General features: G+C 41.2%; 2 protein-coding genes across 3 annotated transcripts; one reads left to right on the forward strand and one right to left on the reverse strand.

Annotated features, from left to right (window-relative positions):
* Window positions 1-20738: 20738 nt before the first annotated feature.
* Window positions 20739-22160, reverse strand: LOC140355613 (chemokine XC receptor 1-like). Its single transcript, XM_072440280.1, has one exon. It carries the CDS (start codon window positions 22158-22160, stop codon window positions 21120-21122), a length of 1041 nt encoding a protein of 346 aa, XP_072296381.1. The 3' UTR covers window positions 20739-21119.
* Window positions 22161-23537: 1377 nt separating this feature from the next.
* On the forward strand, window positions 23538-52934 carry fyco1b (FYVE and coiled-coil domain autophagy adaptor 1b). Of its 2 annotated transcripts, none has more exons than XM_072440833.1 (19): window positions 23538-23616; window positions 24217-24299; window positions 24965-25071; window positions 25239-25364; window positions 29845-29951; window positions 32998-33141; window positions 36402-36489; window positions 36954-38914; window positions 40796-41162; window positions 41936-42028; window positions 42916-43034; window positions 43288-43455; window positions 44630-44770; window positions 45864-46081; window positions 47486-47621; window positions 48543-48647; window positions 49522-49732; window positions 51339-51448; window positions 52392-52934. In XM_072440833.1, exons 2-19 carry the CDS (start codon window positions 24236-24238, stop codon window positions 52465-52467), a joined length of 4341 nt encoding a protein of 1446 aa, XP_072296934.1. In that variant the 5' UTR covers window positions 23538-23616; window positions 24217-24235; the 3' UTR covers window positions 52468-52934. The 2 variants fall into 2 exon arrangements, with proteins under 2 accessions (XP_072296934.1, XP_072296935.1); XM_072440834.1 differs by having other exon boundaries at window positions 23598-23616; window positions 24235-24299.
* Window positions 52935-55000: the final 2066 nt, after the last annotated feature.

Here is a 55000-nt window from a genome sequence, read left to right on the forward strand (position 1 = left end):
CACCAGACCCACCACCAGACCCACCACCAGACCCACCACCAGACCCACCACCTGACCCACAGCCTGACCCGCCCCCACACCGCTCCGAGCTCAGCACAACTGCACGCATAGATTTGAACGACATCAGAATTGGCACCCGACACTCCCATCGTGTCGTTTTCCATTCCCAGACACAGTACAGTCACAGTACAGTCAGAGTACAGTCCAGAGTACAGCCGGAGTACAGACAGAGTACAGTCACAGTACAGTCACAGTACAGTCACAGTACAGTTACAGTACAGTCACAGTTCAGTCAGATTACAGTCAGAGTACAGTGAGAGTACAGCCACAGTACAGTCACAGTACAGTCACAGTACAGTCACAGTGCAGTCAGAGTACAGTCAGAGTACAGTCAGAGTACAGTGAGAGTACAGCCACAGTACAGCCACAGTACAGTCAGAGTACAGTCAGAGTACAGTCACAGTACAGTCAGAGTACAGCCACAGTACAGTCAGGGTACAGTCACAGTACAGTCATAGTACAGTCACAGTACAGTCACAGTGCAGTCAGAGTACAGTACAGTCAGAGTACAGTCACAGTACAGTCACAGTACAGTCACAGTACAGTCAGAGTACAGTCACAGTACAGTCACAGTACAGTCAGAGAACAGCCACAGTACAGTCAGAGTACAGTCACAGTACAGTCACAGTACAGTCACAGTACAGTCAGAGTACAGCCACAGTACAGTCAGAGTACAGTCAGAGTACAGTCACAGTACAGTCATAGTACAGTCAGAGAACAGCCACAGTACAGTCAGAGTACAGCCAGAGTACAGTCAGAGTACAGTGAGAGTACAGCCACAGTACAGCCACAGTACAGTCAGAGTACAGTCAGAGTACAGTCACAGTACAGTCACAGTACAGTCACAGTGCAGTCAGAGTACAGTCAGAGTACAGTCAGAGTACAGTGAGAGTACAGCCACAGTACAGCCACAGTACAGTCAGAGTACAGTCAGAGTACAGTCACAGTACAGTCAGAGTACAGCCACAGTACAGTCAGGGTACAGTCACAGTACAGTCATAGTACAGTCACAGTACAGTCACAGTGCAGTCAGAGTACAGTACAGTCAGAGTACAGTCAGAGTACAGTCAGAGTACAGTCACAGTACAGTCACAGTACAGTCAGAGTACAGTCACAGTACAGTCACAGTACAGTCAGAGAACAGCCACAGTACAGTCAGAGTACAGTCACAGTACAGTCACAGTACAGTCACAGTACAGTCAGAGTACAGCCACAGTACAGTCAGAGTACAGTCAGAGTACAGTCACAGTACAGTCATAGTACAGTCAGAGAACAGCCACAGTACAGTCAGAGTACAGCCAGAGTACAGTCAGAGTACAGTCACAGTACAGTCAGAGTACAGTCAGAGTACAGTCAGAGTACAGTCAGAGTACAGTCACAGTACAGTCAGAGTACAGTCAGAGTACAGTCACAGTACAGTCAGAGAACAGCCACAGTACAGTCAGATCGCTGCACCAAACACCAACAATTAGCCCCGTAGCGAGCCGAAACATGCTAATGAGTCGAGCTATGGCATCAGAAATACTGCATCATTTAATCATCATTTCGTCTGTAAATCTTTGATCGTTCATAATTTGGTGACACTGTAAATACTGTAAATGAATCAATAGCCAACACGCCGCGCCGGGCCCTCAGCGCCCTCCGCACGCTTTGTGCCGCTAATCCAGATATCTTACAAGCTATCAGCTACATATGCCGCCATCTCGCTCGTCATTTACCCATGAAATGAATCCGTTTATTGTTCAGTAAAGTGTAAAAAAAACTCCTCGGTTCCTACGCGTTTTCAATCAACCGCCATAAAACGCAGACTTCCCCCAAATCTATCGGAGGCGTATAAACCCAATATGCTCCTTTTGAACTTGCCGAATTAATGCATTTAGAAGGAAAAGTCAACATTTTCCCCCGCCATGAGAGGAGAAATAAATAAAGAAATGGCGAAGGCATAAACAGGCAGGGCAGGTGTTGACGATGCAAATGAAACGGATGACAGATGGTGAGCCTCGCGATTGCTCACTGTGTAGATAATGGATGGAGGTAATCAAATTCCTCTGAGGCTCTGGGACTTTCTTCAGAACTTTCCCATCAATTGCACCATCAAACGCCACCCCCCCCCCCCCCCACACACACACACACACGCGCGCACCCCCCTGGCCCGGCCCGGCCCCCCCGCCCGACATGCAAGGAATCGACAAGATTTGAGATTTTTAGTTTATGAGCGGCGTTAGAAAGAGAGACACGCTTCTGTAATGTTCTGGCAGATTTAGGGTTGTTTTGATGTGTTTCAATGTCTGGATGTCTATAGTGCAGCAGTGATGCGCGGCGGTTTATTTGAAGCTTTACTAGGGGCCGTGGATTTGATATTGATATTATGCTATTGACCATTACATTTCATTTAATCCACTGTAAACTGTAAATATTGATCCAAAACAAAATAAAACCATTGACTTCCATTCATCTTCATAATGGCATTTTGCTGTTGTAAGCAGCAGATTTACATTTACATGTTTTTAATTTTTGAAAAACAGGCTTTGTGACATATTTTAACTGACATATTTAATCTGTTTAACCTGGTTTACTCAAACATGCATGAATCAATCAAAATACAATTCAAGTTAATGATGAGGAAACACAGTTATAACATGTTAAACAATCTAAACAAAGGTCAGTTTTACATACTTTGACTCTTTAAGGAAATAACACTTTTGATACCACGATGATGAAGAAAAATGATAAAAAAAACTATATTTTAGACAATAAAATATACATGTTTACTCATAGAAACCATGTCGTGTTATAAGTACATTGCAGGAGCACTCACAAGTCAAAGTCAAAATAATATAAGCTTCTATATTCCACAGAGCTGCACGTTCACATGCCCAAAAGGGAGTGGGAAGAATTCACAATTTCACTCAACATCTGCTCTCTTATTGGTTAGTGGGAGTGTCGGCCCAGTGTTTCCCAACCAGGGGTTCCTTACCAGAGGGTGATGGGACTGACTTCAGTTTCAAAAGAAGATGAAATGTTTTGCAAGATTTGGAACATCTGCATAAAACAGAAAATATAATTGCAAGAATTGACAATATACTATAGTAAACAGATGTATTTGCCTACGGTACTCAAACTTTAGGGGTCTTTGAGTCATAAAAGTCAATCTTTGTTAGTTTATTTGTCACCAAAGACACAATTCATGGCTTTCAGAGAGGATAATTAAGGACTTTTGCCCATTCAAAGACATATTTAGTGTAATAGGTGCAACATGTAAGCTCCAGATTTGTACAAAACCGCGCGCTCTGGTGGAACATTGCTCCTGACATACGCCCTCAGTCGCTTTAAGGATGGTCAAACACAAAAAACGACAATAAAGTCACGTACTTCAAACAGTGTGCAGCACCGCCCGCTCCGCCAACAGGCACGCGCACACACCGAAACTTCATCAGGCTTTATGAAGTTCTGCCGCCACGCGCTTCTGTAGCGTTTTACATCCTCCTGAAGGCGTTCTTTTATCCCATGTCTGTTTTATCTTGTCTGGTGCAACAGCTGAGCATGTTTGTGAGCATCTGAGGCTAAGCTGTGAATCATAAACACCCGTTTGAACAATAACGCGATAGAAGAGCCGCACAATAACACGGCGGAGAACGGAGAGGCGACGCCGCGGGCGGCACTCGGCCCGCTCCAACCAATCCACGCGCACCTTTTATGTCTTTCCCCGGCTTTAACTCACTCCAAATCGTAAAGCTTTCATAGATTTACACACTTTAGTTGTTTAGCGGTGCCGCGCTCACACACGCAAACAGGCTGTTCCTTCTCTCCGCACAGACCCATCATCGCGTTGACAGCCGTTTGATTTTCCACAGGCCAGCGGTATGAAGGTCAGTGTAATGGTCCGTTTGTGTTTGGTATTCGTCGTGCTTGAGCGGAGGCCTCACAACAAAGAGGGTCAGACGACGCAGTAAATGAGTTTTTTTTTTTTTTGACGAGTAAAACATGTCATTAAATACGCAAATAAGTCTCTGGATAAGCATGTAATGTGTTCCTGATCACAAAGTGTTGGGCGCCAAGCGTGAACTGAGGATGTGACTCGCTGTGATGTAAGCGGAGTCGTCTTCTTCTGTGGTTCTGTTGGATGTGGAAGAGAGGAACGTAAAGCGGTGTAAAACCAGAGCAGGAACGGTGGTGAAGAGTCACTTTAGGACAATGTGGTCAAAGGTTTCTCGAGCTACGTGCAAATGTATTAAAGGTTCATTATGTGACTTTTCTGGTTGAGTTCAAGTCCAAACTTAAAGCAAAAAACAAATAAATACATACAAATTAGAATCAATCTCTTCTATTTGCCAAAATTTACTCAATTCTATATAAAAATCTTGACTCTAAAAAAATTCTGTGAAATAATTTTACTTTTTTCCTCAAAGTATTGTTTTATTGATTACTTCAACACTTTTACTTGAGTAGAATTCTGTATATGATACTTTTTACTTGAGTTTATGAGTTTACTTTTACATATGAAACACAATTGAGTACTTCCTCCAAAATTACTATCTTGCATTTATTTAAAAATGCAGGTGTTTTTATTTAAAACATGTATCCTTACTGTGAGTGGGACCACCTCTCCACAGATCTGACCTATAACTTGGCTTGGTAGAGTCACTAGCTTTTCTCAGTGGAGATGGATAAATTCTGATTTTTTTTAACGTTGCGGCACATTTTAAAAGATGCTGCGTCCACATGATCCACTAAAACATTATGGACGGTTCTGAACAGAGGAAAAAGAGGTGGAAACATCTCACTGTGTCTTTCATGAGGGATTATTCATAACACACTATATTCATCTGCAAACTGTGGTTTAAAACCTGTGGTAATGCAATACTGTGGAACATTCCAGGCAAAACCATAACATCACAAACAGGAGGACTCTCTCTCTTTATGTATGGACACTGTATTAGTCTTCAATATAATCATACTGACAAAAACATAACATTTCCCCCCAAAAAATATGATTGAATTGTGGTGAGTGAATAGATAGAGATCAATCCCAGTTTGGAGCAGGCATCATTTTGTCTGTAGCTCTGGGCATGACAGAAAGTACTGTGCCTAAAAGTACTCGAGTGTTGTAGAAATAATTCAAGTCTGGCCTTTAAGTGCATATGACAAGATATGACTCAAAATATTACCTATATTTTCCTATTTTTACAATGTTTACGTTTTTATTGTACTTCCTGGTTGGACATGAGCTGCAGATGTGATTCCACAACTATAACCTAGCAACCATACTGTAAACAATCCATATAGATTACACAATAGTTATAATTTGACAGACGATAACACTTTTATTTTGTGAGATGATTTTTTGAACTGTCAGAAAATCGTGTTTCTTGCTTGAAATGTCTCTGCATTTTACACCACAAACTATGATGCATATTCACACTGTCCCACCAAATTATGTTAGAATTATTATAGAAATATGAGTCATTTAAATCCACTCCAGCTCCAAAGAAATTAAAAAAGGTACATTCAACAGTGGATACTTTTACTTAACTAAGAGCAGATATTTGTACTTTCTACTCCACTGCAAGTATCTTTTCATATCATTTTAGATCCGTTCTGAAATAGAAATATGATAAACTGTCATTTAAATCCACTCCAGCTCCAAAGAAACTAAAAAAGGTAAAAAGTTACTATTTTTAGTTGTATCACATGAATTACAAAAACTTGTTTTTTAATTAAAAAAAAAAAACACACACAGTCATTACCAGTGGTGGAAAGCAACAAAGTACAAAAGTAAAAGTAAAAAATGTGCATATCTGTCAACAGTGGATACTTTTTGTGAGCAGATATTTGTACTTTCTACTCCACTGCAAGTATCTTTTCATATTATTTTAGATCCATTTTGTTCTGTTTACGGAGACATCTTGCCTCCATCTTTGAGCAAACAAAAACAGAAAATATAAAAATCCCTCAACTTGACACATTAATACTTTTCAAAAATCTGTGTGAATTCACTGAAGCATATTCCGTTAATGAGACACTTCTTATGTCAGTATTTCGTTTCTGCTCCTCTGTCTGTACTTCTGACAAACAGACTGGAGCACTTCTCCCACCGCCGTCGGAAGAACGTCCAAAGTCGCATCCGTCCTCTCACTTGGCCGCGGCGTCACTGGATCGAGAGCAGACCGCGGCTGGAAGTGCCAACAATCCCCGCAATAACCGTTCTCCCGTCGCCACACTCAAAGAGCCGCATATTACGAACAATTCTCCTTCACACTTCCATCTCCGCTCACAGCTTTGAGTGTCACACATATGTCTGCAGAGGAGCGTAGGAGAGAGGAGCACGGAGGCATCGGCAGGCAAGTACCATGCCGATCACAACTCCGGAGACGTGTCGGGCGATGCCGTTTTTCTTTTGATGTTTTTAAGGGAATGTAAGTGCTAATTGCGCTGGAGGAGTCTCGGGACGCCGCGCCATATTGGTCATGTTAAAGGTGCAAATGTATTAGCTTGTTTTTTATCGCGGGGGTTTGCTAACGGTGCAGCAGCTTTCTGACAGGAGGGAACTCGACAGGAAGGATAATATCCGTCTGAAAGTGATTAAAGTAAAAGTTCAAGTATTTCTCATTCTGAAGTAACGGTGGAAAGAAGATTTAAGTTAGGAGATAAGTGCATGTTGTTATAAGCGACGTTTTTAGGACTTTTTACCATTCAAATGATTTTGTTTTGAATTCATACATTAAATGGCAACGCTCCAAATTTCCAGTCATCAAGTATTATAGTCTATTTATGACTCGAAAAGAAGAGACTCTTTGGATAATGTATTTTTTGCGATATTTTTCTAGCATAACTGGTTTAGATTTGGAGGCCCTCATGGTTGATGTATTTAGATTATTACATATTTATAGCCTGGTCATAACAATTACTGTATTGACATTATTTATTGACAATATAAAACGGACAATATATTTATCGTGTTTGTTTTCTTTGCACTTTAGGGACCGTTTTCTTTCTTTTTCGATACGGTTTTAGCAGTGGAGAGTGAAATAAGCGACTTTCATGACGCCAAACTAACTACAAACGTGCGATTTATTTATTGCAACTCATGTTTTTAATGATATTAGATCGTTTTTGGGGAGATTCTCCAGCTGGCAGAAAGTAGTTCTGTTTATAGTGATGTTTTCGCGCTTACATTTTTTTTCCGTGACTATATTTTTCCAATATTTGCCAACTTTTCGTGAAAATAGAACTTCTAAAGCGTAGTAAAGTGTAGTAGTAACAGGAGTAAAAGAGTAAATATAGATATGTTTTTAATTGAACAGTGGTGGACACAAGAAAATCAGATTACAATCAGATAACCCAACTACTAGATCTGATTTTCGGTGTGCGTTTACCAGCCCAAGAGAAATCTGATCATCCAAAACATCTGGTTAAATTGTGGATTTTTACACTAACTGTTGTTGTTGTTGTGGTTTTTAGCACAAAGTTCAATGAATTTTAAAATAAATCTTTTCAGCCTTTAACATTTTCCATTCATTTTTGTCTTTGCCACAATGTTTTGTTTGTTTTTTGTGTTTGTTTTTTGCATAATTTCCCTTTTCCTCAACACAGAAGTGAATGAAACCAGCACACTCACATCAGCTCTTAACATTTAAACAATCTGATCACTCCAGAAATCAGATAATGATCAGATTTGTTGGTTGAGCAGTGGCAGCATAAAAGTAAGAGTTATACAGTGCAGGTTTGAAGCGCTTCTTTCACCTCTGAAGAGAAGTACTGGAGTTTGATGCTGGCTACACTGTGGAACAAACCCATTATGACAACGAGATACATATTGTTTTGGAAATACAGCCCTTTTCCTGCTGTTCCCTTCCCATCCGGATCATACCGCCAAAGTGAATGTAATTACTTTTCCCCGACTCATTTGGATAATCTCTCCCACAGTCACCTTAGCCTCCGCGAAATTCCCAATTAACTACAAATACGCCGTCTGAAAAAAAGCTAAACAACAGCGCCACGTGAAATTTCTTAATGAATTCCTTTGTTTCAGCCTGGCACAGATGAGGCATTAGTTAGTTAGGCGAAAAACCCGGGCGCAGCCACGGCGGTTTGGGTGGCGGCGGTGCCCGTTTACGGCTGATGGAGCCGCGTGTCCTCGGGCAGGGCTTGCCAAGCTGCCAGTCTGCGTCGTCACACCTTGGTGCCTTTAAAGATTGCCCTGCAGAGATTGCGAGGGGGAGGGGGGCAGAAGGGGGTAGTTTGGGTGGTGGTGGTGGTGGTGGTGGCGGTGGGGGCAGTTTGGGGGGTAAAGCGTGCACACGGCACAGGGCCTCGCGTCGTTTTTTTTTTTTTTTTTTTTTTAACAACTCACAGTCTGGCAACCTGGGAGCTTTACGACGGAGGAGCGGTGCCAAGAACTGCCCACCGGAGAGAGGAGAGGAGAGGGAGGGGAACAGGGGGTGCGCGAGGGGGGCGAGCGAGGGGGGCTTCAGGGGGAGGTGGAGGCAGGGTGGAGATTTGAGTCTGATTTACACATGCATACACAAGTCGGGTCCCTGTTACACGCCGCGCGGCTGTGTGTGCAAACGTGCCCCTGTCGTGTGTCTATGTGTGGAGCCAATGTGTGTCGAAATGCTGCTGTTGTTGTTGTTGTTGTTGTTGTTGTTGTTGTAATTAAATGAGCTGTATGGTTAGGACTTACAGCACTTAGCACACACAAACATCTTTCTTTCAGATGTGTGGGGTTGTCAAAAGTGTACAAAAATGTGATTTAATTCATATTAAAACTTGAATCCAAACTAAATGTTACATGAAGAATTGATATGTGAAGAAAAACGACTGCGATAACACTGAAAGTTTTGGAACGATTTTGGGCTTTATCAGACAGAGCATGAAACCAGATATAAAAAAAATACTATTATTTGTTGTTGAAAATTAGTATTGAACCAATTTCTTAGTATTGAGCATCCTGACAACTCTAGAAGGAGAGTTAAGATATATTTAACACACAACATTTGCTTTGCCAACATAAAATAGTGCATAATATATTGCATTAAGGCTTCAAAACAAGAAAACAATCAAGCATGAAATGATCAAAGTGTCATTCCAGACAGTGCAAGACAAATTACATTCAAGGGCAGTTGATTTGAATTTTCAGCACTTTGAGCTTGTTTGGAGATGAGACAATGTGAAGTGTCTTGCCCAGTGACACAAGAAACACCAACATTTTTATGTATTTTTTCTTTTAATTTATTTTATATTTTCTACGTTTTACTTGGCAATATTTTTTGCATGAGATGGGGAGACGAGCAGGGTTGACATTCAGCAAATTGTCGGGGCCAGGATTTGAGGTTGGCACAGAGCCTGGCATATGTGCTGCTGCTTAAACCACTTGTCAACTGGGCAGCACAATCTTTCTGTTATAACCAGCCTATAAACCCTTAAAATTAAGAAGAAAATCAATATGACAGCTCATCTAAATGCTAATGCTAATGCTAAATGCTAATGCTAATACCAGTCTTTGTAACAAAAATCAAGCACCAATTTTGAATTTCCAGGAGAGGGATTTAAGTTGGTCTCCTTTTCCCACCTCAAATTGTATTTGAGCTTCACAAAAGTATAATTTGTTGTAAAGTATGTAACAATACTGTAGATAAAATATAAAAAAAAAACTATTGTAACATGTCAACATTTCTGTGAGAATTTGTAAAAAAAAAAGTATCATAATCTCCACAGCAGGTGAAACGTCTTGCCCAAGGACACCACGGCTCTGGTTCATAACGGGACTCAAACTCCTCAGTCGGTTCAAAAATCACTGCAACACAAATATCACTAAATAAAGCGCTCCCAGATTTCACCTTCTCAGTGTTTGAAACAAAGTGTATGTTGCTCAGGATGTGATGTTGCATCGAGGTGCACTATAAAACCACACGGTCCATCCCCCTGTAATCCGCACAAATGGCAGTGGATGGCAGAATGTAAATGAGCTGGTTATTACACAGCAACGTTCATCAAACCGAGCTGGAAAGACTTCAATGGCCCTGATGAATATGCATGCAAATTTGTTAATTAAGTTAATTATTCTGCTGAAAATTCATTTGTCTTCCCAAGGACATTTCAGCGATGATTTTAACATGTTTCCACCATTAGTCATGCACCGCGCCACCGAAAATCACTTCTGGTTCACCTTTTGGAGAGGCCCGAGTGGAGCGGGATAGGAGGACTTCGGGACGGCACGGGGAGAGAGGTGAGAGCGCGGGTAAGAGGGCGATGTTACGCGGGTGAGGGGTGGAGACAGACAGCTGGTGGAGCCCGGGGATACGGTGGGACAAGCCAGGAACACGGAGACGGAGGCTGGAGAGCGGAGCGCGCTGGCACCGGGCGTGTGGAGGTCCAGGGCGGTTGGACCCGACACCACCACAATGATTTTATTCAAATGTAGGTCACAAGAGATGCTATTGGCTGTTTAGAGCTGGTATTGACTTTATAACGTGGTAACGCTTTAAGGTAAAGGTGCATTAGTAAACTTAGGCACTAGTTATTCATTTAGAAGCACTTAGACAATTAATATTATACATGTTTTATTATCAAAAACATGTGTGTGTTAATAAACCATGTTTGTAAGAGTTTTTCAAAGTATATTGCTGGCATTCTACAGCTTGCCTGGGACTACAGTTGGAAACTAGCTAAACTACAGCTAATACTGGCACATTTACAGAAATGTTGATTAATGTGCACTGTCCCGGTTCAAATAAACTAATAATAAATAAAAATAGATAAATACACTCTGTAAATGCCTGATCAGTGCGTATAAAGAAATAACAAGTGCTTATTAGTGCGTTATAAATAGTTTACTAATGCAGTGGTTCTCAAACCTTTTTCAGCCATGACCCCCAAAATAACAACCGTTAACATCTGCAACCCCCGACATAAAAAGTAGCCTCATGTCTAATGTTTTATTTCATTTTTAAGATATAGACATAGATCATTTACATTTATCACTACATTTGATGGGCGTGTTGTTGAAGATTATTCTATCAATTTTCTATTTTTCTCGCATCATTTGGAAATCATTTTGTGGTTCCAACCCTCAGGTTTAGAACCACTGGACTAAGGAACTTTATCTTAAAATGTTACCCATAATTTATCTTCCAATTCATTTTTTCCTTTCCCATGTATTGTTATAGACCAGAGGAATCATCCACCCGTTTATGATTGACATCTCGTTTGGTCTGAATGCCTTTTGGAACCTGCACTTTATTCAGTTCATCAGTATTTCCAACCCAAACTGAGCTATTATTCATTTGACAACACGACATAATAATAATCAATCCAATAAATCCAATCAATGGAATTTCCCCCTTCAATTTGATCTAAAATTTGATGTCAAGTGAACCTAAAGTCAATATAGTTTAATGGGAAAAAAATAATTTCTTATACACATAAAACAAACCAGAACAAAACCTCACTACACATAAAATATCCAATGTGTAGCAAAATCATAAAAGCAAATACTGTATTTCCGGACTATAAGTCGCAACCTTTTTCGAAGTTTTGGCCGGGGTCCGACTTATGCTTATATTTATACTTATCTACTTATACTCCGGGGCAACTTATATGTGATATTATTTGTTATTTTCACTTGCAACCTCATTTCATACTCCAGTGCGACTTATATATGTTTTTTCTTCTCTATTATGCATTTTTTGGCTGGTGCGACGTATACTCCAGAAAATACGGTAAGTTAATTTCATCTGCAAATGTATGGAGGGGACAAAAACAGTCTGTTGTTGCCTGGGGAACCTAAAAACTTTACCTGTCGTCTGGTCACTGGTTTTATCTCAACTATTCAGCAAGGCAGGATTGGCCCATAGAACATGTCCAAACAAATATGGCTGCTTACGGGGGTGAAAGTAAAAACATCTTACAGGGGCGTGGCCTGAAAAATATCTCAACTGAATCAATGAGTAAAGCACAAAGCCCTGTTGTTATGAGGAGAGAGAAGATTGATTTTGTTCAAAATAATGGATCATTGCAATTCCCACGCAAATAAACAAACCTGATTGCACAGCTTGGTCTGAGTGTAGCCTGCACAGAGGAGGAGGAAGAGGAAGAGGAAGAGGAGGAGGAGGAGGAAGAGGAGGAGAAAGAGGAGGAGGTAGAGGAATAAGAGGAGGAGGAGGAAGAGGAAGAGGAGGAGAGCAGACTGATTTTGCCAGGCGTTCTCAAAGTTTAGAGCCCGGACGCTTTCCTGTCGCCTTTTCTTGTGACGTTTATTTGTGTTTCATTTGTCAACTCAGGGGGGATAAGCAGTACATTACGGTTTATGTACGGTAATTTATTAACCCGTACATTGGTATTATAGGTCAAAGTTTGAGAGTGAATTTCTGCTTGTGTTTCCACTGTGTAGATGTTAGCAACTTTAGCATAACAGAGCATGTACTGCAGAGCTCAGCAGGTTCACAGGGGCAGGTTCACAGGGGCAGGTTCACAGGGGCAGGTTCACAGTGGCAGGTTCACAGGGGCAGGTTCACAGTGGCAGGTTCACAGTGGCAGGTTCAAAGGGGCAGGTTCACAGGGGCAGGTTCACAGGGGCAGGTTCACAGGGGCAGGTTCACAGGGGCAGGTTCACAGTGGCAGGTTCACAGGGGCAGGTTCACAGGGGCAGGTTCACAGGGGCAGGTTCACAGGGGCAGGTTCACAGTGGCAGGTTCACAGGGGCAGGTTCACAGTGGCAGGTTCACAGGGGCAGGTTCACAGGGGCAGGTTCACAGGGGCAGGTTCACAGTGGCAGGTTCACAGGGGCAGGTTCACAGGGGCAGGTTCACAGTGGCAGGTTCACAGGGGCAGGTTCACAGTGGCAGGTTCACAGTGGCAGGTTCAAAGGGGCAGGTTCACAGGGGCAGGTTCACAGGGGCAGGTTCACAGGGGCAGGTTCACAGGGGCAGGTTCACAGTGGCAGGTTCACAGGGGCAGGTTCACAGGGGCAGGTTCACAGGGGCAGGTTCACAGGGGCAGGTTCACAGTGGCAGGTTCACAGGGGCAGGTTCACAGTGGCAGGTTCACAGGGGCAGGTTCACAGGGGCAGGTTCACAGGGGCAGGTTCACAGTGGCAGGTTCACAGGGGCAGGTTCACAGGGGCAGGTTCACAGGGGCAGGTTCACAGTGGCAGGTTCACAGTGGCAGGTTCAAAGGGGCAGGTTCACAGTGGCAGGTTCACAGGGGCAGGTTCACAGTGGCAGGTTCACAGGGGCAGGTTCACAGTGGCAGGTTCACAGGGGCAGGTTCACAGTGGCAGGTTCACAGGGGCAGGTTCACAGTGGCAGGTTCACAGTGGCAGGTTCAAAGGGGCAGGTTCACAGTGGCAGGTTCACAGTGGCAGGTTCACAGGGGCAGGTTCATAGTGGCAGGTTCACAGGGGCAGGTTCACAGTGGCAGGTTCACAGTGGCAGGTTCACAGGGGCAGGTTCACAGGGGCAGGTTCACAGGGGCAGGTTCACAGGGGCAGGTTCACAGTGGCAGGTTCACAGTGGCAGGTTCACAGGGGCAGGTTCACAGGGGCAGGTTCACAGGGGCAGGTTCACAGTGGCAGGTTCACAGTGGCAGGTTCACAGGGGCAGGTTCACAGGGGCAGGTTCACAGTGGCAGGTTCACAGTGGCAGGTTCACAGTGGCAGGTTCACAGGGGCAGGTTCACAGTGGCAGGTTCACAGGGGCAGGTTCACAGTGGCAGGTTCACAGTGGCAGGTTCACAGTGGCAGGTTCACAGGGGCAGGTTCATAGGGGCAGGTTCACAGGGGCAGGTTCACAGGGGCAGGTTCACAGGGGCAGGTTCACAGGGGCAGGTTCACAGTGGCAGGTTCACAGTGGCAGGTTCACAGGGGCAGGTTCATAGGGGCAGGTTCACAGGGGCAGGTTCACAGGGGCAGGTTCACAGTGGCAGGTTCACAGTGGCAGGTTCACAGTGGCAGGTTCACAGGGGCAGGTTCACAGGGGCAGGTTCACAGGGGCAGGTTCACAGGGGCAGGTTCACAGGGGCAGGTTCACAGTGGCAGGTTCACAGTGGCAGGTTCACAGGGGCAGGTTCACAGGGGCAGGTTCACAGGGGCAGGTTCACAGGGGCAGGTTCACAGTGGCAGGTTCACAGTGGCAGGTTCACAGGGGCAGGTTCATAGGGGCAGGTTCACAGGGGCAGGTTCACAGGGGCAGGTTCACAGTGGCAGGTTCACAGTGGCAGGTTCACAGGGGCAGGTTCACAGTGGCAGGTTCACAGGGGCAGGTTCACAGGGGCAGGTTCACAGGGGCAGGTTCACAGGGGCAGGTTCACAGGGGCAGGTTCACAGTGGCAGGTTCACAGTGGCAGGTTCACAGTGGCAGGTTCACAGGGGCAGGTTCACAGGGGCAGGTTCACAGTGGCAGGTTCACAGTGGCAGGTTCACAGGGGCAGGTTCACAGGGGCAGGTTCACAGGGGCAGGTTCACAGGGGCAGGTTCACAGTGGCAGGTTCACAGTGGCAGGTTCACAGGGGCAGGTTCACAGGGGCAGGTTCACAGGGGCAGGTTCACAGTGGCAGGTTCACAGTGGCAGGTTCACAGGGGCAGGTTCACAGGGGCAGGTTCACAGTGGCAGGTTCACAGTGGCAGGTTCACAGTGGCAGGTTCACAGGGGCAGGTTCACAGTGGCAGGTTCACAGGGGCAGGTTCACAGTGGCAGGTTCACAGTGGCAGGTTCACAGTGGCAGGTTCACAGGGGCAGGTTCATAGGGGCAGGTTCACAGGGGCAGGTTCACAGTGGCAGGTTCACAGGGGCAGGTTCACAGGGGCAGGTTCACAGTGGCAGGTTCACAGTGGCAGGTTCACAGGGGCAGGTTCATAGGGGCAGGTTCACAGGGGCAGGTTCACAGGGGCAGGTTCACAGTGGCAGGTTCACAGTGGCAGGTTCACAGGGGCAGGTTCACAGTGGCAGGTTCACAGGGGCAGGTTCACAGGGGCAGGTTCACAGGGGCAGGTTCACAGGGGCAGGTTCACAGGGGCAGGTTCACAGTGGCAGGTTCACAGTGGCAGGTTCACAGTGGCAGGTTCACAGGGGCAGGTTCACAGGGGCAGGTTCACAGTGGCAGGTTCACAGTGGCAGGTTCACAGGGGCAGGTTCACAGGGGCAGGTTCACAGGGGCAGGTTCACAGGGGCAGGTTCACAGTGGCAGGTTCACAGTGGCAGGTTCACAGGGGCAGGTTCACAGGGGCAGGTTCACAGGGGCAGGTTCACAGGGGCAGGTTCACAGTGGCAGGTTCACAGGGGCAGGTTCACAGGGGCAGGTTCACAGTGGCAGGTTCACAGTGGCAGGTTCACAGTGGCAGGTTCACAGGGGCAGGTTCACAGTGGCAGGTTCACAGTGGCAGGTTCACAGGGGCAGGTTCACAGGGGCAGGTTCACAGTGGCAGGTTCACAGTGGCAGGTTCACAGGGGCAGGTTCACAGGGGCAGGTTCACAGGGGCAGGTTCACAGTGGCAGGTTCACAGGGGCAGGTTCACAGGGGCAGGTTCACAGTGGCAGGTTCACAGTGGCAGGTTCACAGTGGCAGGTTCACAGGGGCAGTCAATCAATTTGACAAAAACGGGACGATAGAAAGCACTTTACATTTAGGATTAGTTGAGGAAAGGGTGAGCAGAAAATACTTAATTTAGTTAGAAAAATGTCACTTTTCTATATATATATTTTTTTAAATGTCACGTTTATTATTTTCTAGACTTTATGATTATATTGTGACCTAATTAATCACTATTATCGATTAACCCAATAATCTTGACATTCCTTGCTGTCCCAGTGTCAGAAATGTAAAAACACCACTTGAACACATCCTCTGTTTAACCCGTGTGGATCCAAGACCAGTTCTTCTTCACTTCTGTCACAATCTGTGCCTTTGCAGCATCAATTCTGACCTCTGAGAAGAATAAAACAGCGCTCGATTGAAGCTGGTCGTGGTGTTTGGAGCGGTTAATCCACCACAAATGTACGTGAACCGCTGCCAGGCAAACATTTATCGGCCCTGAGTTGAGCCCCTGAGTGCTTTAGTGGTGGGTTTACGTCTGCCACAGAGTTAACATTCTCTTTCATAACATTATATCTCATTTACATTACTATAATTATTTTTTCATCACACATAGTTTAATATTTTGTTTTATTCAGACATATATTTTCTCATTCGTGTGCAAAAGTATTAGTCTGAATTGGTTCTTTACACTTGCCAGACTGGGAGGAGGAGACCATCTGGGGAGAGCCCACCTGGACCAAGGCTGTGGGGGGAGAACACTCACATTTATTATCTCTAATTTAGTTTTGCATTGTTTTGGACACGTTATATTGTTATTATAATCCGTTTAGTTATTATAATGTGCCTAATTGTTACTTTACATGGACATTTTATTGTTTCTTTTTAATTTAATTGATTTTGGGTTAGACCTTTTTGCATTTAAACCCCTCGTTGTCAGCTTTTGGTTTCTGTTAAAGTTGTGGTTTAGCTTCTTTAAATTACCTTGCTCTTTATGTTTGCTCCCCTACATAACATTTATCCCCTTTTTCTAAACTGTTAGCAAAGAAAGTTAGTCTTCTCCCAAACATCTGACTCATATTATAATCCAACGCTTGCTTATTCCTCTCTCTTTGCTACCAGGTAAAAACACGAATTATACCAGGTAAAAACACAAATTATGTCTCCAAAAATAAGCACAACACCTGAAAATTAACTAGATGAAATAAAAAAGTAGGAGATGTACAGATGAAGTTATCAAACAGGCAGATGGGAGCGGTTTATGGCGACACATGCGGCCGCTCGGTTTGAAACATCAAATGGACAGAGAGTTAGCAGGAGCCAACGCACTGGCTCCGGTCTGACAATCCAGATGTGTGAGTGCTTAATTAAGTCTCCATAGCAGTTAATCACCACGGCGACAGCAGGGATAAGTAGGAGAGGCAAGACTTAAACTATAATGTAGACAGGTACACCACTGCATGGATTTGGAGAGTATTAGTGATGGAACAAGCTGTCCAAAAGTTCCCAACAAAGAGAAAAAATAATGAGTTTATTACTCTTTTAATGCGACAGGTGCAGGCATGTGTTGTTTTGTTCAGATTTTAAATAGGAGCTGTGACTAAAGTAGCTGAGTGGTTGTAAATTGTGCAAATGCAATGTTCCCTCTAGCGGTGAAATGTGGTGCTGCAGTTAAAACCACCTGTCAATTAAAGAAAATGTTTTTAACAAACACGGACAGATGGCAAATGTGATATTAAAGTCAGTCTTTTTTTTAACGATTTTTTCATCACTTTATAGTTTTCCTGTATTTGCACAGTGTTGTATTTTATTATTTTTGCTCCTTTTGGATCTCAGCTAAAGTTTGAGCAAACATTCAAGTAATTTTATATTTTTTAAGTCTACTTTTGACAGTATATAACACATTTTTAAACAGGGTGACCTAGGGTAAAGTGGACAGAAGACATAACAGCACACAAATTTGAAAACTTTTCTCAATTAAAAGACATTTTAAAATAATTTACGAAAAGAAAACATTAATTTTATATTGGAAAATGTGGGACTAATAAAAGTTCTCTTACCTTCTGCTATTATTTACAGTCACTTTGTCATAGATATACTTCTTTCAACTCATCTAAATTGCATCACATCTAAATAATGCTACTTTTTCTGCACTCTTACTTGAGTACTCATACTTTTGTTCATGTTGCCTAATCCACGTGGCATTCTGATCAAATTAAACATGGGCGTTCACGTTTACGCTCATGTATGTCCCATACATCTGATTCCCATGACGAACGCGATTAGAAATGAGCTGCTTCACCATAATGCCATACATGCCAGCGTGAGTTAGAGCGGGATTAAGTCATCTATATTTGCTCCTGAAAACAGTTGTTTGTAATGATAAGGCTGACACACTTAATCGATTTGCACGCGCCTTTCCCTGACAGTGCAGATTAACTAGCAATAAGCCGTTATTAGCAGTCAAATACACACATTTACACATTTGCGAACTATCAATTAATTTCACATATGGTAGCAGTAATTATTGTTATAGATAAGGGGGATTAGGCGTGTAGAAAAGGAGGGATAGTGGTCTTGCCCTGGAGAGAGGAGGAGCAGCGAGAGGAGGCTGGGGCCACTAGCTCGCTGCATAAACAACAGCTGTGTAGCTCGTGGCTAAAAACAGGATTGAACAACAACATCATTTGCTAAGAAAATGATCCGAGGAAGAGATAGACATGGAGATAAGAGATGAAAGGCTTTAAATGATCGTCTGTGGGCTCAATTTTTTATTTGTCTTTTGCCTTTATTTCACTGGTGCATTATTAATTCACACTCTTAATGTGCTTTTAATGCAAAGTTATAGCAGCAGCAAAACACCATTTGTATTTGTCAGGGGTTTGGTTCTGGAAAGATGATGCTGCTACTTAGGGCTTTAGATGGGAGATAGTTTGGTCAGTTAAACACTTCATTCATCTCAATTGATTAAATATGGAATGATGATAACATATTTTTTTTAAATCAATCTTTGTTTTTTTTTTTTAGTTAAATGTGGGTGAAGTCTCAAACCCACGATGAGTAATATTTGAACAGCAACCTGTCCGATAATTCTTAACCTACTGTGCCACCGAACGATTATTAGATGAGAAAAAGGGTAAAGGAAGTGAAATTAAAGGGCATATATCAGATTTTGATTTGTTTAAAATTGACTGTAATATGTAATGTGCATTCTTTTCATTTATTTTTTTTATTCATAAATATTCTCTATCTTGAAGGGTTCAGTCACCACATTTCACTTTTCTTTTTTTACATAAAAAAAAAAACCATAAAACAACAAAAACAGAGCAGGCCCAGAGAGAACACAAGATAATTATAAAATTAAATTATAAAATAAGGTATTTTATTTTTTTATTTGTATTTATTTATTTAATATGGACATAGCATTTACATTGGACAAACCAGATGCAATGTTTTAAGTGTTATAGCAGAATATGCTTATTTTCAACACCTGTCCATTGGGCCAATTTAGAGTTGCCAATTTTTGCCTAACACATACATGTTTTTGGATGGTGGGAGGAGCCCGGAGAGAACCCACAGTAACACGGGGAGAACATGCAGACTCCACCCAGAGAGATCATGTGATGTTGGTCTGGTCCGGGAATTGAACCCATGATCTCCTTCTTGGGAGGCAAGAGCGCTAACCGCCTTTGGCAAAGGCGTAGATGTTGGCCGTAGGTGGTGGCATCCAAAGAAGAGGGGTTAAAGCGTACTTTGTCCAAAACTTTTGTCCATTGTTTATTGAATTTGTCCACAAGCTACTGACAGGGTCGCCTCTTTTTGTCCAATCACGCGCACTCATGGGAAAATAGCCAGTAGCCAAAAGTAACGGAAGAGCAAAAAGTGGGCAAAGACTGGAGAACTACATGGAAATAACTGCACAAGACAATCTCAAACATTAGTTTCTGTGTCGTGGGTGCAATACCAGAGTGACAGGAAGGTGGGCGGGGCTAACAGTCCAAACGAACATGACTCTGACTCGTGGTTCAAAATCAGGTACAGGCGCTTTAAAAGTGAAGATGAGCGTGCTGCACTGGACACGCTTCATTCTGTGTCACTTTGATCGATACCCATGCAGCTTTGTCAATATGATGAATGTCTTTTCCCACTCTTCACCCCTATTACACTGTTTACTCTCCTGTTCTGCTTATACACTGATTGATTAATATGTTATAAAACAGTTGTTGCATTATTAGATCAGAGTTTTTGATCAGTCAACAGATTCACACCATATTATGTAATAAAAGAGGTAATCTACAAGTCTAAAGAACCAAAGTCACACATTTGGCCGTTGAGTCGGACCTTCAGAGTTATTTTTAGCTTGGCTGTACCTGCTCTGCTCAACACTTGTGTGAAAATGTGCTTCGTGTTCTCCATCGAGCGGCTGTGCGACTGCTCTGCCCTTGACTTGTATCCATCCAACGAAGCGTGTTGGATGCTTTAGTTAATTAAGCCTAATCTATCCCCTGAGACACATCTGAGAACTGTTACAGTGCGCTGTTCCCCCCCTGCTCCTCTCGGGCCCCCCCCCATAGATGCCCCACACACCCCAGTGGCCCTCGCACTCCAACGGGACACTTTATGCTTGTTTAAAGATTTATGGTACAACATACAAATGATACTGGGATCGTAAATTTGCATGCCTATGTCCTGTCTCTCTCCTCCAGTGCTGGGATGGCATTTACTGGCGTGTTGGGGAGTGTAAATTATGTTTTGATAGCTTGATTTTAAAAGTGTTGTATAATTAACAAAAGCCACAGATAAGACCTCTTCCTCTTCCTGTTAAACAATATGTATGTATGGTTCTATTGTCTTTGCACTTGTTTCGATCAGATTTAAAATTCATGCATGATTTTTAAATCATGTAATATGAAAATGGCTGATAAGAAAAAGACCATGTACTTGTACTTCACACAGTAAGATAAAAGTTCATTTAACGTGTACTTTTTCATGAAATAATGTTGTAAGAATCTCAACAACAACTTTAATTTGGGTAATTACACAAACACAACAAAATTATATGCATTTTACATCACATTGTCTTTAATTTTTGTCTTTGTCACATTAGTTTGTCGTTGCATTGGTCATTTTTACACACAAAAAACAAAAAACTTTACATTTCCGATTACTAAAACTAAACCATTTAATAATTTACATGTTCCAATGTCTTATAAGAGAGGGATAACAAACAACATGACTCTTCAACCAACACTGTCTTCAGGGTTGTACCACATGAAATCCATCATAAAACCCTGACAAATATTCATTTAACCCTTAATTTACCAGGAAGTCCCTTGAGATAAATCACTTTTTTATGTAACACTCTTTTGACAAATGCATTGCTGAGGCCACAACAGAGGTGTAAAATCAAAAGAAGACAATGAATTAATTAACAACGACAAGCTTGATTCTGGAAAACAAAATTGCCTTGATTTACTTTGCAGTGTTTAACGCTATTATCGAGTTCAACACTTCCAGAAGCATGCCTCTTTTCACAGTGACATCTCTTCTCCGCTCGTGACGGACATTACTCTGCCCTGTCGGCTGCGGACGCTGCTGCTGCTTCGCCTGGAGCTGCCTCGCCCCAAATCCTTCACAAACCTCATCAAATGGTTCTTAAACTTGACTCCCACAAAGACATAAAACACCGGGTTGAGGCAGCAGTGAGAGAAGGCGCCAAGTCTGCAAATACTCAAGGCGTAATTCAGCGTTTTGAACACTTCACAGTCGCCGTCGCTGAACTGATGAGACCGTAAGAGAATGACGGCGTTGTACGGCGCCCAGCCCAGAAAGAACACAACCATGAGGGTAAAAATGACTTTAATGGGTTTGCTTTTCCTGCCTTGACCCGTCGGACGCAAAAGCCGCCAAATGATCTGCGAGTAGCATAAAACAAAAACCAGTGATGTCAAAATGAAGAGGGCAATTTGTTGGTAGATTCCCCAAAAGCTCACGGCAGCAGAATTTGGAACATAACCACAAAAACCCACTTCATTGACCTGTGTGAAAATAAAATAAGGAACGGCTGCGATAATGCTGACCAGCCAGACCACGACAGGCGCTAGAATACAGTACAGGCCTTTAGTGGACACAAAGTCGGACAGGGGACTGACTACGGCGATGTAGCGGTGGATCGTCATCAGGATGAGCAGAAAGCCACTGCTGTAGAAGCCCACGTAGAAGACAAAGTTGACCGCTTTGCACGCCGTTTCGCCGAGAGTCCATGCGCCGCTCTTGTGGTAGTAGACCCAAAATGGCAGCCCGGCGGTGAACAGGAGATCCGAGATGGCCAGGTTGAGAATGAAAGCGTTGGTGATGGACTTGAGGTTTTCATATTTGACGAGGACGGCGACGACCAGAATGTTGCCGAAGACGCTCAGGACGACCACGATGGAGAAGAAGACGGGGTTGAAGATTTGACCGAATTTCACGGGTTCAGAATTGTCGCAGCCCTCATCCTCATATTCATCAACGTAGTCTGACTCATTGTAGAGACTGAAATCCGTAGTCGTCCAGAGAGAACTTGTATTCATCTCCTATAAGAACAAAAATACTTATGAGTGATATGCTATGTATCTTCTCAATGAATCTACATCTATTTTACAGTTACATAGGACTAATTATTACCTGAGATACTTTATATTTTAAACTCCACACTTAAAGACACTCAATAATATGAAATAGCCTACTTACTTTTGACGTACTGTTGTAAGTCATACTGGATCACAAGTGCTTCAACTTCCTATAAAGAACTGTACTGAAAGATGAACAGAGACAACACCCATTTTCACATCATCATTTCAACCATATGCCATGTTAAAAAAACATATAGAGACACGTTTTATTAAACAATCTTTCTTTTGTTGTTGGTTTGATGAAACAAATGCATATGAATACTTGCTGATAGTTTGTCTAATTTAACATGACAGCATAAGCCTGAAGAATGGTGCAGTAAAGAGATGTTTGCAGATTCTATAGTTGCATTATTACACTATTGTTATTACACTATTATTATTACACGATCAAGCCACATCTAAAATAAGTAAAAGCAATTAGATGGTGAAAGTGATTTTTGAGAATACATTTAGAAACTGACACAATTAAAGTTGTAAAATTAAAAAGTGACATGACTACATTCATAGAGAGTCCATTGCACTTTGTATGGAGTTGTAGCCTACACATACTCATACAGTCACCATTTTCATCTTTGTTTTTCTTCTTTTGAATGTTGCCTTGATACATCATTTTATTCAGTTTTATTTCTTTCTAGCGTACGTTTTAAACAATATTTAACTATTTTTGCAAGGCCTATTTGAATTATTTTGGCATGTATTTATTTATTTCCAGGACAGTGCATATTAATACACATTTCTGTAAGTATGCCAGAATTAGGGAATACAAAATAAAAACAAGCAAGTATTTTACATAGAAATTAGAAACACAGACACATCAATCATACAGGTGCAAACCAACAGACACATAATATTATCTTATCTTATAAACGAGCAGATACACACCCAATGGAAAACAAACACACACAGACTTGAATGACAGTTTTTAATCTATTGAAATGGCAAGATATTTGTATTCTTGAAACAAATATGAAACAAGATCACTTATGTTTGATCTTTGGTATTAAACTAATTTAACGGGTGAGCTACTTTGTCTATAATTTAAAAAAAAAAAAAAACATTACAAGCAATAACTTCCAGAAATAAACATGAGCATTACATAGATAGGCCTTCTCCCATGGAAGGATAATTTAATAGATGCTTGCTCCTTATTTCAATTTCGCCGATGTTTACTTTGTTTCTTGTTCACACATAACACGTTTCTCCATTTGTTTATTTACTGTTGTCGCTCAACCAAACTAGCCGTTGATTGGCTGACGCCGCTGTCCCTCACCTCCCGGTCCCGCCTCCTCAGACAGCATGCTCCTGCTGTAGCACCGTGAAGCTTTACTACACCACGGAATATCGCTCATATCAAGTACGTGTTTCGTCTGATTATCGTTTCCTTCAATAATGTACATGTTTTGCACCCTTTTTTCTGCCAGACTGCAATAACATGTTGCTAAAATAATAGGGAAAAATCCTTAAATTCACCGTTAGGTACAGGTGCATGTAGCTGCTGCTGTATGATGATGCTGCTGCTAGGTCCGATGTTTATGACGCTATTTGTTGACTTTAAACGTGTTTTTATGAATTATTCTTTTACAATAGTATCTGTAGTTGTAGTATACATTGGCTCAAATACATATACGTGCATTGGAAAAACTGACACGCATTTTCCCTTCGCATTTACACCAAAATATTGATGCTACTGTACAATTTGCTAACTTTACTTAGCCCCCATGGTCCTACTGTGATTCATTTTAAATCGGAAACTACCCGGTAATGACTTCGATGATTAAACATTAATTAAACACAGACAGGGATGAACTAGTCCCCATTTTTAAGCAGACTATTAAACTGATAAATGACCCACATCTTTGGAGCTGTTTTTATTCTGACTTGGCTGTGACATTTTGCTTTAGCCTCAGCTTTTCCATGTGCAATGTTTAAATGTGTTTATGTTTTCTTTTATCAGTCCTTTCGTTTTATTGAGAATGGCCTCGTCGTCATCATCTGTTGGAGATAATCAGCTGCAGAGGATAATCAGGGATCTCCAAGGTAACCACATCACACTGAAACACCTATAGTCGGCCATGTTTGTAGTGTTTGGCTTTGGATGGAAGCAGCACAAGGGAAAGACAAGATCCGATTGTGACAAGGACTTGACATGATTATTGTGGTTGCCCTGAATGTGTCGTGAATTTATGCGGCTGTGTTCATGTTTTAGATGGAGGACAGAGGCTTATGTAACTCAATGGGAGATTCACTGTTTGTTGCAAGAAATAGCCAAACAAAAATTCCATAAATTATGATAATCTTTTGCCTTAAAGTCCCTTCAACTGAGCACAATCGCTTCTTTAGTGTTGAATAATGGCACCATTTTCTGCAGCTGTTGTGAAAGAAGTTGTTCATGTGCATTGACCCAGTAGTTGCAGAGATATTAACCCATAAACAAACCTTCAATGCTACAGTTAAACAGCAAATGATACCATTGAATTCCGACCGCTCTCCAGCTCAGTTTAAATGTTGTATTGTCACATAAATGCAACTTTTTGAGCAATCAAAGAGTGGCGTTATGTGCACTTAGTATTATTTATTCAGACATAGTAAATAGACCATTTCTGAGTAAGTCGATTTGAATTGTAACTGCAGCTAGTGCATGTTTTTGAGTGCATTTCTAGTCATTCTTTTCTCGTTGTGTCGATTTGATTTGTCTCTTTTAGAAGCTGTGTCGGAGCTGAGCAAAGAGCACAGAGAGTGTGGCGAGCCGATAACTGATGACAGCCCCAATCTGCACAAGTTTTTCTATAAACTGGAATATTTACTGCAGGTAATGGATAAAACAATACCTCATCAAAACAGTGGGAGTGGGACGAGACAACACCAAAGTGGGTCCAAGAGAATAATTCAAGATTGTCACATAATCTAGAAAATGTATATTAATCTCTACTGTTTTGTGTTTGCAATTTATTTATATCTATTTTTGTTTTTCTTAAGTTTGACCAGAAAGAGAAGAGCACATTTCTTGGTCAGAGGAAAGATTACTGGGATTTTTTCTGCGATTGCCTGATCAAGATTAAAGGCGCTAATGATGGCATCCGTTTTGTTAAATCCATCCCTGAGGTAATCCTTCCTTCCCACACGCACACGCACACACACGCACACACGCACGCACGCTTGCACGCACACACACACACACACAACTCAACGCTTGTAAAACTGTAGCTAATCCTTCTGTCAGTCTCGTAACACTGTCGCTAACTCGCTCGCAGCTTTGCACTCGTTCTTACATTCCGAGCTTGTTTCTCCGCTTTGTGTCAGTCCTTCATTGCGGTGAGCCTCCTTATTGAATATGAATGATTACACGTTAGGAATAGTCTGCTGTATTTAGGCCTTTACCACTTTACACCTGTAGCTTTATACTGCTGCTTCTCTTTTACCTTCACAAGACAAGAAGTTTAGTTTCATCCGTATGTTTGGAGTTTCCTTGTTTTGTTTTGGTGCATTTATAAGTATTTCAAATCCAAACGCATCATTACTTGTAAGATTTTGCGTTTGTGTGTTTTGTTTCTGAAATCACAGCCTACTCTTACTTGAACTATCAAAGTTGACGCGCTGTTTTGCCTCGATGATTAAAAAGACCATTTACATCAGCATTGTTTGACTTAATTATTACAGAATTAATGATGCCACTGTACCATATGGCATTGTGCTTTAATCATTCATTTTTATGGGGGGAATTAGCCAGCTAATGTACTTCAGTGTAAACAGCATAATTACTGAGTTTGTAAGTTTTGCTTTTACAGGCTTTCAAACCACTTACATTATGCTGATGATCGTTACAGAACTCATTGTGGAGCGGTAGTTTCTTCAGCGTCGTTTGTCATATGTACAGCATATATAAGACGACAGCTAATTATCAAGAGTTTTCTTACTTCTTTAACTCTTGGACATGGATGTAGTTATTTCCTGTTGTCCTTCTGTTTCAATGTCAAATGTTAATGTACTGTAAATGTGACAAATCTTCCGTTTATATTTATAACATATGATAAACAAACTGTCTGACCTCAAAAGAATCTGTCAAATCTTATGAAGTGCAAGTGCATTTTGACGACTTGTCATCAGAGCATAGGTGTAAGAACTTAAGCGGTGGTGTCGTAACAGTAATTGTGAAATCTGAAAGTATAATATAAAGTAAGAGCAATGAATAACCCAATCGCTGCCTTTCATGTCCAGATTTTTTTTTAAAAGCACCAAACTTATCCATTCAGCCACTCTTCATCACATATGAAATAAAGACTACTATTATTTAATGCTTTGACAGGATTAATTAACAGGACTATTCTTTATTACATTTAGCTGCTTATAATGTTGACTGTTGCACACTAAACTGTACTCTCTCAATAAACTGCAAAAAAAATACAAAATTAACATTGCTATAGAAATATAGAACAAGATCTCAATAGTGAATTGTCTGATAAACTTCTGAATAAATGCTTAATGCTTTGTGTTTGTAGAAAACAGGAAGTTTCACCGTAAAAGCCAATCTGGACTGTGCCACACCTCCCACACAGAGGTCACACTTTACACTAGAAATCAGGAAAGTACTTAATGACACATACTATGTCTAAATAAAAACTTATCCAAAATAAAATATATGTAATTACTGTAAAATACCAAATGACCAAATAAGAAAATAACTATACATACATATTTTAGGTGCACCACAGTGGCATTGGTTAAAGGTTCACTATGTAACTTTCCTTCTTGTCTCCATGGAGATGTTTTTGTGTTTCCCAGAATGCTCCACAGTATGGTATGAATTTATATTTATGTGGCGTCTTTTTCTTTCACATGTGCTTTTATCGCTGAGAAATGCCTCGAAAATCATGGATTCTTACAGTGAGCGGGGTCACCACCTGCTTGTCTCCATGGAGATAGATGAGAGTCTCGACAAAACAATAACAAGCAGGTGGCGGACCCTTGCACCTTGCATTGTAGTTGAAGTAATATTAGTTGTAGTAGAAGTAGCACTAACAGCAGTAAGATCATATTAATAAAACTATTACCAAAGATTACAATTAAAGTTACATATACGACAATTCATAAAATGTGTAATTGTGATAAATTATACTCTCTTCAATCAAAAAAAAATATATTAAAAATATCATTAATCACCTTCTGTTCAGAATGATACCGTGTGTGCGCTCAATCTGCCCCTCAAAACCTGGAGTCCACATACTTTTCTAACATTAGCTTTAAAAAGTGGCAGGAAACTGTAGGCAAGGCAAGGCAAGGCAAGTTTATTTGTAGAGCACATTTCATACACAAGGCAATTCAAAGTGCTTCACACAGCAGGAAAAATGCATTCAAATCACAAAGAAATTACAGAAATACAATAAAATTAACTAAATTAAAAATTATCAATCCAACTGATTTTCTAAACTAATAAAATCACAAACAAAAGAGAAGGGTGCAACGATAAAAATTAACTACAATAAAATTAACTAAATTAAAAATTATCAATCCAACTGATTTTCTAAACTAATAAAATCACAAACAAAAGAGAAGAGTGCAAAGAAAAAATCCCTTCAGTCATATGCGCAGCTAAACAAAACTGTTTTTAGCTTAGATTTGAACATTGTCAGAGTAGAAGCCTGTCTCACATCTTCAGGAAGACTGTTCCAGATTTTAGCTGCATAAAACTGAAACGCAGATTCCCCATGTTTTGTCCTGACTCTGGGCACCCGCAGGAGGCCGGTCCCTGAGGTCCTCAGAGTCTGAGATGGTTCATATGGCACTAACATATCCAAGATGTACTTTGGTGCTAGGCCATGGAGAGACTTGTACCCAAGCAGAGCTGCTTTAAAGTCTATTCTCTGAGCCACAGGGAGCCAGTGCAGAGACCTGAGAACAGGACTAATGTGATCATACGTCCTGGTTCTAGTCAGGACCCGAGCAGCAGCGTTCTGGATGTACTGCAGCTGTTTTACAGCTCGTTTGGAGAGACCAGTGAGCACGCCATTACAGTAGTCTAATCTACTGGAGACAAACGCGTGGATAAGTCTCTCTAAATCTGGTTTTGACACTATATTTTTGATTTTGGCAATGTTTTTTAGATGGTAAAAAGCTGCTGATGTTATTGATTTGACGTGGCTATTAAAGTTCAAGTCTGAGTCCATTATTACCCCCAGATTTCTAATTTGGTTTGTAGGTTTTAGAGCGAGACTCTGGAGGTGACCGCTAACACTTTCTCTTTGTTTCTGTGGGCCAAAAACGATTATTTCAGTCTTGTCTGAGTTCAGCTGGAGAAAATTGTTTTGCCTCCACACACTGATCTGTTGGATGCAGTGACAGAGTGAATCTACTGGTCCATAGTCACCTGCCGATAGTGAAACATAGATCTGAGTGTCGTCTGCATAATTGTGATAGGACACATTTTCACTGCGTATCAACTGACCCAACGGCAGCATGTAGAGGTTGAACAGAAGGGGACCCAGGACTGACCCTTGGGGCACTCCACAGGTCAGGGTCATGTGGTCTGAGACACAGCTACCAATTTCAACAAAGTACTTCCTGTCTTCCAGATAGGACCTTAACCAGTTTAGGGCAGTGCCAGTGATGCCCACCCAGTCCTCTAGTCTCTGTAAGAGGATCCCATGATCGACAGTGTCAAAAGCAGCACTCAGATCTAACAGAATTAAGACTGAGGCTTTGCCCGTGTCAGTGTTCAGGCGGATGTCATTTGTCACCTTGACAAGAGCAGTCTCAGTGCTGTGATGAGGTCTAAAACCTGACTGAAAAACATCAAATGAGTTGTTTATTAAGAGGAAATCTGTGAGCTGTTGGTAAACAACCTTTTCAAGGACTTTGCCCCAAAATGGCAGATTAGAGATGGGCCGGTAATGACTCAGTACTGCGGCATCAAGACTGCTCTTCTTTAGGAGAGGCTTTATGACCGCAGTTTTCAAAGACATTGGGAATGTTCCAGATTGAAGCGACATGTTAACTATGTGAGTGAGTGGTGCTAACAAACTGTTCAGCACAGACTTTAGAAATTTGGTGGGTAACACATCAAGGCAGCATGTAGATGAACTCAGACTGGTGATGATCTCATGGACAGTTTTGTCAGTTACTGGTGCAAAGTGAGTTAGCTCTAAGTGTCTTGGTGGTTTTAGGGTAATTTTTTGCATTGTGGGATTTATAGCATTTTTAATGCCCTGAACTTTGTCATTAAAGAATAATGCAAACTCATTACACTTGGATGTGGAAATGAGTTCTAATGGCAGCTGAGCTGGAGGGTTTGTTAATCTGTTTACTGTGGCAAACAGTAAACAGATTAACAGATTAACTGTAGTAGCAAAATGTACTACAGGTTAACTTTAAAACATTCTATAAATAATCGTTTGAAATGATCGTGATTTCAATTGTGAGACTGATAATTGGGGTTATAATTGGTGCCATGATCGAGCAGCATTTGTTACAAGGATTACACATTTCAACAAGAGTAAATCAGTGTAAAATATCAGTAATCAAAGTGAAGATAGTAGCCATTAAATAGATAAATACATAGATTTGATGTGTGTTTTGTCTGTGTCCTCAGCTCAAGACGTCCCTGGGCAAAGGAAGAGCTTTCATTCGTTACTGTTTGGTTCATCAGCGTCTGGCCGACACGTTACAGCAGTGTCTCTACAACCAGAGGGTCACAAGGTAAAGCCCATGTGACGCAGGCTGTGGACGCTCAGATACACAAACTCCCCCTCGCCCACTTGATTTTAAGGAAGTGTAAGGCTCTATTCCTGATTTTATTGTGGGTTAAAGTTGACTGCAGTGTACCGTTTCTTGTTTACGTGTTCTATTTCGGGTGCACGCCAACGCCACATCCAAAAGTGTGACTCAACCTGGAGCTAAACTTGTACTAGATCAGAAATAAACCAGGACTGGAACACTACCAAACTAAATCAACATCAGGACGTAACTTGGCTCAAACCAGGTCCAATCCAGGACTAGTATGAATGCATTTCATATTTTATCAAATACACTTGGGCTGAGCGATACGTCAATTATTTTTGTTCTTTATGTTCATTGATCCCTGTTTTTGATTCAGTTTAATTTTGTCTTATTAAAAACAAATTAAAATGTTTTTCTATATATATATATATATATATATATATATTGACATTTCGGAATTCGTTTCATTGCACAGCCCCACACCAACTTCACTTTTATAACAGTTTCAAATACAATTAATGAACTAAATTCTTATATCAGCACTTTTTAATCAATGACACATACAGCGTTATATAGACTTTACATAGAACATTTATGTCACCAGAGGATATTTTTGTCCATTATCTGCCATTGATAAAGGCGACACGCATTACCCGATGAAGCAGAGCAGGAGCTTTCACCGAGCGCGCATCTCCCTTAGCAACAGTGCAGTCAAATAAACACGAGCGAGGTAAATAAGACAAGAGTCCGCTATACACACATATAAAGCCCCTGTAAACTGTCCCGTCTTCTTTTACCTTGTCCCCTCTTTTTTTACCTTGTCCCCTCTTCTTTTACCTTGTCCCCTCTTTTTTTACCTTGTCCCCTCTTCTTTTACCTTGTCCCCTCTTCTTTTACCTTGTCCCCTCACCTTGTCCCCTCTTCTTTTACCTTGTCCCCTCTTCTTTTACCTTGTCCCATCTTCTTTCATCTTGTCCCCTCTTCTTTTACCTTGTCCCCTCTTCTTTTACCATGTCCCATCTTCTTTTACCTTGTCCCATCTTCTTTCACCTTGTCCCCTCTTCTTTTACCTTGTCCCCTCTTCTTTTACCATGTCCCATCTTCTTTTACCTTGTCCCCTCTTCTTTTACCTTGTCCCCTCTTCTTTTACCTTGTCCCCTCTTCTTTTACCTTGTCCCATCTTCTTTTACCTTGTCCCCTCTTCTTTTACCTTGTCCCCTCTTCTTTTACCTTGTCCCCTCTTCTTTTACCTTGTCCCATCTTCTTTTACCTTGTCCCATCTTCTTTTACCTTGTCCCATCTTCTTTTACCTTGTCCCCTCTTCTTTTACCTTGTCCCCTCTTCTTTTACCTTGTCCCCTCTTCTTTTACCTTGTCCCCTCTTCTTACCTTGTCCTCTCTTCTTTTACCTTGTCCCCTCTTCTCTTACCTTGTCCTCTCTTCTTTTACCTTGTCCCATCTTCTTTTACCTTGTCCCATCTTCTTTTACCTTGTCCCCTCTTCTTTTACCTTGTCCCATCTTATTTTACCTTGTCCCCTCTTCTTTTACCTTGTCCCCTCTTCTCTTACCTTGTCCTCTTCTTTTACCTTGTCCCCTCTTCTCTTACCTTGTCCTCTCTTCTTTTACCTTGTCCCCTCTTCTTTTACTCTTTTCTCTCTTGCAGTGGGCTGGGTTAGGTTTTGGAAACTGATTTACGAGTGGATCAGGGCCTCTGGGGGGAAACTGATTCTCACACATTCTTGTTCTACTAGTGTAAAGCGTCATTTGACGATAGTCGGCCTCATATCAATGAAGAAAAGTGCAAAAGAGTGAATGAATGAACTGGAGACGCCAATGCAGTGACAGAGGCGTGCGCCGCAAAGTCAGACTCGTTAACGCTACAAAGCCAAAGTTACACCCTTGGTTAGGCTGCATAATAGTCTTAAAATAGTACAACAGATTGTTCCGCTATTATCAAAGTATCTCTGTTGTTTCCACTTTGTGCATAAAACGTCTCGTACACTGCCTGTCCAGAATACAAAGTCGGCACAGAATTAGCTTTGATTACAGAACACATTCTCTGCGGCATAGTTTCAATAAGCTTCTGAAATGTCAAAAAGATTTATTTCCACCCAGTGTTGCATTATTTTTTCACTAATTGATCTTGTATTGATGATGTGAGAGAGTGACCACTGCACAAAGAGAGTGACCACTGCACAAAGAGAGTGACCACTGCACAAAGAGAGTGACCACTACACAAAGAGAGTGACCACTGCACAAAGAGAGTAACCACTACACAAAGAGAGTGACCACTGCACAAAGAGAGTGACCACTACACAAAGAGAGTGACCACTGCACAAAGAGAGTGACCACTACACAAAGAGAGTGACCGCAGCACAAAGAGAGTGACCACTGCACAAAGAGAGTGACCACTGCACAAAGAGAGTGACCACAGCACAAAGAGAGTGACCACTACACAAAGAGAGTGACCGCAGCACAAAGAGAGTGACCACTGCACAAAGAGAGTGACCACTACACAAAGAGAGTGACCGCAGCACAAAGAGAGTGACCGCAGCACAAAGAGAGTGACCGCAGCACAAAGAGAGTGACCACTGCACAAAGAGAGTGACCACTGCACAGAGAGAGTGACCACTGCACAAAGAGAGTGACCACTGCACAAAGCCTTCTGCAGCTCAAACACTCTCACTGGGGTTCACATCTGTATGTTTTCTCTGCTTGATGTAATGATTTGACCCTTCTTAAACACACTGACATATTTTCCATGACCACGGGATTCGTCTTTCCATATGGTTGTTGAAACGAGAAGCCTCTCACTGCATCAGCTGGGTTTAAATACCGTGTTGCAGCTGAAATATCATCACCCATGAAGCAGTTATCCAATAACCACTGGATAATGATGCTTAGCCAATCTATCCATAACTAATGCATTCATACAGTACATTCTTGCCCTTGACCTTACAAAACGAATTATGAAAGACTTGTTTGCTTGTTCTCACACCAATACGTGCATGTTTTGTGTCGACAGTGACTGGTATTACGCTCGGAGTCCCTTCCTCAAGTCCTACCTCACGGCCGACATTATCAACCACCTTTATGAACTCAACCAAATCCACTTTGACGTGGCAGCGAGAGGCTACGACCTCGACGCCGACTGGCCCAACTTTGCAAGGTAATCAACTGTAGCCTCTGTTTACAGTGTATGCACCTTTAGGGGTCAGTGAGGGGGGAGAAGTACCTCAAAATGACTAGCGCTTTTGTTGTATTGTTTATTTCAACTTTTCTATCTATTAATGCTGCAAAGAAATAGACACTTTTCCTAGACACTATTCCATTCTCTCTCGTGTGCGCTACGATTGATGAACAACTGAATGGTGTGATTGCCGTTAGCATCGAAGAGCTTCAATTTGAGGCGGTCACCCTTGATGCCAACCTTTTTAGTTACTACCCAAGCTGGAACTGGCAGTATATATATTTACATGTTTTATTGTGAGCAATGTCAATAGACCCTTTGACCCTGCAATGACATGCCAATTTGAATATATTTTTTAATGAATTATATTGTGTTTTTCGGACACATGCCAACTGCTTTGCCCCGCCCACTCCTCCTGTTGGTCAGTCTCTGTGAGAGTGACCAACAGGAGGAGTGGATTTAACCAATGACAGTGAAGTGTGAACTCCCAGAAGAATCAGAGAGATTTAATCATCTGTTAAAGGCAATATAAAGTCACAAACAAAAAAGCGCAATATATTTTAAATTGCTCAGGTTCTAAGATAATTGTGCAATATTGTTTTGCCTTTGAGTTGTGTAAATAAATGACTGTCCTAAAAATGACCAAACAAACCGCTTGATCACAGTAATTCATGGATTGGTAATTCTTAGGGTATGGCAAAATTCAAGATTGAGATGAAGTCATGTATAATCGTTAATGATATATTTGGAGGTTTTTAGTAGAAGTTGATGTTCAACTCTTTGTCAGTAAATGTATGTTGTTTGGAGCAAAGAAACTGGACTATTTTTTGTCTTAAATTAATCTGTATATTGTGTGTTCTTTTGTTTTTCGGTTTTAAACAAAATTACACACAAAAAAATATATATATACCGGTATGTAAAATGGCCCAACATTAACCATACCTAGACTGGATTTAAATGGAACTGTTTAAAGGTCAAATAAAATCAACTCCAAAACACATTTTTATTTAGTTTTTTAAAAGAAAAAATTTGAAAATTTTCACCATATCACCCAGTCCTAATAATTCACATCTTCTACCTCTGCCTGTCGGTGAAGCTACAGTTCCTCTCTACAGACCTGACTGTCGGTGCAATAATTAATAATAACACATCTTTGCAGAACGGCTAATTTAGAATGTCAAAAGTGGTGAAATCACTATTGGTTTTTCACAGCCTGAAGTAACAGTTCATTATCTGATCCCATTCGCGGCTCCTTTCTGCTGCGCTGGGTAAAAACGTGTAGGTGCTGACAGTCTGTTAGTCTTAATGCTTGTTCCTGCCGTCAGCGCCTTTGTCAAACGTTTCACTTCCGCATCATCGATTTCTGCTACATTTGACTCACGTTGACTATTGTAACTATATTTGCACGTTCCAGCGCTGTGTTGTTGTTGTTTTAAAGCCGCTGCGGCGGAACACTGTCAACACACAGAGCTACTGACCTGGAAAAAGTCAATAGAGATGGTATTATCAATTAGATATAGGATTTTATGTTGCATGACTTCTCATCAAGAGGAATAATAATAATTTTGTTTATTAATGACTAATTAGCTATGATACATTTAACACAGCATGGTTTATTCAGGATTGTGGTGCCAGTGTCATGTTGACTTATTTTCTCTCTTTATAATCCATGTTTTACAGAGGAAACATAATTGTTTATGAAAGTAATGTGTTTAGTGTTGTAGCTAAGAAAATCATTTAAATATGCTGCCTGTCCAGAAAGAAAGTATCCACCTAGATTCAACTAAGCAAAGCATTCTTTTGGATAACTGCTTCATGGTTGATGATCTTTCAGCTGCAACACAGTATTTAAACCCAACTGATGCAGTGAGCGGCTTCTCATTTCTGAAACAACCATGTGGAAAGACGAATCCCGTGGTCAGTACGTATTAGAAGGCTCGCATCATCGAGCAGAGAAAACATCTATGTACTACAGATGTGAACCCCAGTGAGAGTGTTTGGGACGAGCTGGGGAAGGTTTTGTGCAGTGGTCACTCTCTCACATCAGATATCTTGATGGAAAACAAAACCACTACATTACAGAAGCTTATTGGAACTATGCCACAGCGAATGCATGCTGTGTCAAAGCTAAAGAGCACTTGCATTTTTTTCTATGACGACTTTGTTTTGGACATGTGTATATATACTTCAATATAATAATCAAATCTAGACTCTAAATGTTTTAAATGTACACTCGGATATGTAACAAAACTATTAAACACTAATTTGAACTTGAATTAATACTGAAAAAAACATAAATAGAACAATAGGTTGTGCTCCATGAAGCTCAACAGTCCCGCCCACTTCAAAGTTTCCGGAAGTAAATTTCCCATTTATTATCATTATTATATTGTATTTATAAAGTGCTTTCCCACCTTCGAGGGACTCAAAGCGCTTTGCAAGGCAATGTGGGTGTAGTGTCTTGCCTAAGGACACAAACATCTCCTCTAGCGCCTCACAGTGGCAGCTGGTGTTTCATTGGTCTCCTGTCCAATTACGTACTAACCAGGCCCTGTCCTGCTTAGCTCTGCAGACCTGATGAGATCAGGCATTGGCAGGTGTGGCCACATTGTCCCATAGACTCCAAAACATCAAATATTAAGGCACAACTGGACTAACCAGCTCTGTGGTAACTAACGTCCATAATGGAGTTGTTTTCAGTTTAAAGAAAACACATTTAAAACTTAATGTTTGGCTAATTTGTGGTTTATGGGAAAAATAATGGGAACTGTACTTCTGGAACCTTGTGGTGGGCACTTTTGAGCTACAGTATCATATCAGTAATATAAGTCCAATGAAACTAGTTTTATTTGGAGTTGTAAAATTTAATTCTGTATTTTAAAATCATTAAAACATGTGTTGTGTATTGAGTCTTTTCCCTTGTATGAAAATAAAAAAAAAACATTTTAGCATTGTAACTCTATATAAACTATAGGGCTGCACAAAACTGTAAAATGCAAAAATGAAATAGAAAAACGTAATCTCCATGTCAAAGAAATGTCATAGAAAAGTGAATATATATTTCAGTCATGATTTTCCTTTTTGGTTCTAATTTTGCCTTGTTTTGGTGGTGTTTTTTCACAGCTCATAGTACATTCTTTTACTGTTTGTAACCAGTGGTTGCAGAACTGCCTTTAAATATGTGTCCTAATAATCCCTGTGATTGTGCCATGACACATTTAATACTTGTATTGTAATAGGAGGACATTAGGGCCAGCTGGTGCTTATTCCTGGAGACCTCCCAGTCGCTGCTCCAGTGTCAACAGCCTGGTCAGCAGCTTGTCTCAGGTAATCACGTGTACACAAGCAAATGTCAAACTCCATTCTCTGTTCCTTAAATAGTCTTTGTTTGTTTTGTGCACTATCACCTGTTATTTTCTCATTTCTAAAGTCAAAGGCTGACCCAAAAAAAGTAAATAATTAGGACTGGGTCATACATGTTGGTTTCAAAAATGTCTATTTCTTTCCACAATAAAATAAAAACATGTTCATGAAAATACTAGGAGGTGGAGCTCCTTACACAACAACATCAATGAACATTATCAAGATGTAATTTTATGATCCACGTATGCTTATAGTTTGATAATAAATACAGATAAATTGCATACATTTGTCTATTTGTCTTGTTGGTTAAATAAAGAAACGCTTGCAGTTTACCACATTATAATTACTCTTATTTATAGCCTGTGTATAATCTAAACGCTAAAGCTGAGGATCTTGATCTGTATATATTTTCCTGTATTTCTCATCAGGCTGAGCGGTTTGGAGCCATCCCGGATTTGGGTCACAGCCTTCTCGAAGACCTGGGCGAACTGGGCGAATCTTGCAGTTTAGCAGAGAACCTCCGCTCGGAGCTGGACCAATCAGAACTCCGGCAACAAGAACTTTTAGCCCAAGTCCGAGAACTGGACCAGGAGGCCGGCAAGCTCAAAGCGGTCATAAGCGACTTGACGGGACAGCTACAAGTCGCTCAGCAGTCAGTAAGTCAAAACATGGAAAACCATTTGCAAAACGTGCAAGAAAAGTGCGAGCTTAGAGACCGGCTTTGCTCCGCGGAGAACAGGAACATGGAGCTACTCGCCAAACTAGACGAAGCTCTTAAGGAGAAGGGGCAGCAGACGGCTAGCTACTGCAATTCGGCGTGGAAAATGCAAGAGGTGTTGGACAAACTCAAACTGTCCGAGCAGGAGATAACGGAGGCGAAGAAAGAGGCGGAGGACAGGCAAAGACACTCTGAGCGCTTGTCCCAGGAGTTGAGACAAAAAAAAGACGAATTGAGAAACTGCGAGGAGAAGCTAGCTCAGGTTAAAGCCCACGCGGAGAGCGAACGTGAGCTAGCGTTAAAGCGGCTCGAGGAGTTGCAAGGCGCAGTGGGTAGAATCAAGGGGGCGCTGACGTTGAAAGAGAAGGAAACGGGTAATTTGAGAGCTCAACTCCAGGACCTGCAAGCGTCGCTGGAGAGCAGGGAAAGGCAGGCGGAGGATCTGAGGAGGCGTTTGCGCGAAGAGCAGGAAGAAGTGTCGCAAAGGTGTGACGAGGATTTAGAACTTCAGATTGTGGATTTGAAGTTGACGCTGAGGACTAGAGAAAAGGAGTTGTCTGCAAGTTCCGAGAGGATCAAGCACTTAGAGGAGCAGTTGGAGAAGCTAAATGTCGATACAGATGGTCACTGCACCATGGAAATGCCTTCGAGTGAAGAGAATATTGGGGACTATAAGATCCAGTGTAGCAATTTGACAGAAATAAACGCCAAGCTGCTATTAACGGTTAAAAAGAGCGAAGATAGTCTAAAAGAGTTATCTGAATGCAAGGCTAATTTGTTAGAGCAGCTGGCGATGTTAAAAGCATCCGAAAAGCATTTAAAGGGGCGACTTGATGCAGCCAATATAAGCATGGAAGATCGAGAAAAGAAACTATTAGACGAAAACTTGTATCTAGAGGAGATTGTGGAAAAAGTGATGATGAAAAAATATGAACTGGAAGAACAGTTGAAGATGGTGGAGCTTGAAAACGGCGAGGTCTCGGAGGCAAAGTCCTTGTTGGCGAAGGAGTTGGCTGTGATTCGAGACGAGCGGGATTTGCTCGTGGCGAGGGAATCGATGCTAGCGAGAAATGTCAGCGTGTCCCAAAGGGGTAATGAAGATTTGCTCGGAAAACTACAAGCGACGGAGGATAAGCTGAAAGAGCAGACGGTGCAATGTGGGATTCTTCAAGCAAGAGTCGTGGAGTTGGAGGGACGAGTGGCCGAGCTCCATAGTGAGAAGGGAGCAGCGGAAAGCAATGAAAAGTTGCACAGCGCTGTACTGGAAACGAAGGACGCCCCGTTTCGGTTGGTGATCGCCGAAGCGCAACTGGAAATGAATTTAAAAGAGATGCACCGGCTGCAGGAGGAAGTAGTGATGCTCCGGAGCCAACTTCAGGCGGGAACGGCGGAGAAAATCAAAGCCCAGGCGCTGCAGCAGGTGAGCGAGGCGTCCAGGGAGGATCTGAGGGTTCTGGCCGAGCAGCTGAAGGTTCAAGTGGAGGAGCTGAACCGGCGACACGTGGACGAGATCCTGAGGTCGCGGGAGAGGGAGGAGGCGCTGGCGAGGGAGCGGGACGGGGAGGCGCAAGCGCGCGTGGGGCTGGCGGTCGAGGTCACGGCGTCCAGGGAAGAGATGGAGCGACTGAAGCGCAGATACGACTCTCTGTGTGTGGACAACAGCGATACGAGGTGAGCGAGCGCAAAGCAATGAAGTGTGCGATGACGATGATTTCTGATGCGTAGTTTGTTCATATCTTCTAATTGTTGCCTCATTAAAACATACCAGGAGTTGTATTTAGCTTCATTCACGCTAGTTAGATCCCTCCGAGTGTCAAAAATACTCCATTCTGAATTTCCCAGGACAGAGATCTTCTGTGCTGCTTTGAAGTCTGCTTGAAGTCATAGCCAGACTTTGTGATTTGAGCATTTCTGCCTCAAATCACAACCATTACAACTGTATTAGCATGTTGGAGGAAAGCTAGCTTTTTTTTGTTTTTTTTAATCTTAGTTTTGAATTCCCTCTGCAGTCAGTAGATGGAACCCAAAGTCAATTCCTCACTTTTTTTTAGTTCTTAAACCAAAGATGCCATAGTACATGTACTCAAGAGTATGTTTAAAGTCCAAAAACGATACAAGTAATGCATGATATTTGTCCTTTAAAGGTGCACTATGTAACTTTTCTTATGGCGAGTCCGCCACCTGCTTCTGTCCATGGTGGTTATTACTTGGACTAGTACCTGGATAGTCCACAGTTTCACATTAAAGTTATGTATTTTGCCTTTATTCAATTGCAGGAGTTTTTATTACTAATAAAAACACCCTCATAATCACAGATTCTTACGGTAAATTGGGTGGCCTCTCCACAGATCTGACCTGTAATTTAGCGTCACCTGCTTGTCACAATAGTTATGGATGAGTTTAATCCTAATTTCTGGGATTCAGATGACATCATTACATTCTATAGCCCAATATTATGTAATGCATGAAATGTCTCGTCACTGACCAAAATCCTCAGATCAAACATTTGTGAATTTACTTTTTGGATATTTCATACAAAAATACAATGTAATCAACGGGGGAAACTGTCTCCAGCCCCTGACCTGGAAATATGAAATCATCACATTCTAGACTCTGAAAACGACCAATACTGTGGAACATTTCAAGGCAAAACAGTTGCACCTTTTAACTAATCAAACAACTTTCATTTGACTGCACCAAAACTGACCCTAAGTACTCAACATTTGCACGCAAAAAAAGAAAAGTAAAAAATGTGGGTGTTTTAAAATGTATATGATAAAACAATTTATACAGATGACAAAAAGTATCACACACTTAAGATATTTGGACGTGTTAAATCACATTAATTGCGTGAGTTACTGGCGAGTGTCCTGCAATACGCGATGCATCTCTCACTTAAGAAAAATAAATAGATTAAGTTTGCAGACATCTCGTGTCTGTGAAAAACATGGCAAACCTGGTCAATTACATAATATCGTTGTGAATCACATAATCATCACATATTCAAATGTGTCATCTGGTAAAAACCCACCATTTCACAATTGGCTTTGAAATGTGGCTTTCTTGCTCGTCTTTTGAACTGTAAGGAAAGATCCACCGTCTTTATCGATAAACCTTTACTCACAAGCCCGTAAGAATCCTCACGATGAATCAGGAGGACACAAACGGCGTGGTCTTAACTCAGGCATGTCCAAACTAGGGCCCGGGGGCCAAATGCGGCCCTCAGACCAATTTTTGTTGGCCCTCCAGCTTCCTGCTATGTCGGCCCAAACAACAAAAACTAGTACTTTTTACTGTGAAATTGAGAAAATTGAGGCTTATTGATGTTATACCAATCTAATATTAATGTTCCAGGTCTAATTAAAAGTGTGGAGACTCATTGCAATTATGTCAAATGCAAAATTTCGAATGATTCACTTTGTCATTCAACAAATTCGACGTTGTCAAGTTGTTTGTGGCCCTCTGCCCCGTTTAAGTTTCAAAATACGGCCCTTGGTGAAAAAAGTTTGGACACCCCTGTCTTAACTCGTCTGTGTGACGTAACGTTCCCAGAGAGGCGCTGCACCGAGCCAACACCGAGACGGCAGAGCTGGGGGTCCACGTGTGCGTGCTCACGGCCGAAAACGAGGAGGCCCGACTCAAGCTGGACGGCCTGTGCTCGCGGCTGGAGGAGACGGAGGACGAGGCCGACGCGCTCAACGCCACCGTGGAGCAGCTGCAGCGGGAGAACCGGACGCTGCTGCAGAGGGGGAAGAGCGGCGCGGACGCAGCGGCGACGGGGAGCGGGACGGAGCTGGAGGACAGGCTGAGCCGGGCCCGGCACGAGGCGGAGGCGCTACGGGCGGTGAGCGACGAGGAGATCCAGGCGGCGAGGTTTCAGATCAGCAGCCAGGAAATGAATCACTCCCAGCAGATACAGGTACGAGCAAAACGGGATGATCTGGTGGTTTTAATGTCAGTTTGCTCTCTCAACGTCCAAACTTTCACGTGGAAAGAACTACATTTCCCCATATGCATCAATAGATTTAAACTTTATGACGTCAAAATGCAATTTCCTCCCACAGAGACATAAAGATCGCCCTTTGAAGTGGCACCTACACACACCAAACTTTACAATCTTATACTTAACAGGATTTTCCCGGATCGTACTGAAGGATTTGGTGATATCCAATTCAAAGTCTGGTTTAACAAATAAAGCGGAATTTGAAATTGTACGCCAATTTTCAATATCTAGTTTATATGATATCCGAAAATTAAGCCGGAAATGTATCTCTATCCTTTTTGCAGATTTATTTGTCCCAAATAGGTGCAGATACTATTTTAAATTTTACAGATAAAATGTATTATTTTATATGAAAACTGATATGTGTAAATTTAAGATTGTTTCCTTTTGAATACTGTTATTATTTGAAGTGTTTTGGGGTTTAGTTTTGTTTTTCCTACATTTTTCAGAACATTTTAAATACATTATCAGACCAAATAAACCTCAGTGAACCAATATTGTGATTAAAACAATTGCAATTAAATGCAATTGTGTCTCTCTGTGGTTAAAGGGGATTGAATATCGCCATAATATTTACAAAAGCTGAAATTTTGCAATGAATAATAAAATGCTCGTGTCCTTACATAATCAGAGGAGAATCAGAGAAACTTCAATATGTACGTGTAATGTCCATGTTTCTTCTGTGGTAGACGGTCAATCAAGAACTACAGGAAGTGAAATTAACACTGGAGGCTGAGCACAGAAGAGCAGTCGACCTGGAGCAGAAACTCACTGAGCTGGAGGTAGGAACTGAAACCACTGTCCACTCACTGATCAACAAGAGAATTATAAATAAATGTACATAACAAAGTATATACAGCTGTCCCCAAAAGTGTTTGAATACCTTTAATATGAGCTCCATATTTTTTGTTGAATTGAACATTAAAGTACTAATAAAACCTACACGTCACGGTTATGCTCTACCAGACAATAATGTTAGCAGCAGAATGAATTCCTTACAAGACATTTTTGCAGATACATTTTACTCTATATGATAGCACCAAATATAGATGAGTAAAAAAACAAACAATAATTGTAGTTGTTTATTTTTTTGATAATTGCAATTGTTATTTGCTTCTAAAGTTTTAGAACAGAGACAGTGGAATTATTCAATCTTTCATCAATAATACACTTAATTCATAAATATTCTCTATCTAGAAGCCTTCAGTCAGCATATTTAAACCTTTATTTGAAGTCTCAATGTACAGAAGGAATAATTGATATGAAAAACATTCTCTTTGACTTGTCGACCAGTAAAATAAATGTTAGTTGCAGCTCTGTCTTAATGTACAGATACATAAAGCTCATAAAACACAGAGACGTACCATCAGATTACATTTAGCAGCTACTTTCCATCTGTTACTGAATATCAAATCCAAACGTTACAGCTGGAAAAACGTGGAATTAACGGCAAAACCATAATATCGTATGTATTAAACGCACACGAATTAGAGACACACGTGAGGTTGTTCTAATAAACCGTCCCTGACTGTACACACGCCGCGTCTTCAGCGTGACAAAAGCAAATTGCCGTCGCGTCGCCTTCCTCGGCTTCCTCCTAACTTTATGGCCGTGAGCGCATCATCCAAAGAAGCAGGACTAATGTTTCGCTTTGCTGTGCTGATCGCAGGCCCAGAATCACAGGCACTGCCAACAGATTGAGGAGAAAAACATCCAGATGGCCCAGTCTGAAAACCTCATCCAGCAGAAAGAAAATGAGTTAATCTATCTGAAAGGGAATTTATCAAGGTGAGATACAGTATTCATAATCACACGCTGGACTCATTTAAAGCCCTGTTGAAACGCCAATCTAATCTTGTTTATTCAGAAATGACTGCTTTCCTTATTGTTATTACGCCGCGGCTATGATTGTGCCGGAGACGCCTCGAGATCGGGCGGAATCATCTTTTAAGCTGGCGTGAACGCGATGGAAAAAGGGGAATAAAGCCTGTTATTGATGGGACATTTTGTCATGGCGTGTTGTGGTGTGTTGTGGCGTCAGATCGGAGGAAGCGCGAGCGGCGGCAGAGAACGCCTGCAAAGAGCTGGGCGAGAATCTACGGAGAGTCACGCAGGACAGAAAGAGCGTGGATCTGAAGACGGCGGCGGAGCTGGACGACCTCTACCGGACCAAGATCAATTTAGAAGAGCGACTTATAGAGCTCATTAGGTACAAGCGGCATGTTCGTCATGTGTTCTGAGATTGTTGTGGCTTTTTTATCGACTTGTTCTATGGCATACTTCATTCACATTCACAATTATTCAGTCAAAAAGTCAACATTTACTGTATATTGCACTTAAATAATTGTTGTTATTTAGTAACTAGCTGCCAGATATTCACTGAAATCAAAATAAACTTACATTTTTGACTGAAGGCAAGGCTTTAGCACGGCTTTTTGAACAGAGTAATTAAGCCAAAGTGCTGTCAGTTCTATAGCATTGCTTACGACTCTTACTTCTGGGTTTACGATAGATAAAACACTTTATTATTACTGTAGATGCAGACGGCGCACAGCTCTCCAATTTTGTCCCAATGTTATATGTTCTACTCAATGGGGAGATAAACCCTCTTTTCCAAAAACAAGAAAACATTTAGGCAGCTTTTAACAAAATCAGATCCTTTCTATAATTTGTGCCAACGTGATATAACACTGACATTTTGGTACATGTTAATTCTTTAAAGTATATGTTATGTAGTCAACATCTAGTCAAACCCAACTGCCCATCGAAAGAAAAAAAGTAAGTCAAGAAATAATCATGAAAAGTGCAAAGCAATTCCCTTTATGTATGCACAACAATACAGTAAAGCTAGCAGCTCCTATAACACGTATCAAAGTATGTATTACCGTATTGTCCGCACTACAAGGCGCACTTGAATTTTGAGCCGCATATTCTGGTGCGCCATATATGAAAAATGATCGAAAATAGACCATTCATTGACAGTGCGCTTTATAGTGCGGAAAATACGGTATTTTTTTAGTATTTGTTTTGTTTTTAAGTGCGCATGGTCTTAAAAATGTCTTTAAAAGTCTTAAATCCCACACAGGAACCTACACATAAGACCAATACTTTACAAATATTATTTCACTGTTATGACATTTGACAAAAGGCCACGAAATATATTAAAATACATTAAACATGGCATTTGGTGAATACAATGTTGACCGTTATTCTTCGACTTGACCTCATGACATTTGCCCTTGACGTAATTCCTACAAAAGGTCACGTAGTACGACATCACAGAACACAGCATCACCCAGGTCCACCCCATCTGTTCTTAAACCTGTCACCGCCCGTCCCACCCGCGCTGTAAATATTCACGCGGCTCCGTGTGCGTCCCGCAGGGAAAAGGACACGATGTGGCAGAAGACAGACGCACTGGAGTTCGAGCAGAAACTCCGGGACGAGGAGACGGAGCGGGACGTCAACCACTGCGTCTCCTGCCTCAGCCCCTTCAGCTTCTGGCTCCGAAAGTACACCTGCAGGTCAGCCCCGGGACACGTCGGCTCTTGCCCTTGTCTCCGTCAACCGCCGCCGGACCCCGTGTCCGATTCAAATTAGCGCGGCCGCCGAGTCGCCGAATACACAGGGGAGAGGCGGATTATCATAGCCAAAGTGCACGCGTCAGCCCGGATTAGCACGCGCGACACAGATGAGTTTTTAGTCACAGTTTGAGTGGCTGTTTTCGGAGGTAACTTTTACTGTAAAGTGGTGCTACTTCCTGTGAGGTCATTCAGTCTTTTAGAGAAAATGGGTCATTGTCTCGTTACTATTGTTTCCTGTAAATGCAGCAGAATTACTACAGTTTTGTTGGTGTTTGTGAGACAGTTTTAAGCAAGTCGGCACTTAAAAAAACACTTTCATTATTATTTTACTTTATTAGTTTTATTTAGATGTTCGAGTTGTCCTGTATTTCATCAAAGTACATTCAAATCCACTGCTTGTTCTGATGAAATGCAACTGTGAGAAGGTCGGGATTATCAATTCTGCATTTTTATCGTAACAGGAAGTTCTATTCCTAAACTGTTTTAGATCAGTGTTGCAGTTTACGGTAAATAAAATGCAAAATAATTAAGTTCAAGTTAAGTTTATGACTTCTAATTAGGCTTATTTTTTTCAGACCTGCCTAATAGATTTAGGATTGTACGATCAGTAACATATAAAGCTCCAGCAGGAAGTACATGATTTGTGCAGGATTTATTTTGGTCGCAAACTAAACCCTTGAGATGATTTTTGCTCATTTCCTACAGTTTGCAGCTCGTTTCCTGGCTTCTAATGTGCTGTGATGTACATATTTTGGCACATATTTCTGTCAGATCTCCTAACGCAGTGTAAAAACTGTAATAGCGTCTAATAACACAAGTTTAATAACACAATAAGATTCTTTCCCTCAAGTACTCAAAAGTAACTTCTCGTATGCTATTGGACATTTGCATATTTCTATAGGATTATCGCCTTCCCAGTATGCGGAAAGCTCTTACTCCGCGCTCTTCTCTCGACGTGGAATTCATTTATTTGTGTTATATAAATGAACTGCAGCTCTTCTCTGACTGTCCCTGACCTCTTGTTGTGTGGCAGATTGTGTGGGCGTCCCTTCTGCTACTACTGCTGCAGCAACTCCGTCAGCACACAGCAGGGCGGCCCCAAAGAGCGCTGCTGCCTGGACTGTTACGGGCAGCACAGCGCGGTGATAGAGCGCCACCCGCAGGACGAGCCCCTGAACTACAGCAGCACTCCGGCCACGCAACTCAGCCGGCTGCTGCAAGTGGGACGGGCCGCCACGAGTCTGGTGACAGGTGAAGGGGGGAGAGGACACGCTCAACACAGCAGGGTTTATAGTGTTTAGGGTTCGAACCAGGGCCAGAGCTACTCCCCTGGCAGTTCTACAGGAAAATACTACTTTATTTATCACAAGAACAAGAGTGCAAAGTGCATAACAAGATGAAAGTGTTGGGGAATATAGAAGGGGGCGCAAAAAACTCTGCCAAGCAAAAAACGAAAAAAAAAAAAACGGCCCTGGTTCTAATGCATTACTATTGCTCGAGTTTGTGAACAGCTTTTAGAAAATAAAATATTCCGAATGGGAAAATCAAGTAAGAAAGGGCTTTTCGGAATCAGAATCAGAAAAAGTTTTATTGCCATTGTCAGTGAACAGAATTCACACACATAAGAACTTGTCTTGGTGATTCGGTGCAACTTAAAACAATGAATAAGTCAAAAAGAGAAACAATTTAAATCTGCTATGGGATAAAAATATGAATAAGATAAAACATAAGAATACAAATTAAAAATAGGCTTAATATGTGCACACATTTACAGTTGAATTTACGTATTTGATTTAGAAGTATTTATATGAACTCTTGATTGAATTAAAATGACTGAATGTTGTGACTTGAATTATCATTATCTATCGACACTTTTCACTCTCTCTTCTGACTCAGATATAAGAAGTATTATTAAATGACCAGTCTAGATTTGATTATCCGTAAAAATAGTCCTAAATCTAAACCTACATCACCGTACAGTATATCAAAGTCTGACGTAGAGCTGATTACATTACAACATCTATTCATTTATCTGAAAACCAGAGTAATATAGACCGTATTTATACATGTTGTCAAACTTTTTTTTTCTAAACAAATGTATGTCATTAATAAGGATGTCACGATATTAAATTATAGTATTGTGATTATTGTGAGAAGAATTACTTTAATAGTCTGTGACCTTCATATCAAACTTTCTGAAAAAGTCAAATTATTGTTGAGATAAACAGCCACAAACATACTTTTTTGGAGAACAAATTGAATGGAAATGACTTAATTTTGCTTCTAAAGTAATCACAGTTATGAGTTCTTCTTTTCTGTCATGACAGTCGATTAACGGAATAATCTCCACCTCCCTAATCATTTAAAAATCTGCATATTTAGTTTGAAAAATAATTTATTTTGCTTTACATGGGAGGGAAAGGGATATTTTTTCATTTGGAATAGTCAGTTTAGTCATTATTTCATAGCACCCCACTCGTTTATTCACTATTTAAAATCTGGGGCTGAATCAGGACTAATGCAGGATTAACCCAGGATCAAGTCAGAGATCAATGAAGTCAAGTCGAGCTTTAGAATAACACTAACTTAACCAGCCTTAAATCAGAGCTCTTTAGTGAATGAACCGTTTCAGATGTGGTTGCTCGTGTCCCTCAGGAGCCGACTCTGCAGAGAAACAGGAGGATGGAGTGTTCGACATCATCACGGAGGAGGAAGTGAGCGGCGTCTACGACAGTGACTCATTCCTGACCGCCTGCTCCTCCGCACACGGCCAGCAGGGGGCGCCACAGCTGTAAGTACCACCGCAGTATGACACGTGCCACACCGTTTATCCTCAGCAGGATTTGTCCTCTTTATTTAGTGGCAAGAGGAGCTCGATGATCCACTTTGACTGTGATTTGTGCTGACAGTCTTTTATTTACTCCATTTGTCACTGATTATTGAAGTCCATTACGAGTTTGTAGTTTTGAGGTTTTAGATTAAGATCAGATAAGATATTCCTTTATTGTCCACACATGGGGAAATTTCATTGTTGCAACGCAGGTAGATTCAGAGGAAAAGGACAGATCACTTATAGGAAGTTTAAAAAACACTCATTAATAGAAGAACTCTTATAAACAACTCCTATAGACAAAACCTCTCATTTCTTAATAAGGAATGGAGGGGGAAAATAAAGATAAAATAAAAACAGCGAGCGTAAGACAAGATAATACTAATAATAATGGTAAAATAAACACTCTACATCAGTTATATGCACATGAATGTAGTAGAATGTAATGAATTAAGTACAGATGGAAAATATGTTCAAATCACTTCTGTCCTAATGTGCCATTTGAGTTTAAATATTATGTACACAATCTACTGTAATCTGTATCTGACGTTTAAGATTTATTTTTATTTCTATTTATCTTTTATATTTGGAAGCGCACGAATTTTGAACGTTTCTTTCAAGCTTTACATCTATTGTTGTCTTTGCCACTTTACTTTTTGCATCATTTTACTTCTCGAAACCTAACAATCTAAAAGAAATCTGATTACTCACGTCGTATGTAACCGTTTACATGGCATTTCACTAATCTGATAACGCCAGAAATCGGACGATAATCTGATTTTTGACTCCTCCACACTTATACTCGAAAGGTGAGAGGAAATCACAGCTCCGTCTTGACATTATTGACCATAAACCTGCCTGAAATGCCACTGGCTTTTGCAGGAACAGCAGCGCGAGCGCGGGAGACTTGACGTCGGACGAGCCGGAGGACTTCAGCGCGACGGTGCAGGACGCGGAGATCGGCCTGCTCAAGTCCGGAGAGCTCACGTGAGTCCCAGACTGCAGCCGCCGCGGTCCGAGGGTCACGTTTCACTTCAACGTTTGACTTGAGAAGTGAAACGTGACAGTTGTGAAACGCTCACCTCTCCCCAATCATGCATCACAACTAGACTGTTACTTCCAAAGCTTGTAAAGTGTTTTATCTTCTTTTTGCGGTGTTACTTTGGTGTAGCGACATTATAAATGAATAAAAACACACCTGTTGAATGGTGTTGTTGCATGTCAAACAGAAAAGGAACGTGTTAATGAAGCTTAGGTAATGTGTTATAAGTGCCATAGCAATAAACAATCAAAACAAACTCTTCTATATGTTTTAATTGTGAAAAATCCTCAAAATGTTGCCTACACAGGAAGCTGAAACCCATGATTCGTTGACTGTGTGTGTTGACGCAGTTGCGATTCGATTTGTTTAAAAAGTAGGATTCTGCTCCGGGCCCACATTTCAGACACGCCCAGAAGCATTAAAATTAAAAAAAAAAAGAAAACATCTTCTTTGTTTGAAAGAAGATGTTTTTAGAGGTGAAAAAAAGAGGTTTATTCAGTTTTTTCAATAAAATGTCAGAATATCTAGTAGTTTGCTGTGGACATTGCATTACTTAAGTCTTTGAGTCTATAATTTATCAATAATTCACTGAAATTAGGTTCATTCATTAGATTGTGGTGTATTGTGCCACCCTATTGACAAAAGCACAATGTCTTTCATATTTACTCAACATTTTGTCACATATTAAATGTATATATGGGCTGTACTGTCCGCTGTATACATTTTATAGCTTTAATCTTAAACATTCAGGTTAATATTGACAGGAAACATGACAAAACGTGCTGTTGAACGCCTGCCTCTGTTCCTCCTGTGCTCCAGAGTGTGCGTCCCGTTCTCTCTGGACGACATCGCCTCGTTCGGGGACGGTTACCGCGAGCTGTTCATCAAATCCAGTTGTTACAGCAGCCTCCCGCTCCGTGTGGGCAGCGCGGGCCCCACAGTGTCCTGGACCTTCACCTCGGAGCCCAAGAGCATCTCCTTCAGCGTGGTCTACAGAGAGAGCACTGACGCGCCGCTCGAACAAGCCAAGGTTACATACGCTTTGTTTACATTTACTGCACATGTAATGACAATATACAGAGAGAGCAACAACCATGGACCGTCCAGAATGTACCATATTTTCTGGAGTATAAGTCGCACTGGAGTATAAGTCGCACTATAAGTCGCACTGGAGTATAAGTCGCACCAGCCAAAAAATGCATAATAGAGAAGAAAAAAAAAACATACCGGAATATAAGTCGCACTGGAGTATAAGTCACACTGGAGTATAAGTCACACTGGAGTATAAGTCGCACCAGCCAAAAAATGCATCATAGAGAAGAAAAAAACATATATAAGTCACACTGGAGTATAAGTCGCACCAGCCAAAAAATGCATAATGGAGAAGAAAAAAACATATATAAGTCACACTGGAGTATAAGTCACACTGGAGTATAAGTCCCACTATAAGTCACACTGGAGTATAAGTCGCACCAGCCAAAAAATGCATAATAGAGAAGAAAAAAAAACATACCGGTATATAAGTCGCACTGGAGTATAAGTCACACTGGAGTATAAGTCGCACCAGCCAAAAAATGCATCATAGAGAAGAAAAAAACATATATAAGTCACACTGGAGTATGAAATGTGGTTGCAAGTGTGAAAATAACAAATAATATCTCATATAAGTCGCTCTGGAGTATAAGTATATAAGTATAAATATAAGTATAAGTCGCACCTCGGCCAAAACTATATAGTTCGGAAAATACAGTCGATTATCAGGGTGTTTTTGTTTAGTTTTTTTCATAGTGACTTGGCATCAACTCGTTTACTTTCACATTGTATTTACTCATTGCAAATGTAAGTATCCGAGAAATGATGCTTTATATCTCAAATGTTCACAAAATCTGATTATGGGCGTAATTCATGTTTCGTTACGTAGGTTTTTTAGTAGATTGTCAGTCACCTGCTTGTCTCATCTAAGTGTTTTTGCTTTGCCTGAAATGTTCCACAGTATGGCATATCCTTCTTCATTTATCTAGTTATTCACAGAGCTGTGTCTGTGGAGATTGCCATGTTCTATACCATTTTGTGGAACATTTCATGAACAACGTGTCAGCTTTAGAATCATACACTTCTGTTTGCGTTCTGGTCAGTTCTGAGATATTTGAAGTTCCGAGCGTTGCTATGGCACAATGGAACAAGAACAGGAGTTTGTGCTCACATTAAACCTAAAAAAGGCACAGAAAGTGTAAAGAAAGTATTTAGGAACAAGAATAAATAAGTAATAGCTATAATAAAAACGTTTGATTGAGCTAAATACTGCAACAATGTTTCTGTTATTAGACAAAAAGGGATATATCCATCCATAAGAGGTTATAATCTCCTGTAAATATACTTCAAAACCATCTCTTTTCAGACTCACAAAGATCTATCTGGGGACAAAATATAGATTTGATCACTATTCTTTTGTTTAACTTAGCTCACCAGTGCAACAGGCTGTTCCCGTGTCGTTTACTGAACTATAAAGCACCCGTGAATCTGCCCCGAGCGTCCCGCCAGTTCAATCCGAGGTCACGGTCGCTCCTTTCAAAAGCCTTCATCTGCTTTCAAAAGGCCGGTCTTCACCAAAAACGCCCGCCGGTGTCTGTGTTCAGGTCCTGATCCCGTTGACCCGCTGCAATTCCCACAAGGAGACTATCCAGGGAGAGCTGAAAGTGCGCCACCCGGGGGAGTACAGCCTCATCTTTGACAACTCCTTCTCCAGGTCAGTCCGTCTTATTTTGAAGTTTGACCAGTTACATTGTGCACTTTCAACTTGTTTCGTGAGTTGTCGCAAGATGATTTGAGCGTAAAACGAGGATATTTATTTTAGGGATGGGTTTCTGTATCGGTTTCTGCCAAAATTTGATGCTGATGTGTGCCCCAAATTGTCCTCAGTGCATCAGATTTGTCTTTTTGAACAGATTCATAAGTAAAAAATGGAAATCGAAGTGCAATTTGGCCCAAAAAAATATGGCTGTACTGTTTGTTTACGCAGTCATGCCACAAATAGTTTCATATACCCAGATATATACATTCTGTTATTATTTTTGCTGAAGTAAAAAGCACATTCTGGTCATTTTATCTCAACTAAACATAGATTTGTGGGCTCAGTATCGGCATATATCGGTATCGGATCAAAAACTCCTAGCTCTGTCATTATTTAACTTTGACTTGATAGAATACAATGCTTTTATAGAACAAATTAGCGATGGCTGTAATCTTTAAATTGATTCATCTCTGGCGTCGACCAAAACGTTTGCTTGTCAGCAAGTAAGTATTTTGTTTGGATTATAATTATTCATTTGGGAGAACAGCAAAGAAGAGAAGCTGAGCAGTGAGTTAGCAAGAGTTTAAGCTAATTTGTCCGGCTGTTTTTGCATGAACTCCTGAGCCGCTGTAGTCTCTCGAGTGCAGTTTGGGTTCGACACATGGAGATAAACTCCCTTTTGGTCGATTAATCGGTCGATAGGACATGTCTTTAGTCGACTGCGGCCCTAGACGGATCAAACCCGCTCATGCTAACCTTCTGGAGTCATTTGTACCAATCCCGATGCTAAAGCAGATATCCTCTTTACAGTGTGTGTATGTGTGTGTGAGTGTGTGTGTGGGGTGTATTTTTAGATCGTCCTTGACATTCCGGCCCTGACTGCGTTTGTGTTAATCAGGTTCATCTCAAAGAAAGTGCTGTATCACCTGAGCGTAGACAAGCCCGTGGTCTACGACGGGAGTGACCTGCTCTGAACGGAGGACGCGCCAAGGCCAGAGACTTCACTATCGGGTACTTTTTAGACTTTTAACCACTCTTTTCTTTGTAAACTTCTGGCCGATTGTGTTCATGCTACCGATGGTCTACACTACTGCAGTCAAAGCTGGCATTTCCATTACAGTTTTATGTATTTGCCGTTGATGTCTCGCCTCAAAAGATCGTCGTTTTGTTTATTCATTTTTTGGGTATTTGTACTTCATCACTCGCAGTTCATCCTGGCATTGGACCGGCACTAAAAATATAATAGATAAAAAGATAAAACCTTTTATTTACGCTGCAAAGGGGAGATTCCAGTGTTCTGTTGCACGGTTTAACAAACAGCAGGAGAATAGAAACATGCAAAAGATAAATAACTATTAAAATATTGTATGTTTAAGACTGGAACTGAGTGACAATTACTAACCTGCTGATCATTTTCAAGTCATTGTTATCATTTCTCCTTCTAAAACACAGGATATATATATATATATATATATATATATATATATATATATATATATATATATATATATATATATATATATATATATATATATATATATATATATATATATATATATATATTTTACTTTGATGAACAGGAGAAATGTGTTATTGGACTAAGCATTAAAACTATTGCATGTTATGTAGAGGTTTTTGTATAAATCATACTCCGTTAAGCTGCATGAAGTCGTTATTGAACTGACAACAACAACAAAAACTCCAAGAAACCTTATCGTCTCATGTTTACACAAAGTTAGTACGTTTTTTCTTTCTTCTGTAGCATTTGTATAGAATATAGGATTTATGAAGAGTGTGATTGCTGTAAACTCTTTAACAACAGTTACAATGTTTTTACGACTGAGATATCTTTGTAAATGTGAATATTTAACCGAAATATAAGCTTATGGCGACTGAAATGGTCCAAAAAAAAAAAGATAAATGCAAAGTTCACATGTTATGATGATTCTATGCAAAACCAGAACAACATAATTCATAACCAGGGCTGGGCAATAGGACAAAAAACATAAATCATCAATTTTACATATTTTTTCATATTTAAAAAAGGCTTTCTATGATATTTTCTTAATTTTCTTAATACAATTCTGCATTTTCTTTCACTGACACAGAATTGGCTGTAAACCTCTCGATTTAGAAATGATGAATCTCTATTAAAATGTGATGAATTGCTCCGCCCTCGTAATCGCTCACTAAACTCCATGTGCTGTCTCTAAATAGTAATGGGGTAAACAGTTAACCGTTTACAGATGTCTTGTTAATTTTCTTGGATATTGCCGTTCTGTTGTTAAAGTTGCATTGAGAAAGACACAGCACAGCACACCGCAGCGTCAGCAGGTACGACATATCCATAGTAACGGCTCACATATCACTTTTATACTTGAACGTGTCCCGCGCGGACTCAAAAATAGCTCTTTTATAAGTACCAGATCGCTTTTAAACCTATTTATGATTATCTTGAATTTACCTCTGGATCAGTGTCTTCCAGACGTTTGCGATGTTCTCTGGCGAAACACTGACAGTATTAACCAAATCGGACTAATAATAACATATAAGGAATTAAAAAACACACGATATATTTATGTACTAACTGAGGATACACAGTGCGGCACCGCATCCTGGCGGCTGGTTTCAAGAGGGTTTTATGTTACAGTATCCCACGATGCTTGTATTTTTCTGAGTGATTTTAGACACTGCTTTTGCCAAATGGACTGTTGATCTTCTCTGTGAATATTTGTGAACTAAACTGACAAACACTACTGAATATTTATAACTGACACATTGATTAATAAATAACCTCTGTCGACATTGTACTGAATCTCTTTTTCATTGACTCATAATATGTTTGCGTGATATTTTTATGTATTTGAGCAGCGGTGACTGATTTCTCGACCGCAGTGTTGCCAGTAGGGGGCGCCGTCATGTCCGTACGGTGACTTTGTTTGATTTGGCTCATCCTTCAAAGCCACGAGAGCCTCCAGAACGAAACGTCTCTGCAAACGTGTCCTGCTTGTGCCCGTGAACGCTCCTGGAGTTGTTTTCCCGGTGCACTCTGAGCAAAAGAACCCTAAACACAAATCTTATCACGACGCTCACAAATCACAATCACATTTTATTCCACACAGTCAGATCTAGAGCTTGGCCCGGTCAGTAGCCGGAGAATTTGGCCAGGTGGTTGTTTGGAGAACCCTTAGGAACTCCTTAGGAACCCTTTGGAACCCCTTTGGAACCCCTAGGAACCCCTAGAAACTCTTTGGTACCCCTTTGGAACCCCTTTGGAACCCTTAGGAACCCCAAGGAACCCTTAGGAACCCTTTGGAACCCCTTAGGAACCCTGAGAAACCCTGAGAAACCCTTTGGAACCCCTTTGGAACCACTTTGGAACCCTTAGGAATCCCTAGGAAGCCTTTGGAACCCTTAGGAACCCAGAGGAACCCTTTGGAACCTTTTGGAACTCTTTGGAACCCTTTGGAATCCTTTGGAATCCTTTGGAATCCTTAGGAACCCTGA

Source organism: Eucyclogobius newberryi, unplaced genomic scaffold, assembly GCF_026437365.1.
Source record: "Eucyclogobius newberryi isolate DKJ021-1_F unplaced genomic scaffold, fEucNew1.0.hap1 SCAF_12, whole genome shotgun sequence".
Classification (NCBI taxonomy): domain Eukaryota; kingdom Metazoa; phylum Chordata; class Actinopteri; order Gobiiformes; family Gobiidae; genus Eucyclogobius; species Eucyclogobius newberryi.

What these genes read in the sequence shown, in the direction of transcription:
- LOC140355613 (XM_072440280.1), bottom strand. Translation starts at nt 22,160, where the DNA reads ATGAATACAAGTTCTCTCTGGACGACTACGGATTTCAGTCTCTACAAT.
- fyco1b (XM_072440833.1), top strand. Translation starts at nt 24,236, where the DNA reads ATGGCCTCGTCGTCATCATCTGTTGGAGATAATCAGCTGCAGAGGATA. An exon ending in CAGCAGGGGGCGCCACAGCT is followed by an intron (nt 47,622 to 48,542) that starts GTAAGTACCACC and finishes TGGCTTTTGCAG; the next exon opens with GAACAGCAGCGCGAGCGCGG. An exon ending in CGCCGCTCGAACAAGCCAAG is followed by an intron (nt 49,733 to 51,338) that starts GTTACATACGCT and finishes GTCTGTGTTCAG; the next exon opens with GTCCTGATCCCGTTGACCCG.